The sequence below is a fragment of the Macrobrachium rosenbergii genome, chromosome 29 (assembly GCF_040412425.1).
Source record: "Macrobrachium rosenbergii isolate ZJJX-2024 chromosome 29, ASM4041242v1, whole genome shotgun sequence".
In the NCBI taxonomy this organism is placed as follows: domain Eukaryota; kingdom Metazoa; phylum Arthropoda; class Malacostraca; order Decapoda; family Palaemonidae; genus Macrobrachium; species Macrobrachium rosenbergii.
The window spans coordinates 18,307,729-18,379,817 of NC_089769.1; positions in this window are offsets into that span (position 1 = coordinate 18,307,729).

The following is a 72,089-nucleotide window of genomic DNA, read 5'->3' on the forward strand; positions in this document are numbered from 1 at the left end:
TCTTAAATGGGAGGGACTTAAATCTTGGGTCTAGATATGTACTGGCTGCAATGGGATAGTTTTGTTCTATGTTCAAGAAGCGTGTCCTACAAGACTGTGTTAGATGACTCGCTAATTCGTTTCCATTCTTTGCTAGGTCAGCAGAAGTACTTAGAAGCAGTGTTGCCAGTGGGATAACTTTTGATATGGATACATACTTCTGAGCTGATATTTCCCGCGTCACTTCTTCAAATGGTTGAAGAGCAGTCATGCCATCCTTAAGCTTTTCTAAGTCATCTTCATCCAGGCACATTGTTGGTTTTCCTAGAAAGCAAAGGGCTGTTGTGACTGCCTGAGTCTGCTCCAATATTCTCTGTATCATGTAAAATACAGAATTCCAACGAGTCACCACAGAATTGATAAGTTTGTGTTCAGGGACATTTAGTTGTTGCTGAATTTCTTTTAGTTTGTCCATAGCCTTGGTGCTGTGATGAAAAAGGAAACAATGGTACTGCACTTCTGTATAATTGGTCCTAATGACTGGCTGGAGTTCAGTGAATCTTGAACTACCAGATTCAGTAAATGAGCAAAACATGGTATTTGCTTGAAACCTGATTCACGAACCCCTGCTACCATGTTAGCTCCATTGTCCGTGACAATAGCTTGCACTTTGTCAGAAATATCCCACTCTTCCATTTCTGCCATAAGTTTTTGAGATATTGCATGAGCTGTGTGTTCCCTGGAAAGTGCAACGTACTTAGTGTGTAAGATCTCAACTCCCAGTTATTGTTTATATAATGGCAAGTTAGGGACATGTAAGCCTCCCCCTGCCCTGGAAGTCCATAAATCTGTTGTTAAGGACATAACTCGATCAGTGACCTCTGCTAAACAAGACTTAACATCTGCTTGTGCCTTTTCAAACAACCTAGGAAGATCAGTCCGTAATAGGGACCTTCTACTTGGTATATTATAGCGTGAGTCCAACTCTCCAACCAATTCACGAAAACCTTCATCTTCGACAATGGAGAATGGCTGAAGATCAACAGCAACCATCTTCATCAGCTTCCTTGTAATAGCCTTGGCTCTGGGATGTTCATCTGAAATAAAGATTTATGTGGAGTCAGTTAATGCTTGGTAATGGCATCAGCCATAACAAGTTGATGTAGGGCCTACAATATAGGCCCTATATTTTGTCTTACCATATGACTGACAATACTATATGTGTCTTGTGTTCATATTATTAAGTGTGTTCATATTATTAAGAGAGATGGTATATGGCATTAGGCCTACAGCCTAATAACCATATGGGCATAGACTTCACAATCTCTTAGGCGAATTTTTATTTTACATACCTGGATATTTGCCAACTTTTGTGAAACTATCGTATAATGTAGGCTGTCTGCTTGTAGAGGTAGAGGTAGAGGCAGTAGCTTTCTCCTTTCCCTTATCCTCTATCGCTGCTGACTCCACGGGATGTTTTTCTTCAAGTGTTTGAACATATTACTTGTGTTCCCACTATGCTGGATAGCCTCTCCACATATTTGACACGTTACTTTGGAGGGGTCATCTTGGCCATCATCATCAAAATGCAACCACACCGCACTACGTTTTCTTGGCATAATGGTAACGGTAACTTAAAACTGTAAGGTGTCAACCCGGCAGCAGCAAGAACTAACAGTTTGACACTGATGAGTGACGATTGACAAATGATGATTCGGGCAACGGGTAGGCTTACTTGTACTGTTCATGATCACGTCAGCACTCAGCTCAAACTCCCCCTCCCACCCCCCAGTCCTTAATATCCCTACCCCTTACCAGGTACACATGCACACATTAAATTTTAGTAAAAAAAAAAAAAAAAAGACATACTGGGACGACATTATTCTCCTTAAACGATATATAGTTAGCAATAACATTGCCTAAGTGTTCCAGCACTGAAAATACTCGATACCAGGCATTTTGTATCGATACTTTCGATACAGAGGTGGATCGGAAATATCGATACTTTTGCATCGATACGCCCACCACTACTGTTTTCACCAAGGCAGTTCCAGGTTAGTTAGTTGTTTTCACTCAAGGCAATTCCTGGTTAGTTGTTTTTACTCAAGGCAATTCCTGGAGTGAGTTACTCAAAATTAAGGCAGTCCCAGTCAGTTACACTGATTTATGACAGTTTAGAGTCATTTACTTTACTTGAGGCAATTCCCAGTCCATTACCATTTTTACTGAAAGCAATCCCCAGCTCTTTATTAATCCAAGGCAGGCCTCAGTCGAATACTTTTGGCAGTCCCCAGTCAGTGCTTTTTTGCTCTTTAGGCAATTCATATACACGTCCAGAAAACTGTGTTGTTCATCCAAGATAATTCCAGTTCAATTACCCATTATCGTAAGGTTATTCCTAGTCACTTCATATATCGTCCGAAGATTAGTTCCCTGGCAGCACATGACAAAAGACGAAAATATGCCATGAGTTATTGCTTATACCTTATCGGTTATGAATGGCTCAGGAGTGAGGATGATGCTCAAGTGATGAAGATATGATTAATGATGCCGACTATTCTTGTCTTGTTTCCTTTTACATTCCTTGTCGGTTATCTATGAGGAATTTTCTTGAAACGTTGAATCACGATTTTAGTTCTGTCAAGAAATGCAGAGCGGTTTTACAAATCTCTCTCTCTCTCTCTCTCTCTCTCTCTCTCTCTCTCTCTCTCTCTCTCTCTCTCTCTCTCTCTCTCTCTGTACGTTGCTAGACAGAATGGATTTTATAAGTGCAGGATCTAGACGGAAATTCCCAGCACGAAGGACAGCATATCATTCCGAAGCTCGGACCGGGGTACTTTCGCTCAGTATACTTATTTATACGGGGGTCAGTGGCAGGGAGAGCTGGGCCCTGGCCAGGACGACAAGTGTAAAAGTGGAGGCCATGTTACACAGTAAAACAAGTTCGTGAACACTGCGTTTTGTTATGTAAAAATGGACACACTAAGTCACGTTACGTAGAAATAATGAATCTTATTAACTCTAAATCAAACAACATTGGACGGTGAATGAACAAATGCAGGCGTCGTCAGATGTTAGTTATTGTGCTTGTCTTATTCTCATTATTCTTTTGCTATCGAGCTGTCCTTCTTTTCTGTTTAATCTGGGCATCACTAATCTCGAATTATTATTCGCTTTACTTTCTTTCAACAGCCTTTCTTGTTTATGTATATTCCTTCTTAAGTGAATTTAAAACCCCTTATTTTCGTCGTAAAGACCCTTTAGAGCAATTCTGTATTTAGCGACTTTATGGTTTCATCCAACGAACAGCGTTTTTCTAAAAAAAAAATGGAGTCAAAATGTAATAAAACGTTGCATTTAATGACTTATTGCAAAAGTTATGGCAGGCAAGAGGCATAATGACACCCATATATCAACCATAATTGAAATAACTTCCCGAGTTAGTTTACTTAATCATTATAAAAAAAAGGACGGCGTCTACCTTAGCCCTCTTCCATTAGCAGGAAGCGCAGTATATAACGCTAATAAGCCCGCCATCAACCCGAGGCTGTCATAAACGAGCACCCTTTCTTAACGGATCATCGCCATTCTTCAGAGAAAGAATCTTAATTGTCTTTCATATGTAAAGGAGAAATTATCGTCCCGAGAGGAATTCTCGGCCGCCAAACCTCTTTAGGAAGCCATTTCTGTCGCCTTCAATGCTCCTCAACAGGACCCGATTTTCCCGCGTAAAAATTCCCTCCCGCTACATAAACAAATTCCCTCGCAGGAACCGTTCGCTTTAACTCCTTGCCCAGACGTTTTAAGTGGCGTTAACGTATGCAACGGGATTGCGAAAATATTTTCGTACGTAGGCTGTTTATTTATCGTGACATATTTCTTTTCTTTCTCCACTCCTCAGAAATCTTGACACCTGTGATGTCATCCATCATAATATTTACACCCGAGTGCCTTTGAACCAATTTGTGTCGTAAAGAACTTCCTCGCGTCTAGAAAACGGTTTTAAATTATGCTGAACGATTCCGCGTTCCCTTCTCTTATCAATGGCTGCTTTTTTTGTGCCGTTGAAATCCCTGTAAATGCATTTCCACCTCTATCTTAAGCTTCCCAGGTGTACGCCTCTGATGGAGCGAATGCATCACCTGCATAAATTTCTCTAATTATAAAGATTTCATCTCCCGGCCTCATTAGAAGAGGATGTTTATAGTGGGACATTAGTTCTGGCGGCTTCGCTCTCACAGCGACGGCGGCCGGCCTCTTTCTGTCATCCTTGTATCTGAAGTCACTTTTTCATCTCTATAACCCCTCTCTCTCTCTCTCTCTCTCTCTCTCTCTCTCTCTCTCTCTCTCTCTCTCTCTACACACACACACACATATATATAATATATATATATATATTCCTTTATCAATGAATGTAATTACTACCATCTATTTCAATTATTAATTTTGTAATCAGTAATAAATTTCAGTAAAACCTAGTCTCTCTCTCTCTCTCTCTCTCTCTCTCTCTCTCTCTCTCTCTCTCTCTCTCTCTCTGCATTTTACTAGTTATAGGCCATGTCAAATATTACAAACTTATTTATTCCAAAACTAGCCACAACCTGGAGCCTATTTAAATTTGCAGTTATCATTCCAAGCAAACCAAAATTGTGTGGCAACTAGCAACTACCATAAGCACTTCAAAGCCCCCCTTCTTCCCCTTCCCTGAAAACCACAAGTGGCACCACCCTCACCCCTTCCTAGCCACAAGTAGCAGCAGCATTCCCCAAACCTCCCCTTTCTCATTCCCTTCCCTTTTCCCTTCCAAGCCGCAAGTGGCGTCACACCCCGCTACTCCATCAAGAACTTCGAGAACCCGCTTGTCGCAGCTGAACCATATCTGTCTGTGTGTTGCCACTCGACCTGGCGATTGAAAACGAACATAAATCAGACGCCCCTCTTATTCCTCACGTTTAAAAGGTCTTGGATAACAACACCCACCCACCCCTTTCCCACCCCCTTTAAATAGACACTACTCAAAACGACGTCAAGAAAAAAATTATTCGTCTTTTGCGCAAAAGCAAACAAATCCTGTGGGATTCCTCTTCGTCAAACGCCTGTTAACCTCCACCCCCTTAACGGATTCCCCTTTTATCGCGGGCGTTCGGATCAAAACAAACATGGCTCTGATGAAAAGAAAACGGGTCCTGGCGAAAAGAAGACGCCGTGATGAAAAGAAAACGCCTCTTAGCCACTTAATAGAATTTAGATGTTGTATGAAGGACACACACACACACACACACACACACACACACACACACACACACACACACACACACACACACTCTCTCTATCTGAGAAAAAACTGAGCTGTAGAGGTAGCAGAAGGACGGGGTATTTGGCACCCAAACAAGGCTTTTATCTTATCACTCGTGATTTAAAGACGCTTTCAATCAGAATTACTGGCATGCAAGACAGATCATGACTTCTATGAATTATATGTTCTTAATTTTCTTTAATAAATATTTCTGTTGGCTGGTGGCTTTCATAAATATATTACACTGACAAATATTCTTGATTTTTCTCTTTTTTTTACACAAGTTACGTTCACGAAAAGGGATAAGTTAAAAATATGATGGTGATTAATTCTTTTTTTCCTGTTTCAATAGCCGAAAATTATTTTCGATGTAAAAGATAAATATTGCATAAGGGAATTGTGATTGTGGATTTAACAAGATAATCTAAAGGAAACAAAATCATATCTTATGATGTCTAATCAGTATTCCCTCATGTATGGGTTTATTTGAGAAGTTTGATATATCTTAAGGCCTCTTATTAAAAGAAATTAAATTTCACTTATTAAAAGCGTCTGAAATTTATAGCTTCATTATTCGATTCTCTGTCTGTCCGTCTACCTTCCCTTAAATCAGTAATTTCACATCAACAAAAAAATGAAGAAAGGCAGCATATTTCTCTCTTCTCCTCTGTCCTATTTTCCTGACGATTAGGGATGGATCCTTTTCATGCGTTACCTGTCTATTGATCTATCTCATGAAAATCTCATTTCTTACCAGGTCTCCTCTCTCTCTCTCTCTCTCTCTCTCTCTCTCTCTCTCTCTCTCTCTCTCTCCAGGTAAAATCTCCCCTGGAGTTTGGTCCGTTTCCAGATAAGTAATTCACTAATTGACCCAAGCAGTGAATTAGTCAAGCGTTGGTTAATCGATTCTTGTGAATTGCAGTGAATGTAGAGGAAAGCATAGGGCTAGCAAAGCCCTAGAAACAGTTCCTCTCGCCAATTCCTATGGAACCTTTCCTTCATTCATACATTCCTCCACACCCTGGTCAGCTACTTCAATTGCACTTTCACCACCGCACCGCATGACATCATTTGTGGGTTACTGACATATTATCAAGGCTTACATATTGGAAATTTTTAAAGAAATATGTAGTCTATATCATCCATACTTCGAATACCAGAAGCAGCAACATGATAGCTTACATATTGGAAAAATTAATTGCACTAATTTCATCATTATAAAATGTTTTATTTCTTCTCTTGCCCAGATCTTTAAATACAATATGCAGGTACAATATTAGAAGGGCAAAATACTTTTATTTTTTAATTGAACTCGGATCATTCTTGACATTACAAATATTAATGATATTAGAATAATGATACTAAAATTCGTGTTATGCGCATGATGGCAGCGGTGTGTATAGCTAACGTTACCAAATAGTATTCAAAGTAAGTCAGACAGTAAGCAGCTTTACCATTAATGATAACAGCCTATGAAAGGGAAGAGGAAAAAACGTGGCGAATAATAGTAGAAAAGCTCTAGGCACAATAACAGCGAAGAAAAGGCAAAAAAAAGTAATAATAAATAAATCAGATAATGGGAACAGCAGGGGATGTTCATGTAGAACAGCTGCCAGTCTTCAAATGATGATTCGTTTAAGGTTATCGAGACCCTTTTCTGTGGACATAACCCCAGCAAAATAGTGGCGAGGTAAGCATGCATGAGAGTAAAACAACCGGATTTCGGTTTTTCAGTGACAGAAGGCAAATCTTGCAATCATGTAGTCAGTAGCACAAAACTTATTCAGCTTCCGTTCGATGTCTGCTGTGCATCGTAGGTCATTCGTGACGATGAGCTCCATACACTGGATTTCCCTGAGGAGGAATAACACTCATTTTCTTTTGATCTTGACAGAGTGGATGGCAGGAGTTATTAAAAATACATAAAATGAAAAATGTATGTATGTATGTGTGTGAATATACATACATATATATGTATGTATTATATATATGTGTGTATGTATGTATTATATTATATATTATATATATATATATATATATATATATATATATATATATATATATATATATATATGTGTATATGTGTGTATAGTGTGTGTCTGTATCTTTTAAGAAGAACCTAGGTGTCGGTTGACATGCTAGAATGGTGAGAAATGACACCAAAAGTGAAATTACGAAGTTCTATAGGTAAGTAAGATCATATTGAACGTGAGATTGAGATGACTTGGATTGCCCTTAGCACAGCATGGGGAGAATAGTTCTTCAACGTGTCAGCTAGGCTCATGTGGGCACTAGAAGACGTACTTGGATTAGAATTATGAGGGGGGAGGCTGGATATTAGTGGAGCTTTGTAGAAATGAAAGCATATGTAAAGCATGAATGGCAGAATTTCACGGATGCTAGCGTCGTGCTGCGTTGAAGGCGACGACAATATTTATACATATATTACAAGGGCCCGTATATGTTGTGCGGAGGCTGTGGGCCCGTGTTTCTTCTACAATCTCCTCTCTTGTGAATGTTCTGACGTAGCAAAAGTAGTTCTGGTTTCATTGTAAATAATCATAATTCACGTGGATACTGATAGCGTGTGTGAAATAGTTGCTGTATGCCGTGCATGAACAGAGAAATTAGGATTTTGGATTAGTATATTTAAATGAACCCAGAGTATGGAACATGGAGGAATGTATGCACTGAATACTGCAGCTGTTAAAACGTAAATTGCTTTTATTTATGAACACATTAAGAATTTCTTAGGAAAATGTCCATTAGTTCGAATCTTAACTGGAGTGGAAAACACCATTTTTACACACACACACACACACACGCACGTGTTTACGTGTGAGAAAGAGGGAGAGAGGTGGGATTTGGGTATCTGTTTATCATGAAACAGTAGTGTAAGAAGCTTGAGAGTATGGGGGAAAAGTTATCTTACAGAAACTCAGAAAAAGTTTATGACAGAGTTTATGGCGATGCAATCTGGAGGGTGCTGAGAATGTGTCTTAGATTTTAAACAATTATGATGAATGCTTACTGTGTCAGAACATGTAGTCAGGAGACTTACTGCTTTCGTGTTGAAGTGGGTCTGTTTAATATTTTTATGGATGGAGTGAAGGGGAACTCAGAGAAATATGGAGTTCTGGGATAAGAAAAGGAGTCATGAATTTAGGGCATGGTTAATGTTTTCACATGTGTTAGTTTGGGAAATAAAAAAAAAACGTTGAAACTAATGAATGAGGTTAAAAGTGCCTCTAAGAAGAGGAAGTTGAAGAATGTAAGCAAGATAAGGTTGTGTAAGTTAGATAGAAACAATGCAGACTGACTGGGTCACGGCATGAGTGAAGCAAGACTGTACCAGGGTGCATGCAAAAAAAACTTCGAACACAAAAACGGTGTTTCAAGGTATGCTGGGCCAGCTATTTTGGAAGTGATGTGAAAATACTGAATGTGAATGAAAAAAAAAGTTGAAGCTGCTGGGGGAGATTTACTTAGTATAAGTATAGAATCCACTCGTCACATTTTACCCGATACCACAACGCCCTCGTGACTTATCGATTTCTTTATACTTCAATTTTTTTTTATACGCTTCTCACTGCAAAGCCTAAGATCCAAATGAAGAAATTTTGAAGTCCACGAGAATATGTGGAGTAAGAATGACTGAAAGATTGGAGATGATAAGGTGGTATAAGAAGATGAGCATTGGTGAAAAGATGTAGCAGAGGCTTTTGTGACGGAAGCGTAGGTCATCGACAACCAGCAGATGATAGGTTGGTCGAAGAGAGTTTATAAGGTGGAAATGTTGGGAGGAAGAGGAAAGAAAGCCCTAGAAAGTTGTGTTTACATGTTGCCAAAGAGGTATTTGAACATAAGGGCCCTAATTCCTAGGAAACGAGAAAGTACAATCAAGATAGAAGGCGGATGGTGCAGTTTGTGTTAAAAGATAAAAGGCGAATGGTGCAGTTTGCGTTAGAGTCTTGAAACTGTTGATGACCGGCTAATATGCAAAGTGTTTTTACCACGAGGGCTCCTACTTGTTTCAGCGCTTAAGGCTGAATGTGATATTGTCAGTGCTTTGTACTTTGGATGGTACAGATTTTATGCATATACATACATACATGTAGTCCTGAGTTCTTGTCTTCCGTGGTTCGAGCCCACGAGACGACGAACTTATCAACTAAAAAATTCCCCTTCAGGTAACACATATGAAAATATATTATTTCCGAAGTAGATCGAATTGGATATTAAAGGACGTTTGTAGCTTAATGCTTGTAGATGAATCACGGTGATGTGATAAAATTCATTCGTAATATGGTTGCCTGCGACAAACGCACTGCATGGTTAACATGGCAGAGGTGGGTTGATATCGATTTTAATTACAAATATATACCTGAGTTCGACAGTGATTTGTAGGTGGGAGTCGGTATCAACTTATACATCACTTGATGGCCACGTGGTTTAATGCGCGTCACTGTAGCCCTGAGTTCTTATCTTCAGTGGTCCGAGCCGACGAAGGTATTATCAACTAAAAAATTCCCCTTCGGGTAACATATATGAAAATATATTATTTCCAAGGTAGAGCGAATTAGATATTAAAGGACGTTTGTAGCTTAATGGTTGTATATGAATCAGGGTGATGTGATGAAATTCATTCATATATATATATATATATATATATATATATATATATATATATATATATATATATATATATATATATACTGTATATGCATATATTGGTCAGCGTTATGCGTTAAAATCGATGAAATTTTCTCGTCGTCATTAAGAGAACCGCTGTAGGCAGCACAAGGTTTCACCGTCAGAACTGAAATCATTTATCACTGGCATCCTCGAAGGCAGAAATAATTATCTCTCCCTCAACAGGTGACGCCGCGAGAGAGAGGCTGAGTTATGAAAGAACCTTAATGGGAAAATGGAAGAGATAACGTCATAGAAAGAACGTTTTAAGAACGATAATACCGACGTTTGAAAGGATGCTGCCTGTACCTTCAATAGGCCTATGGGTCTATTTCTCTATTGTTCCGATTGTCCTACCCATAAGCCTCGTTTGCTCCCGCCGTCTCCCGAACTCCCCCCCCCCTTCCCCTCCATTCCCATTTATGCTATTTCCCCCCCCCCCTTTCCCTTCCTCCATTCCCCCGGGTTAGATCATCTTTCGAAGTAATTCAGCTCTTTACCCTCCAGGCCATGGCTTCAATTAATGTTATTTCATTCGATGTTATAGCCGTTCCCTTTGGAGAACCTGTTGAGTAAAGCACTTGCACGTGTGCGAGAGAAAGAAAGGGAGAGAAATATTTTATATATATGTATATATAGAAATATAATGTGTGTATAATATACATATATTTATATATATGTATATGTATATTAGATATATAATGAATGTGTATAATGTACATACATGTGTATATATACACATGTATATATATAATTATATATATATATAATATATAGATATATATATAATATATATATAGATATATATAGATATAGTGTGTGTGTAGAGAGGTAGAGTTGTTGAAATTGCAATGAAATTAACAACATCCGAAATCACATTCCATGTTTTGATATTTGATTATATTTTATGAACAGTTCCTTTCACATTTTTGTTGGATACAGTAGTTAGAAGAATCAGTTGGCCATCTAAAGTCAAGGGAATAAGATGGGGAAAAGAAAAGACGCAAGGTAATACGAAAAGAGTGGGACAGACCCTCTTGCTATTTCTTACTCATTTAAGACCGTGTAGTCTAACATTCTACATTTGCAAAATACACTTCTGTTAAATAACGGTTTATGTATTATACCTGTTGTTATCAGCCTGTTGCTATTATAGAAGCAGTATATCCCCCTTATTTTAATCAGAATTCGAGTTAACAATGAATATGAACAGTGAATCATTTTATTAAAGTGAATGGTGTCTACATTATTGAAATACGATAAATCATTTATTCCAAGAAGGTTAATTCCTCTTGTGAATTGATTCAAATATAATTTCAAGAATATAATAAATAAAAAAAGATGATTTATTTATTCACTGTAATAAATAATCCTTTTTAGTTAGTAGATCAGAATAAATTCTTCCCTGGTGGTTGAGAGTACTATCCCAATAGTTAGACCTACTCTGAGTTAGAATATTATACGAGCAAAAAGATGGCTGAACTAATTAAATAACCTCTCTCTCTCTCTCTCTCTCTCTCTCTCTCTCTCTCTCTCTCTCTCTCTCTCTCTCTCTCTCAGAAGCTGGGTATATTTTCTCACCCAAAAAACTCAAAAAACATTACAAAGAATTACTCTCTCTCTCTCTCTCTCTCTCTCTCTCTCTCTCTCTCTCTCTCTCTCTCTCTCTCTCTCTCTCTGTACACCAAAGACAACTTCATATGGTGGGTAAGCTTTGTCCCACTCAAAACCCTCCAAAGAAGGATTTCTCTCTCTCTCTCTCTCTCTCTCTCTCTCTCTCTCTCTCTCTCCAAACGATCTCGAACGTTATCCGGACTGAAGGGGCATCGGATCGGATGAGGTTTTAAGCCCAATCACACCAAATAGCGTCCCTCGTTATACAGGTAGCCAACCTTCGGAAATCCGAAATCAATATTTGAAGGAGGCCTTTATTAAAAGTGAGAGAGAGAGAGAGAGAGAGAGAGAGAGAGAGAGAGAGAGAGAGAGAGAGAGAGTGCAATAGTTGAAGTAACTTCTCGAAATAACAGGAAGCACTGTAGCAGGATTTACTGTCTTGTAGGTAAGCTGTTTAAAAAAATCTACGTTTCGATAACCATAATAAAAAATTTGCAGAGTTATCGAAGCTGAAATAGAAAATGTAAAAAATTAGCGATATATTTTGCTTAACATTTAAAGAAATATTGTTTCCATGCTTGGCTTTCTATAAATATCTCTAAATGTTAAGCAAAATATATCGCTAATTTTTTACATTTTATTTTTTTACATTTAAAATTAAACAAGTGATACGTTGTCACGATTCAGTTCGCAACGCGAGAGTTCGCTGCGGCACCATCCCTTTATTTATACTCAACTGTGCTTTTCTGCTGAATTGCACAGCAAGTAAAAGAGGACATTTTCGACCTCCAAAGCCGCTTCTTAATCAATAAAAACCCTTTTTATTGTATAATGAAAAGCATAACCACCACAACAACCTTGGTAATAGCACAAGTGTGACATGACTCGCCATGTAAATCCCCCTCGCTACGGAGACTTAGCAAAGACCTTACCTTTCGTCAATGTTGTTTGAGCACCAAAGATCCGTTGTCATGGCAACTATTGTGGTAATACAGTAGGGAAATGGTCGTTAGGAGAGATTACGAGTTGCTGGTGAGGATTAAAGTAACAGAGAGACGTATTCATGCTCATTTGGCCTCTGCCTTGTTTGTGTGATCGTGATGTCTTCCTGGCGGGCTTCCGTTCTTTCTTTCTTTTTAATTTTACTCGTAGAATCCTTGTACAGTATATTTGACGACTTTCGGACTTGAGACTTATGGATATATTTGTTACAAGTACCCATGTATGTATGTATATGTGTATATATATATATTTGTGTAATTATATATATTTGTATATATATAATATATATATATATATATATATATATATATATATATATATATATATATATATATATATTAGTGTGTGTAGTGAGAGAGAGCTCTTAATTTTCCGATTTCCTCACACTTTTAGGATACACGCGAGACGACAAAGCCTTGAACCCGAAACGAATAGTCGTGAGTTAGAACCTTTTCCGTGAAAGTTGGGGATTCTTCATTTCATCTTTAATCGCGAATTGAAGCCTTTACGATGACAAGCGTCTGAAAAACTTTTAAAAAATCAATATATTTTATAGTGAAGTGGTTGGGACACTTCCTTAGGCAATTGCTATACAATATTTCATTTCAGAGCAATCCGAACGTTCTAAATTCGTACCTAATGGGCTTCTGTTGACCGAATTATTACGGTCACAAGAATTAGATAATTTCGGTTGGTTGCAACCAAGGAGAAGACCTTGCATGTAGCACACTCATCCCAAATTTTGCAGAGAACGCGAAGGACAACGCCTTCTGTAAAAGGCGTATGAAGAAGAAGGGATATGTATTAATATTTAACTTATACAACTATTCATATGATTCTCTTGCACGAGTCAAAGGACGAAATCTTGAAGTCGAGCTCAGAAGAGAGCAGTGAAATAAAGCTGCGCCACTCTTGATGCAAGGATGTGCGTTACACCTGCTTTCAACGGATGAAAAATCTGACAGATAACTCGAGTTGTGATATGATGTTGAGGTCCTTAGTGGATTATCTTGAGGTGTTTTATACTGAGATGACTGCGCATGAAAAGTTAACCTTCAATGGTTAATACATACTGAAATTGTTCTGGAATATTTTGTAATATAGTTTTAGCTTTATTAAAACCTTTAAATTATATTATTTTAGGATTTCTGATAACTGAACATTTACATATATACGTTTACAGTAAGGGAAACTCAACTTAGGTTTTAGAAAAATTTCATTTTCATCCCTGTCATATTATGAAATTAAAATGCAAATTACTCGTAGGCTCTTCAACGGATTTCTTTTATTCTAGTGTGAGGGAGCCCTGTGTTACTAGGGTAACGGTCTAAAGACATTTTTATTCTTCCGTTTTTATCCTTTTGCCCTTCAAATTGTGGTCCTCTCTCCGAAATAGTCTAAGTTATTCAGACTCCCACAAAATTCGGAGAATGAGAAGAAAATGCGAGCATTTGCAACATGACGTCGCAGTGAGTGTGTTGTTATAATCGAGTAATAACAGTCCGTGAGAGTTTCCGGATGTAGGAGTAACTCACCTGTTGCGTTCCCGCGAGGCAGATGCTGGACGACTTCATTACTGGACGATATCACGAATTCGTGCGTTCTGAAGAGGGCGGCCTTCGGCGATCATATGCTCATGATACCGTTCTTCTCTCAGAGAGAAATTGGACGAACTTATCTTTTCTGGATGCATTTGAATATTTGCATGCAAGCGCTCTATGCTATATTTGGATACGAGCAACCATCTAGCAGTGACGGGGAAAAATGTTATTTTTAGTAAGAGGTTGGAAAATCAAGGATCCAAATATTTACAACAGTGCATTATTTTCAAAGTAGTGCATTAGGCCTTACTTGTCAGAGCCTACTTTGTCTTATCCTCAGTAGGGGATGATAACACAAAGCAGAATTGGAGTTTTTTAAGTTTTTAAAAGAAAACTATTGAGATGGCTATTTGTCTGTCCGTCCGCACTTTTTCTGTCCGCCCTCAGATCTTAAAAACTACTGAGGCTAGAGGGCTGCAAATTGGTATGTTGAGCAGCCACCCTCCAGTCATCAAAGATATTAAATTGCAGCCCTCTAGCCCTAGTAGTTTTTATTTTATTTAAGGGTAAAGCTAGCTGTGATCGTGCGTCTGACACCGCTATAGGACAGGCCACTACCGGGCCGTGGCTGAAAGTTTATAGGCCGCGGCTCACACAGCATTATAGAAAACTCGATTGCACTGAAGAAACTGCGGCGTATTTTTTACTTGTTTTTTATTGAGTTTAAAGTCCATGAAAAGAAATGTAAGAGTTTACCAGACAAAATACGGGAACATTTACGTACCGTGCTCAGTTTGGCTAACGTTGAATTTCCTCTCAAGAACTTTTGATAAATATCCCCTTACTGCTTTCTTCGCCGTCTCAGTTAGACAGGCAGCTCGGAGGTAATCGTCAGACCCGTTATTTTCCATTAACGCCTCTTAAGAACCGACTTCCATCATCCAAACCAGCGTCCATTATCCAGTGAGACTAAAATTATGTATGTTTTGAAACATTCAGCTTAAAAAATCTACGTGTAATTAAAATTGTTGAGTATTGTTCCATATCACTTGATTATTGTTAGTCTTACTTGACACTCATGACAAAGGGCTTTCCGCCAGTTTGAAGGGATTAAGAAAATAACTGTCAACTGGCAAGCTGCCATTAACTGCAACTTAATTGTTTAAATGGATAAAGGCTATAAAGACAATTCCTCATAATATATATATATATATATATATATATATATATATATATATATATATATATATATATATATATATATATATATATACTGTATATATATATAATTTATATATATACAGTATATATATATGTATATTTATATATGTATGTATATATATATATATATATGTATATTATTTATATTTATACATATATGTATGTATATATATTTATATTTATGTATATTGTATATATATGAATAGAAATTTTTGCGTGGGTGCGTGATGATCTTTCACCCTAACCATATAGACAGTCATCCTCTTAATTAAATCCATGTGACAGGGGTGGTTAAAGACTCTCCCCCCCCCACCCCCTTCCCTTCAAGAGAAAAGCCTAAACCACCCCCTTTTCTTCCCTCACCCTTGGCCCTCTTACTCGATCGATAAGCGCCCATCAAGGGAAATCCGCCCATACACCTTGACATCGTAAAACGAAATCGTGGAAAGTTGCAGTTATTTGTATTTTTATTAGAAAGAAGTGTGTTCGTTTGATTGGCTAAGTGTTGAAAAAATGCCTATATCTAATTGAGCAATAATATAAAAACAAATTAATGTTATAATAATTAATGTTTTGCAAAATTGGAAACTTACGAATAAACGTATGTTCTGGGTTAAGTATTAATATTTCCTTTTTATTTTCGTGATGTGTTTTATCAGTTAGTTTTTAAAATGTTCGTGTGTTCAATTATAGTTTTTTGTTTTGTATTCCGAGTATTTTTTTTTTCTTTTACAATTATCTTCTCAAATCATCGCTGTGTGTAAGCATTATTCATGCCCCTGTACACAAGAGATCGAAGTCTGGTTGAGAACAGAACCATCTGTTGGCGAGGGACTCGTTCCGTCGACCATAGACCCAGTCAGAAAACCGTTTGAGGCCACGACAAGAAGTAGAAACAGCTCGGGGCGTCAGGTAAACGGGGTTTTTGCTGACCCCGTGATAGAAGTGAATAGGCAGCTATGAAAGTATTTATTGCCGCTGTAGCGTAATGGACTTGAATAGGCTGGTTTAGGCTGGTTTAGTAGGCCTATGCTAAGTGTAAATAACAGGATAACCTTCTCCCCTAACTTGTTAGTCTGGTTAGGGACAGTCCCGTGGACCGCGTAGCGCAAAGGGAGGGTAACTTTTAGATTAAAATTTCAGCTTTTCATCATAAGAAGTTCAAGTCGAATGTCAGCATCTTGCTTTGCTTATGTACATTGTGAGAAATATTGTTTTTTTTGCTGTCATTGTTCTATATGTTTTTGTTGTGCTTCATCAAATGGAAAGAGCGTTCGGATGAAAAGTTTAATAGATCACTGAAAGTCGCAACGAAAATCACACCTACAACTGTTGTTTAGGTGCGGCATAAGATGAAACAGGCTAGTGAGAACTCGTCCCTGTCGCCATCAAAACTTTTGGAGAACATCAGCATCCATTTCGATGTTGCTTTAAACTTTTCCAAAGAAGTCATTTTGCCTTTGACACAGACCAACGAAAAGAAATTTTAAGAGAGAATCTTGTTTATTCATCGGATGGCTCTATCTTTCCATCATATACAAAATGTGAAGTAATAATAATGATTATAGCTCCGTGATTTGTGTAACAAATGTTGATGTTGGTAAAAATATACTTGAATCTGGTAAATGTTTTATAACGCTCTATCACTATGTCAAGGTGTATTACACAAGAAAACGTTCTCATTATATCGTCACCTATATTGAACATGATTTATCTGTATACTGTGTGGTAATAATAATAATAATAATAATGATAATAATAATAATGATTGATTGATTTATAGATTTTAGGCATACATGCCAAGCACGGATCAATATTATGGTAATAATAATAGTAATAATAATGGATTATTATTATTATTATTATTATTATTATTATTATTTTTATTATTATTATTATTATTATTATTATTATTATTATTATTATTATTATTGCGTAGAAGAGCTTTTCAACTGCAATTTCACAAACTTTTATTTGGCATAAACATATATTATCATCGTATTTCAGTGATTTTTGGCTTTTCTATGAAAAGTGGCGCACATGAATAATTTTATACGATACGGCTATTGATCAGCAATAGCTTGTACTTCAGTGTTAACAGTGAAGAAGTTGTCAATATTCTTGTGGTTTATCTGTTTAGCATTATGAAAGTACACCGAAAAAATTCATCAAGCACGGCCAGTATATTTATTTATATTTAGCGTACGTGAATGGAGAACCGCCCTGATTAGGATAGTTCGTTTGTTACCGAAACTTAAACTCCTTAAGTCGTAAAGTCTTTTATAGTTACTCCAAAATATTGCGCATGGCATTTTAATTTCCCCTCGCATTAATTTGCAGACGTATATAATGAAGATCATGGAAATTTTTGTACCATACATTAAATAGATTGCAAATATCGTTTCACACAATCAGTATACCTAAAGGCTAAGCCCAGCGTACACATACACATATTTATATATATATATATATATATATATATATATATATATATATATATATATATATATATATATATATATATATATATATATATATATATATATAATATATAATCTCGAGGTCTCCCGGGAAGTCCCCAAAAGGTCTATAGAGCCTAAAGTTACCACCAGCCTCAACCTCGCTCTTCCCTCACTCACATCATCGCGTTAGCCGCGCATCCATCAGCAACCAAAGGCCTTCTGCCTCGATTCTGAATCAGGATTTATTCACAGTTTCACGGTGGGTTCGGGGTGGAAGGTCTGTGACGTCATTATCAACCGCGAACAGAACATGGACCCGACACGTGCTAGGAAGAGCTCCCCATGTGCTGCGCTTCCACGTGCCAGAGACAGGCGCACGTGCCTGCGCGTCCGGCACGTAAGGATTTTCCCCTTGACGCGGGGTGTCATCTGATATAAAGAGGATATCACTGTCTCTGTTTGATGCGGAATTGTATTAAATGATAACGGATCACAGAGAGAAAGAGAGATAGGGAGAGGGAGGGGTTGCTGGGTGAACGTATGAATGGAAGGACAATTTTGATACCTACAGTAGTACGTATTTTTGTTTTCGTAATGATCGTTCAAATTTTAATCAGTTTCACACACCCAGTGTATATATATACAGTATATATACCTGTATATGTATATATATATATATATATATATATATGTATATATATATATATATATGTGTGTATATATATATATATATGTATATATATATATATATATATATATATATATATATATATATATATATATATATAATAATGCAGTACTTTTATGGTACCTTGCCATCTACAATAACGTTTTGTAAGATCCGCTTGGGGAAAATTAAAGGAGGATATTTGTAATTTTATACTAAAAGAGATACGTAATTCCCAGTTTTTCAAAATAATTCTTAATTCAGACCCAATTGCTGATTCATAACAGATTATGAAAACATTTTTTTAACAGAGTAAAGCCAGTCAAGGGAAACATAAGCTGGGAGGCGTTTTTACTCACTGTTGTTAAAGGGAAAGAAAAGCGAACAAGCGTACCATGAGTTACTCAAGTTGCTCTTTTGAGTATTTTTTCTGCCTCGCGGATCTAAATTTGTGTATTGTATCGTACCTGCCTCGTGTATCTCTATACGGCCTTTAGCTAATATATTATTATATATATATATATATATATATATATATATATATATATATATATATATATATATATTATATATATATATATATATATATATATATATATATATATATATATATATATATATATATATATATATATATATATATATATATATATATATGTATATGTATGTATTATATAAAGCTTGTGTCCCACCAGTGAAGTACCCGAGATCGATGCTTCGGGTCTTTATGGCCTATTACCTGGAAACCAGATTTGGTATCCATTGACTCGTGCATTGCAATAGCTACTCGTTGGGTAGCACTGTACTAAGCGGTATACAGGGTAGAAAATGGCAAGAGGATCACAACCAGATCCCTAAAAAAACTTGCTTAACATTCTGTTGAGCCACCACCTCCAAGGGGAAAACGTGCTTTGGGAGAGGTACGTTGTATTTAAAGGTGGTTTGCATTCTGTGATTGAGACCAAACTCAAGATGCTTCGAGACCAAGAGATGCATCATTGCTATCTAAAAGGATAAGTTAAGTATACCTTAGTTTAACCAGACCACTGAGCTGATTAACAGCTCTCCGGATAATAAGGATTTAACAAGCATCTACTCTACCACAATGCTACCAAAATTTTATAATCATGATGAAGGCAGAGTCATCTTTATACGTAGGTTAGATCCATTCTGATTCTGAGTTTGGGAAATAAACACTATTTGTAGATGAATTAGATATCCAAAATGTTACCTCTTTCAAGTATTACTGCTTTCTCCAGCTTCAGCCTCTTTTTTATGTTCACCTTCTCATTAGATTTTGTCTCCAAACTATATTAACAATCTTTATGATTGTTACTATGTCCTCTTATGAACATAGTTACGAATATATCTAGTGGAAGACATTTGCCAACGGACACATTATATACGGAACGGTCCTTGGTCTGCGTTTCTTGGCTAATCATGTACTACTGTTGTCATCATAAATACCCCAAAATTATCTACGGCGATTATTTTTCCATTAAGCTTAACATTGCCTGTATCTGTGTCATTATCTTGGTATGCTCTGTTATTATTTTTATAATTGCTGCTGCATTCCTACCTTAATCGTTTCCATTTTCTTCATATATTGACTTTTTGAAGTCTCGAGTAAAGATCCATAACCGATATTATGAAAGCGAAGTATTATGAAAGTGTAATGATCCAACTTGCTTTTTCCATAAAAGTCGTTGGTTTTATTGTCTTGTTAGTTGGCAAAAGTGGTATGTGTGACTTTATTTTTTATATTCATTACATTATTACACTACTCGAAATTGTACGAAGAGATGTACTTGCAATGCATCGTCAGTCAGAATCAAGATAGATGCTTCAGTAATATTGACGGAGGATTTTTACGTCAGCTCAAAAAAAAAAAAATCTTGACTAGAAAAATCTATCGCTATCATTGTTTTGAAGCCGGTATATATGCCATTATTACTACTACTATTCCCCATGAATCGACAGGAATTTCTTGACACTCCTCAGTATAGATTCATGTTATTGTTGACAAATATTCCCTTTGTGTAAATAAAATCGAGTAGAGCATCTAGGGGTGGAGGATAGAGCTTCAAAAACACATTTTGGCTCCGGAGCAATACAGTGAGCCCAAATCCCCGGTAAAAAAAAAAAAAAAATGCCCCTATGATCGTCATCTCGCGGCGATTCAGACTATATCTTATTTGTGTATTTTTGACAAATACTTTACGAATAAACCGACAGACATACAGAAGCTGTGTGAATTTTATTACTATTATTATTATTATTATTATTATTATTATTATTTTATTATTATTATTATTTCTTACTATTAACTATTATTATTTACTTGTTATGTAGGTTTGTGTATTCTGAGGGTAACAGTCATCTATCATATTTATGTCTCTTTGCGTCAGTAACCTAGATGTTGTGACGCCAGTTTTAAAAGATATAATCAATCAATCAACATGGTGATGATTTGCAAGCAAATGCATTTAGCTTTCCTTGTGCTCTATCTATTTCCAAGCAAGAATAAACACGGGTTTATATCACAGTATAGTTCCTATATATATAGCAATTGTATTTCCAGCAAAGATAAACACGTATAGATATATATATATATATATATATATATAATTATATATATATATATGTGTGTATATATGTGTGTATATATATATATATATATATATAACCTATTCCATTACCCAAGAATGACTAAGCAAGCAGCAAACAAAGTTTCCTAAATTATGCAAGTTACCAGCATTCTCCTCAATAAATACTAGGAAACTTGAATTTGCATTTTATGCACATCAGTGACAGTATTGATAACAATAATACCTAGATGATTTTGATGGCCAGATGCCATAAGATCTGTATCAAAATCCACTAAAGTTAATTGGCAAGATGGGTTACCATTCCTTTTACTTTGTCTTGAGATATTTTATTAAGGAACACTCATATACAAAAACATTGCTTCGATGGAAGAAGTAAAGAACAGGAAATAGTAACCTAAAAAAAACAAACATAATCAAGAAACGTTTGTGGCTAATTATATTAATCTTTTTCTTAAAAACTTCACAAATATTAGCAAACAGAGTAGATGGCCATAAAGAAACTGAAACAGATAACGTAAGATCTTTCACACTCAAGGCTTGTTCAAACAGACTTCATACAGTGAAACAAAAAATTAGAAAGAAGACTTTTACAAACAGTAACTAAGGTTAAAGGGATATATGACCCTTTTAATGTGAGCAGTACGTGTTGTCAGTCCTGAATTCCTGGATAACGAACTACGTCTGAACATTAGGAAAACTGTTAGTGACTTCTGTTGTTCGGTTTATATTATAGATGCTTGCTGCAATACATCTGTGCAATAATTTTTTATATATATATATAAAATACAAGCAAGAGGAAGTCAGAATTACCTAAGAGAATCCTTTGGCTTCCGTATTTCATCGACTTTGAGTCCAAAACAATGTTAAAAACTTTGAATATTATGTAATCTTTTGACATAATAACATAATTGGAAATTGACCCCACCATAGTAGCAGAATTTTATATGGGCCTGACAAGTAAGGAGTTTATTTGAGAATAAATCAACATAATTATTAAGTTAGAACGGGCCATAAGAAAAATTCTCTTTTGTTGCTGTTCCTAAATGAAAAATCACTTAGAATTGGTTGGTCCCATGTAGTTGAATAACAAGCAAAAATATTGTTTCCAGACCTACCCTAGAGTCTGCATCAGTACTGATAACAATGGAAAATAACATTAATTTAGGTCGAGGTCTGTACCCTTTTGACCCCATGCTGCACAAGATGTTCAATGGAGATTTAAAATAGACTCAAGAATCCCTGTAATCTTTGTAAATGTCTTTTGCCCCTCCTTGTTTTATCCAGAAATTATTTTCAATAGTGACCTGTGTATGCATTAAAATGTGTTTATGTACCCCTTTAATCATTGTTGCTGTTTGTAATCGATGTAATCTTTTGTTACACTGTATGTACTGTAGTTTGCATGAAATTACTTAGTAAAGGCGAAAGATCATGCACTTTTTTTTTTTTTTTTTTTTTTTTTTTTTTAGTTTCTTCGTGGTCATATACTCTGTTTATATATTATATCGCGTTGTTTTTCTAAAGGATGATACAATTTGCTAATTTTTATCTTTAGGTTTTCATATGCTTCTTTATCACAATATTTTTACATCGCAAACTGTTAATGTTGTTATGCTTCTATTTTATAAATCAACAAATAATCTAAATTAGTTCGCCCTTTGCCATTGCAATTACTCTTAGAACTCATAACTGAAACCGAAAAGGGAAAAAATGCGCACGCTTTCAAAATATGATTTATTTTGCATTTTTTGAAAACTTTTCCTATTAAGTGACGAGTAATCACTTGCTGAAAATTTATGGTGAATCCTGTAAGTGTTGGAAAAATTTTGTAAACTTTTATTTCCATATATATAATTTTTTTCCTAGTTTGGCATCTTATTTGAACATTTGTAAATACAATTAATTGTTGACAGGTTTTCCATCTTCTTCAGCACCTTTACGTTTATTTCAATCTTTGAAGATTTTTATACGAAAAATGATTAATGTTGCTATACATTTTGCTATACATTTTCTCTCGCTTCTTATTCCCTTTTGACATTCTTTAAAAGTCAGTTAGCTCTGAAGCTAATACAACGTTGCCAAATGACTAAACCTGATCAGATAACTCAAGAGTCTTTCAGTACGCTTCTGAAAACAAGAATGACAGTGCGTTCTCTCTCTCTCTCTCTCTCTCTCTCTCTCTCTCTCTCTCTCTCTCTAATTAGAAAAAAATAGCGAGACTGTAACACAACTCTGGGGAAATATTTACCCAAGAATCCCATTGTAGTCTTAACTGCTGCGTCCCAGGTATGCCGTTATTTATGTTTACTTCCGGTATTGACATGACCCCAGGTGACCCGACGCGTGCTACTACAAGACCTAGGGGCAATTAGACTGGCAGAACATTGACCAACCGTAACGAATGGCTCTCGTACTGGGGCTTTTAAAGAGTATTTTACTAGCAGCCGAACGGTTGGTGTCAGGTTGGGTAGCATAGAAACAGTCGTCCAGCTAGGGTAAGGAGGGAAAGGAGTGAATCAGGGTGACATTAGCAAGGGTGTAGCTAAAGCACTTTTTTTTTATATATATATATATTAGAATTAACCACTTAACTTGGCTATTTTTTTTTTAATATTTAGAATTAACCACTTAACTTGGCTATACAGAGATACCCAAAACTAGTGGCTGAAGCGAATAAATGGATAATTCAAGTAAGTCTGGGAAATGGGAAAAAAGAGGGCTTTTTAAGTACAAGGAGAGTGGAACACTGGATGGACCCATTTGTTAGTGTTATGCCAGCCTTTGGGCCTCTGTAGCAGCAGTTTTTTTTTTTTTTTCACTACAAATGGTTTTGACCAGTACCCTGAGCTGAAATTATTATTATTATTATTATTATTATTATTATTATTATTATTATTATTATTATTATTATTATTATTATTATTATTATTATTATTATTAATTTAGCAGCTTTCATTCCAATGTTCAAGTAAGTGGGGAAGAGCAGCGAAGTATTTGGGGTAAATAAAAAGCCGCAATCAATCAATTGTCGAGTCTGGGGAAATATCAGCCCACAAAGAGACAGCGCCGGAAGCCCTCCTCATGTTCTGTCAGAAGGGCATAAAGAAAGTTAAACAGAGAAGGGCATATACCCGCAGCGCCCCCAGCATGCCCACATAGCTAACATTCCTTACCGTCATGTAAATTACGCGGGGCGCCGTTCCTCACACCGTCTGCGACGCCTCCTTGACACCTACTTCCGCATCCAAAGGCGCTGGAGGTCATGCCGAAACCAAGGTATGTTGACCTGCAGACAATTAACGAAAATGTCGGTCATAACAAAGGTCAATAAGGGGGTGTTCTCACGCCGTATTTGCTCGTTCGCCACAGTCCAATCCGAAGACAGTTTTATGGTACCTACGTCCATGCAGTGTTATGTTCTATGTATATAAAATAAATAAACGGTGGTGTTGCAGCTGCTTCATGTCCTGTATTTAAAAAATCTAGGAGAAGAGACAACTGAAGAGAATCAAATTAATGTTATGATCACTGGTAGTCTTTTGGCACGCTCGTCCATTTGGGACCTGTAGAAAAAGCCATTAACTGGGCAGGCAAGCTTTTGAAGAATTGAGTTGCGAAATTGACTAGGAACTAAAACAGCTAAGAATTGGTAAACAACCATTTATAAAGCCAGTTTGAATTAAAAGTCATAAAAAAGTAAGGCAAAAAATAATAACATTACATTCTCTCCAGAACTTAAAATGCCAACAGTAACAACAGTAGAAGCAATAATAATAATAATAATAATAATAATAATAATAATAACAGAATATTTACAGGCAACATTTCTTGGAGTCAGTAGAAAAACTGCTATCAGATGCAGCTTGATGGAAGCCGGTGACCATAATGCAAATGAAGTTGTCCCCACCGAAAGACGTAAAAAAATCAATTGACATGTTGATTGAGTTTCTCCCCACACAGAAAAACTGCAACACTTCGTTGCCCACGATGCGGGCATCGGGCATACGGGTACAGTTGTAATTACAATCTGCAAGTTGCAATCGAAAGATCTTGTGTTGCATACGCTGCTGCCCGCATGCTTATTGCACGCTCGGATGTGCTCCATTGAGGTACTGGCACGCGACGGATGCACATGACAAAAGTATAATTGAGCGTCTTCATCTCAGTCATTCTTCATCTTCTCTTGAAAACTTGCTTTCTCTCTGGTGAATCATGCGAGTGTTTCTTATACTTCAAAGTTTGGCGATTTTTAATAAATTGCATTATGCGCAACAAGCAAAAACGAACCCTTTGCATTGCTGAGAAATTGCTCCAAAAAATGTTCATACAAGAAATGTTGAGTCAAGAGGATGAGGAGCGCCTAAAGTAAAGAAAAAATAAACTAGTGGAAGAAACAAACAATAAAGATATACAAATAAATAGGCATGTTCACGGTCCTCGAGAAGTTGTTCATAATCATTTGGCAAAGGTTCGTGGAATTTTCATGATAGCATGTATGTATATGTGTGTGTGTATATATATATATATATATATATATATATATATATATATATATATATATATATATATATATATATATATACATAATATGTATGTGTATATATATATATATATATATATATATATGTGTGTGTGTGTGTGTGTATCTATCTTTTATTATATATATATATATATATATATATATATATATATATATATATATATATATATATATGTATATATAAATATATATATATATATATATACTATATAATAATAATAAATTATATTTATTATATTAATATTATTATTATTATTATTATTATTATTATTATTATTATTATTATTATTATTATTATTGTATTATTCAGAAGATGAACCCTATTCATAAGGAACAAGCCCACCGAGGTCATTTACTTAAATTTCAAGCTTCCAAAGAATATGGTGTCCATTTGAAAGAACTAACAAGAGGTAAAGAGAAATACAGAAGAGATCACTATTTTAAAAAGAAAAAATAAATGGATGAAAATGTAACCGCCGCTTTTGATTTACCAAATAAGTGAAGGAGGCTTCGCCAAGGGAGGTACGGTACAATTAAGTCAGATGTTTGTATAGTACTTAGGTTAGGTGATGCGATGCCAAACAGTTTTAGGTCAAGTTTATCAGACATTCAAGCGTTTTCAAGCAAAAAGTTGCAAGAAAAATGGAAGTGACATCCATAGGTGTTCGCACATTGATTTTCTTTCTCCCTGAAATATTGTTTGTTCACAACAGCAAAATGCAGACTTCTAGACATCACATTAAAATGTAAATATTTTTATATGAGGAATATAAGGGAAAAACCATCAAACTTCAAAAGACCGAATTAATCACTAGTTCACTTAGCCAAAACATGCACTACCCTTTCACCAGCAGTTTGAAAACAACACAAAGGTACTTGTTAAGCAGTCAACCTATACATTTACTCTGTACTTAATTACAGTATTTACCAAACCATGTGTGTTAGTATTCAGGTCTACTATTGTAAATTATATGGATGAGGCAATATATTATTACTGATAAACTGATAAAATCCACTATCAGTATAAATATAGCAACACAAACTTAAACAATGTGAGTTAGTAGTATGGACACTTAATCAGATTCTCCATAATTTTCTATAAACTCGATTACAAAATTGTCAAGAAGTTCTAATTTAGTATGTAACATCTAAACTTTATCTTTTAAGACTTATCCTTTGGCCATTAATTAGCTAAACGGTCTGGTTAAACTACTTAATAATGATATGAGTAACCTAAGAATTTTAATTTTTAATAAATCTTACCCTTTTTTTTTTTTTTTTTATGAGACCATATCTAAGTTTGTCAGTAATTCTTGAATATACTTGAAAATATTTCATAATGCCAGTGTTGGACGCAGAAATCAGCGAATATTCTAGTTGAACAAAAAGAAAGTACTGTATAATCCAGGGCATTATCAGGACAGGCCTACGGAACCTAGGAAAATTGACTTTTGTTTATATCACATTATCTAATAATCTCAGCAGTAATGAACATAAAATACTGTACTTTTTCAGAATAATAACAATTTACAATCAAACCATTTTAAATCTAAACCAACAGAACTACTGTGGCTAAAAGCTGGCAAATGGGTTTTGTTTTCAAGTTCATAATAATCACATCTAATATACTGCAACTCCTAAAAAAATTAATAACTGGATAAACTGAAAATCTAGACTGAACAAATTTCTTTCACGTTTTGTTTCGTATATGTCTGATTTCAAGAGCTGAATGAAGAAAAAACTTACTTGTTCAATTGAAACTTTTTAGAGCAATAATTAATGAAAATCCTGTACATTCTGACAGGATATCTCTAAAAAATCTAGCTGGGGCATGTCATTAGCAATGAATTTTTACTGTCTATAACACCTTTTATTTTAAAGTAGGATATCTGTAAAGAAAAATTAGTTGAATTATTACTGTCATGTAAAATTTTAAACTTGGTGTCCCAAACCAAACTCAGCAGATTAGGTACCAAACAACCATTGAATGAATTTTCATGTTTCAAGAATCTGCAAGTACAAAAACACACCTGCTGAATTTAATGGAAATGAAAGCAGAGAGGACCCAATGAAGTACGTATCTCACATGCTTAGGATACCTGGCTTCAACCCTACTTTGTGTAATTTCACAATTATTTCAAGTCAATGAAAGATTCTATATATATAAAAAGGTTTTCTGTTGAAGCCACCCTTATGATAAATTGAACTTCGTCCTCCTAGGTTGGAGGTTTTTGTAAGAGCAAAGTGTGTCTGTCCGCTTCCCATCCTCAAAACGAATTGATTGAGGAAATTTCTGCCCTAGTGGATCCTCAATTATGGTGATATTGCTCAAAAAGAATCTGCTGCATGTTATGCCTAACAGTGAAATGTGTGACAAATTCTTCCCCTTGCCATTTCTGCTTCCCTGTAGAGAACCTTGTGTTTTAGTTTATTGGTGGAGTCTGACATCAGCAAAAGCCACCCTAACACCCATAGAATGTATTACAGAAAGTCCTTACGATTTCAGATACTGACACAGTAGTACATCACTGAGGTCATCGATGTTTGGAGAATATTTAGAGGCCTTTTTCCTATTTATGGTTAAAATTAGCGTCCATATTCACTCGAGTTCTGTAGCAGTAATTAACCGAAACACGACTCGATGTTACGTCAGCTATTTTCAGAGGGAAGGGTGCATGTCTATATACTGTAAGTATATCGGCGTCGGTGACCCTGGTAGTTGTGACGCCAGATAACTCTCAATTAATCAATACTGTAAGTATGTACACTCGGCAAGAAAAGTGAAGATACAGTTTTCTTTAGATTTCGTTCATCGAATTTTAATTTTTTTTCTTACAGGAAATACATAATCTCGGTAAATTTACTCTAGAATATGAAAATACAATGCAAATTATATCATATATGTTGTCTGCAAAACAAAAACGTTCAGATACTTAAAACACCATGCATGTCCGAAGTAATCAGTATTTCTCAGATGACTTCGTTCATAGAGATGTAAAAGATAGTGTATGGATATCTCGGTGTAGTACTTTTTTATCAGAACGGCAATATTTACTCGTTTTCCGTTATGAACAGGCTTATTATTGCATCATCATACGAGGTAATGATAATTTCTTTAATTTTTATAGATTCATATTTGTATTTCACGGTGTTAAAGGTCAGCTGAAATTAATGGCAGTAAATGTTGTGACAGCTAGGTAGGTTGACCCAATCTATTTAAATCCACAAGAGCGTTCTCTATGATGTGCGGAGTACCGCGTTAACTTCGGCGTTGAAAACGCAAGTAACTGGATGTTTCTTAACGTTGCCATAGTCTCTCTCTCTCTCTCTCTCTCTCTCTCTCTCTCTCTCTCTCTCTCTCTCTCTCCATTGCTAAAACATACTCTACAAATATAGTATCGCTCAATCTCTAAAAGAAAAAGAATAATGAAATGAGTAGCCCTACATGTAGGCCTAGGCTTACACAACAGCAACTCTCTCTCTCTCTCTCTCTCTCTCTCTCTCTCTCTCTCTCTCTCTCATTGCTAAAACATACTGTACAAATATAGTATCGCTCAATCTCTAAAAGAAAAAGAATAATGAAATGAGTAGCTCTACATGTAGGCCTAGGCTTACACAACAGCAACTCTCTCTCTCTCTCTCTCTCTCTCTCTCTCTCTCTCTCTCTCTCCATTGCTAAAACATACTATACAAATATAGTATCGCTCAATCTCTAAAAGAAAAAAATAATGAAATGAGTAGCTCTACATGTAGGCCTAGGCTTACACAACAGCAACTCTCTCTCTCTCTCTCTCTCTCTCTCTCTCTCTCTCTCTCTCTCTCTCTCTCTCTCTCTTGCTCTCTCATACTCTCTCTCCATTGCTAAAACATACTTTACAAATATAGTATCGCTCATTCTCTAAAAGAAAAAAATAATGAATTTCATTCTCTAAAAAAAAAATAATATAGGCCTAGGACATTACACAACAACAGACTCTCTCTCTCTCTCTCTCTCTCTCTCTCTCTCTCTCTCTCTCTCATCATAACAATGCATTCGTTCCTTTTCGTTGGACATTGCTCAAATTTAACTCTTGATTTCATTATGGAAGATCGCGTTTCCGATTATGCAAGCATTCCGTTCAATGTGGTGTCATAAATTCATTTGTGTAAGGTTGCTTGGTAAGTTACGTCGAAGAATGTTTATTTTGCTCAGAACTGTCGTTGCAAATTACAACTTGAACGAATACTGTGAAACTTACTACTGCATTTAAGTATCAATGATTTCATTATCGCAGACTATGATTGAAAGTTATAAGAGGTCAAGCAAAAAACAAACACAATAAGACGGAAGCTCCTCCTTTCTAAAGTTGCCAGATGTCGCATTATTGAGCAACATATGTCCGAAGATTTAAAAAAACTGTATCCTCACTTTCCTTGCCGAGTGTACATTATATTTATATATATATATATATATATATATATATATATATATATATATATATATATATATATATATATATATATATATATATATATATACACTTACTTAAACATATATACCCACACGTCTCGATTTCTCCACACCTCTTTGATACTTACACCTTCGGAATTTATGACCATCAATGGCCGTTACATTATCACTTGCATTGTTCCACAGTTTTTGTAAGGTGAATGGTTCTGTAAGGTGACGTTCGCTGAAATTTACCGTTCTATTTTAAATTCAGAATTTTCCATTTCTGTAACCATTTGGATATCTTGCTCTTTTCATGAAAAACAAAACAACTTTTATTTCAAGAAAGTACTAGACTCACAACATAAGCCTTCGTAAATATATTTCTGCCATTCTGTCTCATTAAGTAAAGAAAAATACATCTAATGTTACATGGGATTACAGTTGTGACTAAAGAAAATAAAGTGACAAGGGAATTTTGGGAGACAAAGTTTAGGAAAAAATATAGATTATTAGGTTTTGCGATATTACCTGTGATAAGATGGAGACTAAGGCATTGCCTTTAATCCTGTATGTATAGATTTCTGTCGTAATTGGATTGTAATTGCAGTTGTCGTGACGGATATTAAAATTTTTTAATTCAGTTGTTTTGCTTTTTAAATTGTCAATGAATACATATGGTATGATTATTGCACAGGAGCACAAGCTTTATTGGTTTTTAATATTGTCAGTCTGTAATTCTCTTTCTTACATATAGTCCACTTGAGGAGATAATCTATCTATATACTGTATATATAAAAATGAATGTATGTATGTGTGTGTGTTCCACAGACACTCTGAAACACATTGAGCAACTTCAGCCAAACTTGGTATACATATGACTTACCACTGGGGAAAGAACACTGTGGAGGTAAGACATCACTGGCACCAAAGGGGTGAGTGTGGGAACAGAGTGCGAAGGGGGTGAAATGTAAAAATAACCAAAAACGACAGATATTAGTGTATAATCCATAGTTTTTGAGGTCGCTGGGGTGAATAGTGATACCTCCAATGCCCTTTAAGTCCAGATTCAGCCCTGATAGGAAGGGGGGTGGGAAGGGGTGACATGTAAAAATAACTGAAAACTACAGATATTAGTGTCTAATCCATAATTTTTGAGGTCGCTCAAATGATTAGTAACCCTCCTGATGCCCTTTAAGTCAAAATTCAGCCAGTTAGGGAGGGGGTGGGAAGGGTGTGACAGGTAAAAATAACCCAAAACGACAGATATTAGTGTCTGATTCATAGTTTTCAAGGTTACTGAGATAAATAGTGACACTCCCAATGCCCTTTAAGCCCAAATTCAGCCCAGGTAGGGAGGAGGCTGAGAAAGGGGTGGTAAGGGGTGATATGTGAAAATAACTGAAAATGACATATATTAGTGTCTAATCCATAGGTTTTGAGGTCGCTGAGACGGATAGTGACACTCCTGATGCCCATCAAATCCAAATTCAGCCCTGATATGGAGGGGGTGAAAACGGGGGTGACGTAAAAATAACCGAAAACTACAGGTATTAGTGTCTAATCCATAGTTTTTGAGGTTGCTGAGATGAATAGTGATACTCTCGATACTCTTTAATTCCAAATTCAGCCCTGATAGGGAAGGGGGTGACATGTAAAAATAACACAAAACAGCAGATATTAGTGTCTGATCCATAGTTTTCTAGGTTGCAGTGATCAATAGTGATGCTCCCAATGCCCTTTAAGTCCAAATTCAGCCTTGATAGGGAGGGGGTGACATGTAAAAATAACCCAAAGCAAAAGATTTTAGTGTCTAAACCATAGTTTCAAGGTCCGCGAGATGAGTAGTGACGCTTCTGATACCCTTTCAGTCCAAATTCAGCCCCCAATAGGGAGGGGGTGGGAAGGGGTGACATAAAATTAACTGAAAATGACAGATATTAGTGTCTAATCCATAGTTTTCGAGGTCACTGAGATGAATAGTGACACTCCCGATGCCCCTCAAATCCAATTTCAGCCCCAATAAGGAGGAAGTGGGAAGGGGGTGATGTAAAAATAACTGAAAACAGCGGATATTAGTGTCTAATCCTTAGTTTTTGAGGTTGCTGAGATGAATAGTGACACTCCCGATGCCCTTTAAGTCCAAATTCAGCCCCAACAGGGATGCGGTTAAGAAGGAAGTGACAAGTGAAAATCACTGAAAATGACAGATATTAGTGTCTAATCCATAGTTTTCGAGGTCACGGAGATGAAAAGTGACACTCTGAATGCCCTTTAAGTCTAAATTCGGCCCTGATAGGAGTAGGGTGAGAAGGGGGTGACATATAAAAATAACTAATATCACCTTTTCTACTTATATTAGTGTCTAACCCATAGTTTTCGAGGTCGCTGAAATGAATAGTGACATTCCAGATGCCCTTTAAGTCTAAATTCGGCCCCAATAGGGAGGGGGGAGAGGGGGTGGGAAGGGAATGATGTAAAAATAACTGAAAACTAAACATATTATTGTCCAATCCATAGTTTTTGAGGTTGCTGAGATGAATAGTGACACTCCCAATGCCCTTTAAGTCCAAGTTCAGCCCGGTAGGAAGGGGTCTCTGAGAAGGGGGTGGGAAGGTGGTGACATGTAAAAATAACCTAAAACGACATATATTAATGTCTATTCCATAGTTTTTGAGATCACTGAGATGAATAGTGACACTCCCAATGCCCTTTAAGTCCAAGTTCAGCCCCAATAGGAAGTGGAGTGGGAAGGGATGACATGTAAAAATAAACAAAAACGACAGATATTGTGTCTAATCCATAGTTTTTGAAATCGCTGAGATGAATAGTGACACTCCAGATGCCCTTCATGTCGATAGGAAGGACAGGTGTGGGAAGGGGCAACATGTAAAAGTAACTAAAAACAACTGATATTAGTGTCTAATCCATAGTTTTTGAGATTGTTGAGACGAATAGTGACACTCCTAATCTCCTTCAGTTCCAAGTTCAGCCCCGATGGGAAGGGGGTGTGAGAAGGGGATGACGTAAAAATAACCGAAAACGAGAGATATTGGTGTCGTAAGCCATAGTTTTCAAGGTCACTAAGATGAATAGTGACACTCCTGATTTCCTTCAAGTCCAAGTTCAGCCCCAATAGGAAAGGGGGTGGGGAAGGGGTGACGTAAAAATAACCGAAAATGACAGATATTAGTGTCTAATCCCTAGTTTTAGAGATTGCTGAGGTGAATAGTGACACTCCCAATGCCCTTCAAGTCATAGTTCAGCTCTGATAGGAAGGAAGGTGAGAAGGTGTTTAAATGTACAAATAACTGAAAACTAAAGATGTTAGTGTCTAATCCTGAGTTTTCGAGGTCGCTGAGATGAATAGTAACACTCCTGATGCCCTTCAGGTCTAAGTTCAGCTCTGATAGGAAGAGGAATGAGAAGGGTTGAAAAATAGTGTAAAAAATGACAGATATTAGTGTCTAATCTATAATTTTTGAGGTTGCTGGGATGAATAGACATGCTCCCAATGCCCTTTAAGTCCAAGTTCAGCCCTGATAGGAATTGGGGGGTGAGAAGTGGTGAAATATAATATATCAAAAATGCTGTGCAATGTAACTGAAGCAGCTATCTCAACAGGAAAGGGGGAGAGCGAGAGTGAGTGGGAGAGGAAGTGAGAGAGAGAGAGAGAGAGAGAGAGAGAGAGGAGAGGGGGTGTTGGGAGTAGAAAGAGAGAAATGGTGAGAGAGAAAGTTTATTGGTTTTCATTCAGTTTTCCCCTGCAGCGCTGGGTTGGTCCGCTAGTATTACAATAAAGATCAATGACTTAAATTTTAGTGCCAGTAGGAATCGAGATCATAAATTCACATCCATAATAGTTAGTCTTGCCATCTGAGGCCATTTTTATGAGTAATTTTCTATGCTGACATGCACAACAACGACTTTTTTGCTTAAGGCAATTCACTCATGCGCATGAAAAGGAGGTCAGGGCCACTTTGCCTGCTTACAGCAGCAGATGCTGATAGAGCCTCAGGTGACGGAAACCCTGAGATTAATCTTCAGTTATATGTGAACTGTCAAATAGAAATATTACAGAGCTTTATATGTTTAAATTTGATGTGTGCATATTAGTGTGAAATTTTCTTCCATACCTGCTTTAAACCTCAGTTATTATGGAATACTTTAAATCAGTTTTCAGTATTTTTAAATAAATGAGGTAAATGAAGTAAGGAGAGCTACGCATTTGTTCCTTCCCGTCAGTTATTTGGTAGAAGGCTAAATTGTAATTTAATAGATTTTTCAGTAGGAGAGGAACTTTCACTTTGTATCCTAGGCTATATATATATACATATATATATATATATATATATATATATATATATATATACATACATATATATATATGTGTGTATATATATATATATACATTTTAATATATATATATATATATATATATATATACATATACATTTTAATGTGTGCGCGTTCGCGCGGGTGTATTTCTGCCCGCATGTCATATATTGATTCATGTGGATGCGGCAACATTCTGTACTGATGAAATACATGTACACAAGTATATTCAGATGCAAAATGCGAGCAGGACATCCTTTATCATAAATATTGTAAAGATTCCATTGTTGCCTCCATATATGCAAAAAGCCGTTTACCTGAGGATGCCGTGCATAAATATGATGCTGCTTATGATTATTTGTTAATCTTGATGATTTTGAGTTTCATCAACATATAAAATTATTTGTTTGCTATGTCTGTCTGTATGATTTTTCACATTATAGCAGTCTATTCTGAGGCAATCTCCTTGTCAGCTTAATGACCTCTTGTCTTGTTCTGCCGTAATGTTTGCACGTTTAGAATAATAATTAACATGATAATGATGGTGTCGTTATGAGATAATTTTATGCTAAAACGTTCGAAAATCATGACTCATCCTTTTAGAGAGCAAAATGCAGTTTTGAGCGTGAATTCCTTTCAAACGGATGAAAACGAAGTAAGCATAAGAATTAGGAAGAGTAAAACAACAGTAGAATACTTATTCCGTCAAAAAGTTTATATTAGGAGTCTTGGTTTAAGAGACAAATTATATAAGGTACAACAATGGTAGAACAAATAATGCCAAAATTTATCAGCAAAAGAAACAACAAAAGAACGGAGGCATTCCAATTTTCACTGGTCTTAGTTTTGAGAAGTGAAAGTCCACCTAATTTTCAAAGTACATTTGCGGTAATGGGACACCAATTTGTATCGTGTCAGATGCTAGGGTAAAGAGCTGGGGGAGAGAGAGAGAGAGAGAGAGAGAGATGAAACATTCATTTAAAGAGAGGAAGAGATGGATGAAATGACAAGAGGTAGGTAGGGAGAGGGAAGGGTAGAAAGAAAGCATCCAATAAAATACTGCAAAGAACAGTTGGATGAATTACCTAAAGGGAGTGATATGCTTCTGATGCTCATTTTCGAATCATTTTGATTTGACAAAACTTCGATTAAAGCTGCTGGTTTCTTGGCATCCTTCATTTAAAAGCACTGTGAGATCCTAAACGAATTCTATAATTTGGAAAATTAGTTTCTTTTGGAAAGGATAAATGTCCACATCTTTAAATCCCAGATTTTTAATGCGTATTTTCGGAACTGGCTTTTGTTAGGATGTCACAAACAAATTAAAAAATGTGAAGAGGTCACACACACACACACACACACACACACACACACATATATATCACATATATATATATATATATATATATATATATATATATATATATATATATATATATATATATATATATATATATATATATATATATATATATGTATATTTATAATACAGTATGTGTGTGTGTGTTTTTAAATGAAAGGGGGAAATGCCGTATGTGGCAATTGAAGGATACTGAGAACGAATGGTATGGAAGATAGGTTGTGTATAATAATTAAAAGTTTTTATAATGGACGTTAAGGCTAGGATATGACTGGTTACTGCAACAGTGAGTCTGAGACAAGGACTGTTCATTGTCTGTATGGATGGAGTGATACAAAAAGTCAATGCTGATTGAGGATAGTGAAAGAGGAACCGCAGAATTTAGTGAAAAATTTCAGTGTTAGTAAAAGGAGAAAGTGAGCCAAAAGAAGGTTAAGAGGGTAAATAGAAACTAGGAAGAAGTAGCAAAGAGCTTTTATAAGGACGGTGGAGGAATGGAAACTGTTGATTGTAAAGGTATTAAAGAATAAATGTGATAGATGTTGGTAGGATGAGAGTAAAGGTGATTGATGAAATAGGTGAAGTAAGAAGGTAGCCCAAAATGGGAATGTATTTTTGAGCCATCACTCCGTTGTGGAAGTGAAGAGTGAATGCTGAATTTGAATGAAAGAAAAGAGGTTGAGTGTTGAATTGAACTTATTGCGTAGTTTATGTGGAAGAAGAAGTAGTGAAAGTGTGAGAAAAATGATGGAGACCTAGAAAGAGACACTGGGAAGGAAGGATCAGAATTCCCAGGAAGCGCGAAATTGCGGATAAGAGAGGCGAGTGGCGCAGTGTGTATGTTTGACAAGCTACTAATGAGCCTTCTGTGTAGGTAGATAAAGCAGCTGATGTTGAAATTTTCATGACAGAAGGTTCATCCATAGTTCTGATATTAAAAGAGGAATGTGTCAGTAACTGATGGGGTGCTTTGTGTATTAAGCCACTCGTATTAGGGAAATGGCCTTAATCTTTTAATTGCAGAATTGTGGATGAACCTCCTATCATGAAAATTTCTACATCAGTTACTTTATCTACCTATACAAAAGGCTCATTAGTAGCTTGTCAAACATACACACTGCGCCACTTCTTGCAAACTAGAAATTTTCATTTGAAAATAAAACCAGTCTTTTAGCTGATGTATGAATTATTGTTCAGAATTTAGTTCTTCCGCGATTTTTGCTACCTAAATTGTATTTCTTTCATAATTGTTACTACTAATGCTCATATGTGCTCATTTGTGTAGACCAAGTGGGTAATTAATTATCTGGCTAAACTTCAGAAGAACAGAATGTCTGTCCGAGAAAATATTCGAAACATCAGATGAAAAATACAAATATATTCAAGTTAACAAATCAGCAAGCGACCAAGTACACAACAGCCTTGGAGAAGTAGATGGAGGAAATCCAAGTAGAGAAAGTGGCCCAGTCAAGTCTTCCCTGAAGTATTACAGCTTTTCATGAAGCGTGATGACTCTTCATGAAATTAAGATGATGTTGGATCACCGAGATTAAAAGTTTCATGCATTTCACTCCGTCAGACTTTTCACTCATTTCACTCCTTCAGTTCTGGGAACCTTCCATCATTTTCCTTCCGGACGTTCCCTAATTGTATTTCAAGTTTGTAATTGACGGTATTTTAAAATACCGTGCTTTCTTGACGACCTTCTCTTTTCTTTCTTTTTTACAAATAGATCTTTAGTAATTAATCCTTTATCTATTATACTATACATTTTATACATACATACTTTTTCTCACCAGACCCCCACAAATAGACGAGCGCGGAATTACCAGTCAGATATGCCATCGAGAATGTGGTGAATCGAATGGGAACTCAAATTAATGAGCGTAGCACACTCTTACACAAACTGTCTTATGAACAATATCAACAGCTTTAATTGCCAATTCCGAATCGTGTCAATTTACTGGAATGAGACGAGCAAATCGACAGTTTTACACTTCAAGCATCAGCGATCACAGGGAAGTTGGCTATTGAAGAAGAGGAGAAAAAAATTTTGCAATGTTTGTAACTGTGTACTTGACGGGAGACCCAATCCCACCCAACTTTCTGGGCCTCATGAAGTGTGAATAAACACGTGACCCGAACTCCGTTTTCTCTACAGAATCGAGGCTCTTCAAGAACCCCCGTTCTTTTAGAAGGGGGAGACCACTCCAATTAACACAACTGCGACGATTTTGGCCTTTGTTGGCGGTTTAAAAAGAGTCGCAATGTGCTATCATCCCGCCCCTTGGCGTGGAGGACCTCTTGGGTGGTGTAGCGACGTGATCAGCTTCTCTGCTACGGGTTGTTAACGGCGAATTGCTCTAATGATCACTCGTCGGGTGGTTATTATCGGTTTGAGTGCCACCGACGGAGAGAGGGCGGCGTTGGGTGGGAGAGAGAACGAGTAAGAGGCTGGAATTGAAAGAGGCCTTTTCATCTCGCCACTAACGAATGTCAGGCGTCAAATATCAGAAGACGACGTCCACCAGACTGGAATCGGATGCTCTCTTGTCTTCCCACGTTCGTGCTCCTTCCCACGTTTCATTTTTATCCTCTCATATTGTCTTCGTCTTCCCATATTTTCCTTATCTTCCCATATGCTCATTGTCTCTTTTCTTTATCTTCTCTGTTGCTCATCTCTGTTTTTCCCTACGTTACCCTATGGTCTATTATTTTCGATTTCTGCCTTTCTGTAATTCATCTTTGAAAGGATTCCAAACGTAGAGGAAGCTCGCTTTCTGGGACTAAATTTTTATATCCGGTTCCTCTCCTTAGTTGCTGAAGCCAGATGTTTGGAGGCCACGAATATTAGTTAGTCATTATCCCACTCATAGTGAGCAGATCATCAAATTTTCTTAAATTATACAAAATAACTGTTTTATCGAAGATTTCATACGGATGTAAGATCTATTTATTTGCTACATTTGTTCATTTAAACAATTTTAGATCCCATTCGTCATGCCCATTTTTGTTAGGTGCCGGCACATTTTAATATTTTCGAAAGTGAGGAAGCTGATCAACTGGCAAAGCAAGTAGTTCTAATTACTTCCAGGGAGCTTTTCTCTTCCAAGTCAGGATTTTTATACTGTAAATAGGAAGTAGCATTCATGATATTTGCCAGAACAGCTGGAATTTGGTAGGGCCAAACGAGAACGAAAGATCGGGAGTGTAATAGTCCCTTGAAAGTACACTAACATGTCTCGGAGGAGGGAAAGAGATATTTATTTGCTGGTCAAGGTTTTTGCACAGTTTTTAATGGCCAGTGAGGTCTAGTTCATAATGTAAAGGTTTCTTAGTTCCCTGACTCCTAAGATGTTTGCTGTCTAAAGTTTTGGGGATATTCAGGATCTCTTCTGTAGGGGTTAAGGTGATGCCTTCAGGTACGCTGTCTCCGATTCCTTTAGGGGGAGGTGATGTACGGTAGCAGTGGTGCGTTTAAATATGTTTTAGAAGCAGGACTTTTACATAATAAGTTTAGTATATTTAGGTTTGTGGTGATCCTTTTCAGGAGTCTAGACTTAAGCAAACTTGTATTTTGCGCAATTATACTGCTTAGTTTTTCCTGTTGCAAGTTTTTTACAGTCCTGTACTCAGTATACTTTTCCTTTTATACTTGTATATGGACGTCTTAGTAAAATTAGTTGATGCACGGTATCAGTGACCATGTTGTGACGCCAGGAAAATCATCAGTTATTTAGAAATGAATTAATTTTACATATGCTAGGAAAAATAACACCCACTCAAAAATATGTGGTGACAAATACAATAATGGTTATGATAAAATCTAAAATGGGATGGAGTGTGGAGGCAGCATATGGAAGGTGGTGTAATTTCTTTATGATGATGGTAATGAAGATGATACCAGTGAAGAACACTTATGATTGTTGATTATATTGCGTACATAATTATATAATTGATAAGAACACTGAAAAGCTAGCGATAAAAGTTAGTATAAACGACCACATCACTATGAATAAATTACTATAGTGGGGTCCACACCTTCAAGAATTATGGCTGTTAAGCTCTTGTGTAATAGGGTAAGTTATCGTGATGGCTCCGTAATTATAAAATTATTTATTGCAGTGACCTATATGGTGAAACAAAATGTAATAATGACTATAATATGAAATAAATTAACATACAGAATGCGCCACTATGAAATCGGCTCGCTAAAAGACCACGAAACACAAACAATACTTTGATATATATGTTTTTATAAACACTACTTCCATCATTGATTATATTGATGATGGTTTTAATAATGATAATTATGATTGACAATTAATTACGATGATTTTGTCGGTAGCTTTATCTCAAAGGAAATAAGTTCATAAATATCCATGAAAAGATAGGAGATTAAATATTTTGACCTGAGGAGTGTGATCTGTTGAGCGAAAGCGTGATCTATTGAGTGCGGGGTGTAATCTTTTGGATGAATCACCCTGAAACAATACCCAATCACGCTTTGCCCATTAACCATCCATCAACAACTCCGGGGAACCGTAAATCAAACACTCAGTTGAATCGAGATCGTAAACTAATTAATCAGATGAGATATTGCCTTTCAATTGGCTCAATTCTTGCTGCAGTGCTCTTCCGAGAGAGAGAGATAGAGAGTTAGAGAGAGTTAATGGATTATACAAATAAAAAAATGTCTTGACATGTGATTGGCTTTACGACAAAGCAAATTATTGGTTTAAGCAACCCGTCTAACATCGGCTTTCCATCAACAAGCACAAATAGTTCACCTTTGACGGAAACTACCGCCAGTGAAGCTGCTGTAGAATGTAGAAGCAATTATGGGAGAGGGATGGGGAAGAGAAGGAAGAAGGTATTAAAGTGTTTCGGTGAAAGAAGTGTTGGTGAAGATAGAAAGATTGGACTGACCCATTTTCACCTTTGTTTACGCCATTATGTTGATGTTACTGAAGTTTATCACTTGAAAGTGTAATGTACCACCAGACATTCCGACTTAAATCCTTTTCCTGTACCTCCGTTCATATTCTCGTTCTTCCATCTTACTTTCCACCCTCTCCTAATAATTGTTTCATAGTGCAACTGCGAGGTTTTCCTCCTGTTACATCTTTCAAACATTTTTACTGTCAATTTCCGTTTCAGCGCTGAATGACCACATATCCAGCGCTTGGCTTTTGGCCTAAATTCTCTATTCTGTTCATTCCGACTTGTAGAGATAATATTTTTTTTCGTGAATTTATTATTTTCGGTAAATCAACGTTATTGTTTGTAATTCTTCTTTATCATCTTCACAGTATTCAATTTCATTCATTTTCCTACTTGCAGTATTGCGTGAGATCATCTTTATTTTTACTTTGATTTCATTCTGAGTTTTAGTGAAGTTATGATTTTTCATTTAGCTCTAATGATATCCTTGTTGTTTCATGTAATATGACAAATGGTGATACGCGCCTCCACTGTGGATGGTCAGTCCTACAGTGGCATCAGTATTTCCAGTATGTGTGTGTGTATGTATGTATAGTATATATATACATATATATAAACTCAGTTATTCTAAAATGGGAACTCAATTCAAATTTATAACATCGATCCAGATAAAAGGAAAAGTGGAAACGAAATACACTATCTATCTAGCTATATGTCTATATATATATAATATATATTATATGTATATACATATATATATAGATAGATAGATAGATAGGTAGATAGATATTGTGTATTTCGTTTCCACCTTTTCTTTGATCTGGATCGATGTCATAAACAGCAATTAAGTTTCCAATTTAGAATAATTAAGTTTTTTGACATGTTTGATAACAGCGTGCAGGCTGAATATTTGCTATTCAGTACAAAACTTAATGACCAATCGTGCAACTATACTTTTTTTCGTCCAGTTGCCGAAATCTTGGCTTGTAGTTTCTCAGTTTTGCTTGGGTTAGTTTTGTCTGATGCGATACGATGAGCAGATACAGCTTTACTTTTTATGTAAAGCCCAAGTTTTTCATATCGACTGTTAATGGAGTTTTTACTTATTTTAAACAAGCGTTAAGGATTGCATTGCATATTATTATTATTATTATTATTATTATTATTACTATTATTATTATTATTATTATTATTACTGTACAAAACTAAAGAAAGAAAACCTGCCATCGTTTTTGAATTCCAAGAATCTCACTAGAAATGCCGTTAGAAGGAAGCGCACGCAATTCAATTTTGTGACGACAAATTCCAGCACTGCAGTGACAGAGGTTTACTTTTCATCCCATTTGAGAACTCGGCGTCAAATTGTAACTTCCACACTCCATAATACTTTAAGAGACCACAAAAGAACTGACTTTGACGCAGGTAATGACGCTGTAATTGACTCTAACTTGCAGTTAGTTCGTCTCTGCTCAAGACTTGTAGTCGACTCCTGCAAATCTGCGATGGTAGGCAATTAAGCCCTGTTTACCAACTGATTTCCATCATGGCGATTCAGGGCGGGCATTCCGAAGCCAGTGAGGTCTTGAGGGAGTGTTCACACACACACACACACACACACACACACAAAAGCGAATGATTTGATTCAAAGCGACCTCTAACGCAACACAAGATATGAGTTTACCGTCACCAACCGGTCGCTATGTGTAACTATATATATCTATATATATATATATATATATATATATATATATATATATATATATATATATATAATCATATACAAATGTCGCTTAATATCAAATTCACACTTCCTCTGGAATATATGGATTATCACCGAAGGGAATTTATAAGTGATAAATGGATTGGTATATCGGGTCGCGAACCCACGATATCCATTGATACCACTATATATATATATAAGTTAACCCCGATTTATTATTTTACCCGTTGCGAGCGGGAAATTTGTAACTGGTAGTTCATTGGTACGTTTGGAACACGCAGTTTGATTTTTTTATCACACCGTGATTATCATTGTATTTACGTCAACTGGAGTTTATATTATCACATATAAAACCTAGGTAACTTGTTTTCATCTTTGAATCATTGTGTTTGCTCGGTTTTTAGACATCAACTCCTTTAATCAGCTATGATTTTTTCAACTTTCTTTCCCTCTCTTGCAAAAATGTATAGAGGCAAATCTCGAATCTCGCCCTCTACTAAAAGTAACAAATTTGGTTTTAGGTAACTGAGGTTATTATTATTATTATTATTATATTGAGCAAGCCAAATAGTTTCGGCACCGTAATTCGTCAAGAACTCTTGGCAAAGACTGATTGATATCTCGGCCATTTTTAGATGATAAATCATAACTTGTCATAAAACTCTTTTCAAAAATACTCATATTTTAATTTTTTTTTTTATTTGCAGACAAACGTCTTTTCTACGTCGAAGAATTATCTTGAAGGGTAAGAACCTCCCTAATGCTTATGCTTGAGGTTGCAAACCTAGAAACCCTTTCATGACATGCATCCATCATTCTCATTCTTCTTCTAGCTTAGTCCGTAGTCGGAGTCGCTCTTTTTGAATAACCTTTTCTGGGTATTTTTGTCTTATCATTTTTGACAAATATATTTCTCCAGTCAAACTCCCCACCTTATACTGAAAAAACACATTGAACGGCTCATTTCATTATTGGTTTGGCGGGACTATTTAATACTTACAGTGCATGCATCTATCATTGCCGTGGCTCTTCCGACACCTTTAGTAACGGAAAAGCTAAGAATCGAACCAACGAAGACATTTTCCCCAACTTGCAACGCCATCCGTACAGTCTTTGTTAAAGAAGCTGACTTTATACTACTAGTGAAGGTAGTGATCTTGTTTCTTTAATTTTTTATGAAAAGTTTTTTTTTTTTTCCTGACTTACTAACAGGCTGACAAGAGCTAACAAGAATTTCCGAGAGAACTTACAGAAATTCTTGCAACGGAGGCGTGAAAAGAATGGGTGCTTCCGTACTCTTTTTTTATCATTTAATGGCGTGTTTTCTGCGCAGCAGTTAAACATAGTTAAATACCTGCACTTACTTGGAACACAATAAAGCCAATCGCAGCCAATAAATGATGGATGCGTATAAAGAGAAGAGCTACTGGTTTTGCAGCCTTAGATACAAACATAAGAATGTCTTTACCCTTGAAGACAATTTGGGAATAGTCAGATTCAGAACTGTCGATGAAAAAAGTGAATTGTCGATTGTTTAACCAATCTCATCATCTTTTACTCATTCTAAATCCTTTTCTGCTAGCATGTTCCTCTTTCTCTGTCAAAATGCTTTTATGCTTCATTTGCCCAATTTAATGCATTTTGCTTTTTTTAACAAACTGAATCAAGCAAACCAGTTCCCCGGCTTAGTAGAAAGGAATGCCAACAAAGAAGTATCGGAGGGACAGAATAAAGGAAGCCTAGTAGACGAGAAACTATAGGACGAGCCGCTTGATTTAGTAACGATGACCTTAGGTATTTTTAAATATTAGGTTGTTCTTACCGATTTTCCAGGATTTTTATAGATTTTTTAATCTTCTCACTGAGGTCATTTTATAGATTGTGAATGTTTAAGCCTATTAAGAAATGTTGGTTTTCTGAATGTAATGAGAGAGAGAGAGAAAGATGCATTATGATAAACCCAGTAATTTGGGATGGTTTAGCCTCAAGTTTTCCCGTTTTCTGCGTCATTTCAACATTTTCTGTTTTAATTGAAATTTGTCATTTCATAGAGATTTCTTCATTTCAAGTATCCGCAAGCAGTTCATAGACCTAGCTGCGAACCAAATCATCATTTACTTTTCATGCGAATACCTTTCATCTTTAATATCTTTGGAATCATTGTCAAATTGTGATAGCTCTGAGCATGAAAAAACTGATATTTAGCACAAAACTTCTTAAATTTAATTTAAAATCTTTCTTGGAAAATTTAGCAATCTTTTTTTACTAAATTTTGTTTCGAGCATGAAATAATGTTTCTCCCACTAGTTTTAATAGGAGGAGGAAACCAAGTGACGTAATCCTGTATCCAGTTGCGCTTAAAAGAGCCAGTGGATCTTTCTTTTCTGAAGTTCTTCATTTTCATCGTGCCTCCTTGGAGTGTTTATGCTAAATTCATGAAGATTTAACTCTTGTAGCTAAATTATTCCAAGACGGATTTATACCTCCGTCGTTGATGACCATAGTCGTTGTTATGAATGACTGCGTGAACAATTCCGTCAGGCAGCTAATCAGTGTGAATTAGCTGATCACAGTTGAGCCGAGTTGAACGAAGTCCTCTCAAACTGTTTTTAATGAAGGTGGCAAGAGCAAGGTGATGGAGGGTCCTACCACGGATACTAAATTTTTGCAAATATTGCCTTTTCTAAATTCAGCTTGTTCATCTGTAAGCTTTTGATCAGTTTCTTTTTACATCCTAATGAGAATAATTATACAAAAATTTTCATCACAATCGGAGTAAGTGCAACGCGTCTATTGTTACTATATTCAGTCAGGCCACCTCCCTTTGCCGCCTTACTGTGGTAAACTCCTTTGTTTGCTCATTCCATTGATATATGAGATATCATTTCATATTTTAACCTAAATTCATCTCAGCATTGATTCCATGACAGCCCGGTGCTTTCCATCTCTTAAGTTTCATTGTTGCTGAGTCCACTTCAAAATCAGTAAGCTCATTTTTAGTGCATCCATGTCTTCTTCAGCCTCCGGCACATCAATCAAATTATCCCTTCATATCTTTTATTCATGGCCTCTCAAAAGTGTTCGCCCACGTTGTCTTTCTTCGCCCTCAGATGATGTTATTGACCCTTCCCTCCTTTGACGGATAGTTTCCTCTCTTTCCTTTCACTCGTGGACATTTCATCAGTAATTTTCTCACTGAATACTTGTCTTGCGCTTTGTGTAAATTACGTAGACTTGATTACTTTGTAAGTACTAATTAGCTTTCTTCATTTAGTCATTGGAATTTTCTACAGTTACACCTTGCTTTGTTTTACTGTATTTAAGGTTAATGGTGCCAACATAAAATTGAGTTACTTTTTACTGCAAATGCATTGTAGGGGACACAAAGAAACTAGACTGCTGGGGTAATTCTGAGGTGCGCTCGAGCTGTTTATTTATTCACATACGGGCTGATTTTTTTATAGACTTTGAAGATACAATTCTTAGTATTTGGCTTATATAAACACATTTTCATTAATAATAATAATAATAATAATAATAATAATAATAATAATAAATCTTAAGAAAAACTGGGTGGTGGAGAGTAGATCTTCAGGAGGCTGGTTGCAACCTGGTTCCCGACTCTGAGATAAAAAAAAAAGGTGTGTTTTTATATGGTGTGTAAAAGACCAGGAAAAATATTTACTTGAAAATTAAGAAGAGATTCGAGCTTATTTTTAATATTTATTTATTTCTGTATTATTATTATTATTATTATTATTATTATTATTATTATTATTATTATTATTATTATTATTATTATTATTATTATTATCCATGAGGGGCATACATTGTTCCGGAACATCCCATAAGGTCATAAATAGTAAAGAACGTACGCATAAAAAAAGATGTAAGCGATGAAAAACAATAAGGTAGTGTTGAAACCAATCGCCTGTAAAATGCGTAGAAAATAAGTACATATTAGCTAAGAAAATCGCATGGTCCATTGAAACTGGTGTTTTATAATAAATGCAAAATATGTTTGGATTGGTATGTTAGGTTAATGTATGTGGCGAAAGACGGTGATTTTAGCTAATTTATAGAGAGAATTGAGAAAACAAAATGAAAATAACTCTTATACTACTTATATTGTTATTAAAAGTTGTTTGACGTGTGACATGACGTCACACAGATGAGAATTTCAGTGTAGATCGCGTATCCCTTTGGGAGATTCTCACAAAAGGGCGACTCTTGGTGACTCGACTGAATGATGGCGATGAATGGAGCGGAAAGGAAATAAAACGCTAATAAAAAGTGGAGAGGGAGGAGGCGGATAAGAGAGAGCAATAAGCCTTGATGGGGCAGGCAACAAAAGTTAGATCTTAAAAGGCAGAATGTGCTGTTTTGATGTAAGTGAAATGTATCAAGTTTTATATTGCTTCTTTCCCAAAGAGCCACATGTTGATACAAAAAATAACCAGAAATTATATTTGTGCTCTTCTCGAGTAAAATTCTCTGAAATGAATAGATCGCAAAACTTTGGGCGAGCGGGTTCCGTTCTCAGTCAGTTCGACCGGCCAGTGAAGAATAAGAGGAATTTATTTCTGGTGAGTTGATTCCACAATAAGCTGTCAGTCACTTCTTAGCCATACCTTCGTTTAACCAGATGTTCATTTGTTTGATTATTATTATTATGTATTGTTATTTCATTATTATTATTATTATTATTATTATTATTATTATTATTATTATTATTATCTGAAAAATTGATATGTTTTGATGGCCAAAACATTTGACATTGTTGATACTTTACTTCAAAGCATCCGCAGAGGAAGGGTTAATTTGGTCTCGTTAAAAATGTAATTTGAGAAACTGAAGTATATTGTAAATACCTAAAGTTGGTTAATGCCGTTTTCCACATGACATAGCGTCACGGAGATCAAAATCTAAGTGTAGATCACGTATCCCTTTGGGAGACTCGCATGAAATGGAGGCTCTTGGAGATTCGATCGAATGATGTTTGTGAATGGGGAGGAGGGGCAATAAAGAGCAAATAAAATGTGGAGAAGGAATTGGAGGGCTTTTAGCAAAAGATGGAAGGTAGATGGCAACGGGCAGTGCAAGTCACTTCACAGGAATAACGAGCAGAAATGGGATAAAAATAGTAACAGTAACAATTATCATTATTAGTATTATTTTACGTGTTCATGGTGTAAATGCATGTATATAAAGCAAGTCTTTGTGCCTGGCTGAGCGAGCTTCCATTGAGTAGAATCTCTATATTTGAATAAAAGAGAATACAGACCCATGAGAATAGTAGTATAGTAAAATGCAAAGTAAAATTGAAAATTAATTAAACTGTCAAAAAATATATATGAATTAGTGAATGGCAGTAGAAATGTAATCGGAGTTAGAAACATGATGGCAAGGTTGCTTCCCCTTTAAAGTGGCATTTGATCAACATCCATTTATTTTGTCTCTTTTCTCTAAACATAATCATTTATGTATATTCATGTTGTATTTTATATATCTGTCCGTTTATTCACGGTACTGTTTTTACCTTCCATCAAGCGCCTTTTAGAGTTTGTGCTGTACCTGTCTCCGTAGTGCTTTGGCCTCGCTGCCGTCATGATTTCCACCTCTCTCTCTCTCTCTCTCTCTCTCTCTCTCTCTCTCTCTCTCTCTCTCTCTCTCTCTCTCTCTCTCCCCTTTATTCTTCTTTTACCAGCGCTGCCTTCAGGCACACGTACACCCTGCTCTCCATTTACGATCATTTATCTCACTTAATATCGACCCCCATCCCCCCCCTCCCCATTACCGTGCGACATGAAACAATAACAGTGTGATTTCCCCGAGGAATCGTTCTCTCTGTTTAATTATATTATGGCAAAGCGGCGGACTCCCGCCCCCTGGCATAAGGTTTGATGCGTTTGATGTTTGTCTCCTGTCTTTTTGAAGTTTGATCTCTTATGCTCTGTTTTTAATTGTGATAACTTGCTGGTCTTTTATAAAAGGAGAGCTGGGCGGTCTTTAGAGTTTGGTGACAAAAACTCATTTTTGGTTTCGGAGATGTTTGAAATTTGCGCCAAAATCTTTTCGTGTCATACGGAGGTTGGCTCCGAAATAGTCTCCATGAACCATTTTATGTTTCCTACTTGTCAAGGTGTTACTAACTGTTTTAATTCTTCCAAATTTGTCGTCAACACTTTGGTTTAATTTGAAGCTAGGTTTGGTTTTCATTGGTGTCAAGTGTTTCTTAACCTTTGATTACTGTCAATGATTTTTGCATGCATTTTGTGTTCGTATGGAATTTTGTTTGTTTTAATTAGAAATATCTTGTGCTGTTCGGTCGTTGTATTAGGTCTTAATCTTCAGTCTTAGATTTTTTTTTCGAGGCTTATGTTTACAAGCATAATAAACGCTCAATCTTTACGGGAGTTTCCACAGAACCTTCGGCTAAAATTAACTAGGTCCTGGTGTTGTATTTTCATTTCTTAAATTGATTTCATCTACCTAGAAAGTATAAAACATTGTATTGTCGTTATGCGTCCAACTTTTGGAAAACTAATTTATCTTTGAATCAAAGTAAATTCGTCTGACCAGGCACTCATTTTTGTTGCTCTCTGCCTCAAACTGGCTCTCTCTCTCTCTCTCTCTCTCTCTCTCTCTCTCTATAGCCGGGCTGCCAGCACTTTGCCCACTTTAAGATGTGCAGTCGTATTTCTCGGTACGGTGCCAGTTTCTTTCCCTTCACGGACAAGCATTGAATGATCACACACCGTGTTATCCCAGCAGTCTATAACCTTTCTTAAAAGAGCTTTTTGTCTTTCTTCTCTTGGGATTTTTCCCGGCTCATTTGTTCCTCCTTCAAGTCTATGATGACGAGAGTTTTGAGTGATGTTTTCCTTTGGCTTTATCTTGTTGAAAATACTGTCCTTATACCAGGTGGTACTGGGTGAAGGTAGAATCTTTGCGTTCTTCCCATTTAATTAGTAAGTTCTGGGTTTCTTCCTCTTCCAATTTTTGCGTGATCATTGGCAGTTTGTCTGTGTGTGTGTGTGGTAGAGAGAAGGAAAGCGAGAACAAAGAAAAGGAGAGAGTGATACAGGAAAGCAAACACATAATGGAAGATAGATAATTAAAAGGAAAAGGACAATAGGAGAATTGTAGATAAAGACGACAGATAGCTAGCTTGAGAGAAAAAGGATAGAAGGGTAAGGAAACCACCCTGAAAAAGAGAGAGAGTGAGAGAAAATAGGGCGGTTTGGTCCACCACTAGTTCGAGGAGTCGGAGAAAGGGCAATTTAATCCGCCCGACTTAATCAAAGCTTCGAATCCCTGAGATTCTTACATTAATTTACAGAAGAGAACTCTGAAGTTTCCCCTCTCCCTCTCTCCCGGTCTATCCATCTATTTGTCTATCTCCGGGAGGGTATGCCAAAAGGAATGAGCCTCCCAAAGAAGGTAAAGTTCGAAAAGAGATCTGTTGAACTTTGGGTTGTGTTGAACTTTCGTGGCCCTCGCCCCGAGGTCAAACACGGCGGAGCGGGAGAGGCTGTCTTGTTTGGTCTCTGAAATGGGGGAAATGTTCTCTGTAAGCGGTTTTGGAAATCTCTATATTGTGCTTATTTTCTGCTTTCTTTAAGAAAGGTATTGATGCGGAATGTGGGATGATCCTGAGAAGAGGAAACAAGAAAGTTGACAATGTAGAACCTGGGTGTGTTGAATTTGGTATTCATATATATATATATATATATATATATATATATATATATATATATATATATATATATATATATATATATATATGTATATATATATATATATATATATATATATATATATATATATATATATTAATGTATGTTTATGTAAATATATTACATATACATATAATTTATATATATATATATATATATATATATATGTGTGTGTGTGTGTGTGTGTGTGTGTGTGTGTGTGTGTGTGTGTGTGTGTGTGTATGTCTATGTATATACAACTTACACATTCATACATATGATATACATTATATATATGTATATATATATATATATATATATACGAGTATATATGTTAGCGTGTACATGCGTATATATATGTGTGTCTGTGTTTTGGGTAGAGTTTGAAATTGTGCTTTCCTTGTTATGGAAAACATGGAAAGGTGGCTGTGCCAGATGATTTAACTGTAGATGTAGGCGAGGGAGAAAGATATGCTGACAGATTTGGAGGTCCATTGGTAAGTGAGAATGGAAAGAGTCTCGTGAAAATGTGTTTGGAAAGGAGTTTGATTGTAGGAAATACATTGTAATAATTTAGTCTGTCTAATTTTATACAAATGGCAATGAAACGGACAAATGTCAGCACTTAGAAGAAGAATTGGTGTTCCTTCAAAAAATGTACAAGTTTACTTGGGGAAGAGAAAATGGCAAGAAAAAGTTTTGTTAGATTATGTATTAGTTCAAATTGGATGGAAAAATAAGGTGGTGGATGTAATGGTGATAAGAGGAGTGTATGGAGGTACTGTATATCTGATCATTATTTAAAGCAAAAGTTAAGATAGGTAAAGGTTGAAGTCAGAGAAGAAAGAGTGACAATATATCTGTAATGGGAAAGAAGACAAGAGTGCGTTTTGATAAGTAGGAAGTAAGTTCATATAAGGTGAAATGAATGAGGGACAAAGAGAGAAAGAAAGAGTGTAATGGTGGTGAGAGGAAATACAACTAAGCGATTTTTCCCTACTCCGTAAATTTTCTTTAAGCCCAAAGTTTTTCCCTTGATGTTCTTTCCGAAGAAATTCTTTGAGTTCATTGAATTTATCTGCAAAAACTAGATGGATGGTGGGAAATGATTTCAAAATTTATATCCCACAATGAATTTATAGTCAGTTATATTTTTTACTGACGCTCAAAGAAATTTAGTATTGATTTTATGTTCTAAAAGGAAACATAAACATTACTCAATTAAACGCATTATATATCAATATTAATTACCAAATTTATTTTAATCATATTAACCTCTTTATTTGTTAATATATTTATTTATTGCGTTGATATAAAACTAGCGATAAATGTTAACTTTTATTTATGAGCTCTCACAGGTTAGACTGCCCACATACGAAATAAAAAGGAAAACCAATGCACTGATAAATGACCAGTTATAAAAAAATATTAAGATGTAGGTACGTAAATAGACTACTGAGCTTTGGCATGTGGAAACTGAGTGTATCTGCAAAGGAGCAAATTCACGGTTTTATCGCTGTGACGTAGCTAATGGGAGGAGTCCATCATGGAGCGATTTAAAAACGCCGTTTGACCCCGGTGGAGAGACCTCTGTCAACCCCCCGCCCCTCTCTCCTTCCCATGACAGATAAAGAAACTGAGAAATAGGAAATTAAGACCTAAACGCATATCATATTTCGTTTCTGTAATACACCTTATCATAAATGCCATGCAAAATTCTTGTGTCAGAATGACGTCTTGGTTAAGGCACTTACTGTAAGTATATTTACATATCATTGGCATAAATGCACTTTTTATCAGCAGGATGCAGCGCAGTGATTTTCATGTCACGCGTCGTATGGTGCGTATTATTTGCATTCTTCCGTCAGCATTATTCTCTTTTATCTTCGTCAGCATTATTCTCCTTTGTCTGGGTACTTGCTGCATATAGGTTTTTCACTGTAGCTTTGAAGCAAATTATTCGTCTTGATGTGCTTTGTAAGTCGATCATATTCCAATGAAGAGTATATAAATAAATATATTATTGCTAACCTGTGTTCTGTAGATAGTTCTGACCTGAAGTAGTCTTCGAACTATTTTGTTTCTTGGCCACAATTTCTTCACTCATCGCTGGTTTTCTCACATTTTTATACATGAATTTAAATTTCCGTAGATTGTTTATCTTAACTGGGAAATAAAATGTTTAAAGGTTTTTAATTCAGACTGTGAGGGTTTTAAAGTTGTGCCGGGAGCAACTGTTTCAAGCTAACCTCCTCGACATAAATGTGGCGGGGAATTTCATTATATTTTCACGAAAATAAAATGTAATATTTTCAATTTCCAATCTTTGTTACAGTTACTCGGACGAAGTGAAGTAATGACTTGATTAATGATTTTGTTGTTGAGAAATTAAATAATCAGATACTGTTAAATGGTTTAATTGCTGAGTGCAACTTTTGCAATTAAAGTTGTTATGCTCTCATTTGAGTGCATCTGTTTTAGTGACATGAGGAGGCGACTATATTTCCAGATTTTCAATTGTAGCTTAAGTTCACTTTGCCAGAAAGTAGATATATTTTCAGTTTTATGTTGCCAAACTTAACAGAAAATAGGGGATCCATAAGACCTAAGCCAGCAGGACCCGCTCAAGTATTATCATTCTGATGGCAACGAGTAATTTAATATATAATTTCAGAAATATCAAATCTACATTCGTATGTTTGCAAGCTTTGGAATTCCCTTAATGCTATAGTTTTCTCAGACTTCCCTACCTATTGATCTGCAGAAAAAAAAAAAAAAAAAGGATTTCAAGAGCCAGACACGTTTAGAAATTTTTTTGTACTTCAAAAATGAAAAGCACTTAAACACACTGGTTTAGAACTCTCGACGATGTAAATTCCATCCATAAAAGAGATCTGACCACAGAACTCGAAGGGAAGGACATATGGCACTCTCTTCATTATACAATATACATTTTAATATATCATTATACCCTTGAGGCCGGTTGCCACTTGAAGTGGAGAATTTGTATAGGTTCTCGTTTTAGGTCTATTCTATTATTTGGAGTGGAAAATTTGTAGGGATTCTAATTTTTTCCGTCTATTATTCTTTTTCCGCCAGACAGATGGCCGCTGAAAAGCTTTTGCACTAAAATTTCCATTATAAGTTTCTGTTGCATTGTCAAGTACGAAAAGAGAAAAAGAGACGGAAAACCTGCAACCTCACAAAGGGGACAGAGAGAAAGCGTAAAGTGAATGGTGGATGTATTTTCCAGCGTCTCGAGATGAAGGGAATTGATTCTAATCTGCTTTCTGCGACTGCATAAGCCTGTGTAAAAATTGTACTGGAAGTAACAGCTGGGTGACGCATTTGGTAAAAATGTGCATAACTTAACAATAATAATAATAATTATTATTGTTGCTATTATTTTTATTATTAGTTATTGCTATTATCGCGATCATTCTAATCCGTAAAAGTTTTACTTTTATAGAATTAAAAAGCTATTGGAAAGCCAGCTTTCGGTGAAGAATAATTCTGGAACAAGAAAATGAAAGGTAAAAATCGTGAATGCATGAACCGAAGAAGGGTTTCGAAAGCAGTGGCGCTGTCATTTACATAACAAAAGAAGACAACGAGGCTGAAGAGGTTGGTGTCCCCTATGATGTGCCAAAGTTCGAAAGACCTATGGTTTTGACTGCGGCAAAACTCTTGCATCTTCAGAATAAAATGGCACATATTCTATGACAGGATACTTGCAGTAGATGAAAGGAAAAAAATAGATGCACTATAGGCAAAGCAATGACGTGGTCTTTTGTGCAAAAACGCCTGCAGAAACAAAACAACTGTCGCTAAACAGTACTCGATGCTGTGTTTCTTTGTATCCTTCAAATGCTCTTTAATGTAACGTTAGATGTTGAGGTACTTGAAGGGGTCTGGGCGCCCTCAACAACGAACGGATACAGAATAAGATTGCGTTTTTGAAGACAACGCCGAATAAATGACCTCTTCAGCCACTTCTCTTTCTTCTGCTCCCCGTAGACAGAATGCGAGAGACTACCTGCCACTTAGTGCTGAAGGACTCTCATGGTAACCCCTCAAGTCGTCGGGGGGGGGGGGGAGTGTTGCGGCTGTCCGTTCTCACCTCAATAGCAGAGTCTCCCTTCTTAAATTGGCCCTCCTTCCTTCTTCCCCCCCTTCGTCAATTGAGGAGTTCCGTGGGGTGCCGCTGTGGGGAATCTTTTTGGACATGGAAATTTCCCCTCCTTTTGTATTCATACGAGGTCCATTTGGTACTAAACGGCTAATGAACTTGTCAGCGATTTTTTCTTTTCTACAGTACCGGCAGCTGCAATATCTTGCAGTACTTTGGCCCACGGGACAACAGCCTCATGCCAGGAAAGAAGGGAAAAGAGTTGCTTGCCCCGAAAGTAGCCATAGACCCGTTTTTTGAAAAAAAAAAAATAAATAAAAAATAAAGGAAGTTACAGGAAATAGCGACAACGGAAATAAGAAGAAAATTCAAAATTTTTGTAATTGATTTAAAGAAAAGTTTTCAATATTTCTTTGGTAGTAAATAAGAAATAAGACTATAGACCTTCGTATTCAAGAAAGCACACGTTCGAAACTTGTCACGGCTTAGAGACCTTTATTTAAAGAAACTAAAACCGAGCTTGAATATAGATAACTCTGCCTTCAGCAGGGGAGTATTTTAATTTAAATTCGTTTTTGTCATTGTCAGTATGTTGATTGTATTCATTCAATGTTTTCTGAGTATAAATGTGGTGGTTTTTAATTTTTACAGAACCTGAAGTTGGACATTTGTCCGAATCGTTACAACACAGTGTTGGAATAAAGGAGAGAAGAGAATGTTGAGGTTTGGTTTGGCGTTGCAGTTCCTGACCCGATGTAGATTTCCATCATCGCAATAAACTAAATCTTAACTTGTCAAAGATATTACATAAATGTTATGAACAGACTCCAGCAATATGGTAATTTTAGCCTTCTGCAAAGAAAATGTAACGTGGTGGGAGCTTTTGACTTAGGTTTGCTTTAGCTGAATGAAGCAACCTGTTTTCCCAGTTAATAGGGTGTCGAAATCATTTTTACTCATAATAAATTCTTTTTTTTTTTTTTTTAGTGTGTTCAGCTTTTAAAATAAAGCCATAATGAAAAACGTAGAGTTTGTATGTGGTAAGGCATCAAACCCGGTTATGTTTTACGAGTTTTTTCCACCGTCATGAATTGTCTAATGAATATTGAGATGGTGTGCTCTTCGGAAAATGAAGTATGACGGCTTGTTATTGTCGAAGGACGATGTAACAAACGACGACCAAATAGCTTTGAGATGAACTTTAACAGAGTGACGCAAATACTACCGTGACACACGAGGAAACATCATTCCAGGACATTTGTTTGTCTTTTAAATAAAAACATTATAATGTGAATTTCCCCATATTTTCGACGCTTGCGGTATACATTTACTTCATACTCTATTAGGAAAATAGTACAATAATTATAGATTTCAGAAAGCTGCTGATAATCCTCGGCAAAATAGCCGCCGGCTATTTAACTAACGGTAGCGTAGCCACGAGTTAGGAAAATCCTTCCAATGCAGTGGTAATAATGAATAAAAGTGACTACGTAAATAAAATTACGGCATTATTGAATGATAGTGAAACTTATACGAAACTGGGGTCAGATCCCTCACAGACAGCTGACTCTCATTTTAGCAAACAAATTAAATCCATTTTTAAGGACTCTGACCATTTAATTAAACAGTTTACCACTCAGTGCCCCTCCCTACCATATCTCTACGGTTTAGTCAAGACACACAAAATCAATAACCCTATTAGACCAATCATTAGTTCAACAGGCTCAGTTTCGTATAACTTATCTAAATGGCTTGTAAAAATTCTTACACCATTGGTAGGAAACATTTCTAATACGAATATAAAAAATAATGTCGACTTTATAGACAAATTGAATAGTTTGAATTTGAAATTTGATTTTACTATGGTTAGTTTTGATGTCTCTTTATTTACAAAAGTGCCGGTTGATGATTTACTGGAATTTTTAGAGGAAGAATTAGTAAGTTATGACATTCCCTTAACTGTAGCAAACCTCAAAAAACTTATAAGGTTATGTATCAAAGATAGTAAATTTTGTTTCAATGGGGAATTTTCTGTACAAAAGTTTGGTATGGCTATGGGTAATCCCTTATCTCCTGTCCTTAGCAATATTTACATGGAATTTTTTGAGACAGAATTCTTACCAAGAATTTTGCCCCGAAAAGTTATATGGTTTAGGTATGTTTTTTTTTTTTTTTTTTTTTTTTTTTTTTAACGTTAGTTTAACCAGACCACTGAGTTAGTATCAACTCTCCTAGGGCTGGCCCGAAGGATTAGACAAGCTATTTAAACTCTCTAAGAATTTAATTATAACTAGTGGCTTATGTTAATCTAAGAATTAATTAAGTTAATTAGGAATATTTTATAAATTATTCTATGAATCTTATATTTTAAGTTAATTAGGAATATATTATAAATTGTTCTATAAATCTTATATTTTATCATATAAATGATTAAATTTAAGGAATTTTAAAATATTAAAAGTGAAAATTTGTCATTTTCTGACAGTATATCTTTAAAAGAATATCTTTTAAATAAAATGTCTCTTTGGATTCTATATTTTGGACATACCTTTAAAATATGCTTTACTGTTATTTGTACATTACATATTTCGCACATAGGTATAGGGGCATGGGGTTACTCATCAGGTAACCATGTGTCAGTTTAGTGTGACCAATTCTTAGCCGTGTCAACATTACTGAAAACCTGCAAATTCTGATAAGATGATGGCCACGGGTCTACAGTTTCTTTTATTTCTCTTAATTTATTGTTAAGATTGCTTTCCCTCCAGTTATTTTGCCATTTCTTCTTAATCACCACTTTACTGTATCTAGTATAATCTTCTAATGGTAATAATTCTGCTGATATTGGGAGTGTTCTAGCCTCTTTTGCATAGGTGTCAGCTTTTTCATTGCCTTCTAATCCTATGTGAGATGGTATCCAACATAGAGTAACAGATATCTTTTGCATTTTCATTTCATGTAATGTATGTCTAATTTCATTTACAATTTTATTTTTTGGAGTATAAGAGTTTATTGCATTTATTGAACTTAGTGAATCGCTAAAGATGGTTACTTCGTTAAACTGGTTTTCATATATAGTTGTTAATGCTGTTTTTATTGCTAGTTCACGAAAATCTCCAGGAATTTCTCGTTAAGCTAAATAATTTAGTCCCTTCTATAAAATTTACTGTAGAGGAAGAAAGAAATTGTAATTTGAATTTTCTTGATGTAACTGTCCATAGACATGATAGAAATTTCACCTTTTCAGTCTTTCGAAAATCAACTAACATTGCCTCTTTTGTTCATTATTATTCCAATCACCATCAGAATGTTAAATTCTCTGTTTTTTCTGGAATGTTCTTAAGGGCTTTACGTGTTTGTAGCCCGCAGTTCATTGATGCTGAGATCAAAACTATTTATGATATTGCTTTGAAACTTAAATACCCAAGGACCTTAGTAGATGTAGCATGGAAAAGAGCCAAGAAAATATTTTATTTAACTAATAACAAACTTGAATTCAGTAAGCATAATATTCTCAAATTACCGTATGATGAAAGGTTTTTACAAATTCCTAGAATTTTAAAGCTTTTCAACATAAATGTTGTTTTCAGTCATTTTAATGTTAAGAGTTTAGTGATAAAAAATTCTCCTAAAGATGTTTCTGGCTGCATCTATGAAATTCCTTGTAAAAAATGTGATAAAATATATTATGGACAAACTGGAAAACCACTTTCACAAAGAATCAAACAACACCAATATTCTGTGAGAATTGGCCAAATATCGAATGGATTATTCGTACATATGAGAGATTTTGATCATCCTATTAACTGGAGTAAAGCAAGACCTTTAGTCCCGTGCAATGACCGGTTAAAAGGAATATCATCGAATCTTGTTTTATTAAGTCAAATAATGAAAGTGTTCTAAATTTAAGTCTTGGTTTATTTAAACTTGATGCTTTAATAATTAAAAAAGTTGTTGATAAATATAAGCAAAATTAATATACATGTTTCTGCAATTTGAATGTGTAAGAAGTCGCTTGCCTTATGGTTAAGTATATATTTGGATTAGTTTTTGACCGCGTGATCCCGGATTTACCGTGGATTAACCTTTTCTGTTTAACCCCTGGCAATCAACCATCTGGTATTCAAGGTTATACATGTTTTTGGATTTTGTAAGCCTAAACTTTAGTATTTCTTTTTGTGTGGTGTTAGGTTCAGTTTGAGACAGCTCGATCCGGGATTATCCTGGATTAACTTTCTGTTTATTACCCTTTGACAACTGACAATCTGGTATTCTTGTTCTTTTTTGTTTACTTTGTAACCTTCTTCATATTTTTGTCTCATTCGCACCCCGACGATGCGCCAATAAACGTGAAAGCGCTTGGTACTACTGAACTTCTGCCTGTCTTTTTCCTGTGGGACTCGCTTATATATATATATATATATATATATATATATATATATATATATATATATATATATATATATATATATATATATATATATACATACATACATACATACATACATACATACATACATATTTGATACATACATACATACATACATACATACATACATGTATGTATGTATGTATGTATGTATGTATGTATGTATATATATATATATATATATATATATATATATATATATATATATATATATATATATATATATATATATATATATATATATATATATATATAATCATGAAGCTACAAATGTCGTTTAATATCAAATTCACGCTACCTCGAGAGTATCTCCGATGGAGAATTATCACCGAAGGGGAATTTATATAAGTGATAAATGAACAGGTACCACTGGGACGCGAACCCTTGACATGGACCCATTCAACGACTCCAGTGGACGTTACCACCGCGCCACAGCTGTGTCCAGGAATGATTTCCATCGAGCTTTCTCAACATCAAAGTGTCCTGTCTTCTTTCTCATACTAGCAAACCAGCCGTCTTCCTAAAATTGCGGAGTCCTCAAGTGACAGAGTTTATCTTGTAGAGATTTTTTACCATTTTAGCGTCTTGCTCCAGTCTTCGGAGTCTGGCTGCAGATTCAATCCTCATTGTCTTATGTGCTTCTTCTCTACTTACGGGCTTCTTGATTGCTGGAGTTATATATATATATATATATATATATATATATATATATATATATATATATATATATATATATATATATATATATATGTGTGTGTGTGTGTGTGTGTATAACTGAATCACGAAAATATGGAACGTGATGAATATACACACACACACACACACACACACATATATATATATATATTACTAAAAGGACCTCATTCAAATTGGATGGTATCTAACGGAGTATTTATTCAGAAAAAGTTACAAGCTTTCTTGGACAAACAGTCCACATTATCAAGTATCAGTAGGTACGGATACTTGATAATGTGGACTGTGTGTCCAAGAAAGCTTGTAACTTTTTCTGAATAAATACTCCATTAGATACCATCCATTTTGAATGAGGTCCTTCTAGTAATTCTACCAACGCACAGAACAATTGCATATGTAATAAAGTTAATTATATATACATATATATATATATATATATATATATATATATATATATATATATATATATATATATATATATATATACATAGTTTTGCTGCTCACAGAGATGAGTTTTTACCAAAAATGTACCAAAGAAAGTACCATTTTCCCTTAAAATGTACCATATTGCTATGAAGTGCTATGTGTTTAAAGGTAAAAATTCATTATAAATATAATGAAATAGTGATAATAAAAAGCAAAATTACTGACGAACCATACTTGAAACTTACCTTCTTCATCACTGGTAATTTGTTTTTTATGTATAATGCATAATGTCTTCCCTGGAATTTAATGGTATAAATAATACTAAGTCTGTCTTAGATTATGAATTTATCGGCATTATGGTACGCGTTTTACACAGCTTTTATATGTATTGATACTTAAATAAATCCAATGCCACTAACAGTATTTAATGAAAAATTAGATTAACTTATAAAGAATATTACTGCTTGGAAAAATGAAAGAAAATTGATGTTGTCGGTACTTATTTGATAACAAGGCTTGCATTATGTATCATCATCATCTGAGGAATGAACACTGGAAGCAGTATGCAGTTTATCAGCGATATTATAATTTACCATTTCTGCTGTTGGCTCCCATTCAAAACATGGAGTGTTTCCTCCATATTCTTTTGTTAATAGAAGTCCATTAATAGTAACCGTGTTCAGCCTGTTTCTTATTCTTGTTTTTATGAGATTGACTTTAGAAAAAATATGCTCAACTGCTGGTGCTGAATGAGGAAGGGTAAACACGTTGATCATCAGTTTTGAAACTAAAGGGAATACATAATTTCCATCTGCACTTTTCTCTCTCTTAACCTTAAAACCAAAACTCCACTGGGTCTTTTGAAAAAGTCTGATTATAAAAAAATGGCAGTGCCCTCCACTCATTAATGATGGCATCATAATCAGCATCATTCACTAAGTCTGGAAATATTCTCATTCAAGGAATAAGATTTGTTATGACCTTGCCACAAGCAACTGATGGATTGCATGCCGTGAATAATGGCAAAATTTCACTAAATGAACTAAAGCGATTTTGCATTTGCGAACACAATTCAATATAAAAGTCCAAACATTTTTTCTTCAAGTATTTAAGTTCTTCCACAGAAATCCTCTTTTCCTCTCTCACTACAGCATCAAATTTGCTTCCAAAATACCACTGACTTTCATCTAAATGGGATGAAATATTAGCACAATCAATAGTAAATACATCAGAAGATGACAATATGACTTCAATTTTGATGAAATTCCCTAAAATTGTTTTGTAGTATCTACTTAGATTTTCATACACTTTGAAACTCTAAGTTCATTTTGGAAACAATGGGAAGGATATAGCTTAGAAAACTTATATACAACTTGTATATGGGGTTACCAAGGGCATTAAGAATTGTTGAAGCTGACTGTATATGGTCTTACAAAGAGGCAGCTTGGAAAAATAAAACGAGCTGGCCATTGTTCCAGAATTCTCTCCACAACAGGTTGTAAAGACAGCCATCTTGTTTGTGATGGGTGCAGTAACCTATGTGGCTCAACTTCTGCAAACTTTTGCATTTCCCTGAATTGTGAAATGCGTTTGGGGCTTTGAAATACTCGTATATAATTGTATATATCTCGGCAAAGATCTTCAACAGTTATTGGAATTTTTAAACAAGCATTAGAAGAGCACAAGTGTAGGGAGTGACAAATACAACCCATTACAAACAGATTCGGAACTTTGTCCTCTAACTTTCTCTTCAGCCCACCAACATTTCCCATCATAACTGCAGCATTATCTGCAGCGTAACCAAACATATTAGCAAAAGGTATATTATGTTTTGTAAAGAAATCAACCAGTGAATTATATATCCCATCAGCTGTTGCATCAGTAACATCAATTAGCTGTAAAAATAAGTCCTTAACCTTTTGAATTTCCTCATCTACTGTTCTGACCACCACAGCTAGTTGTTTAGTAACGGAAACATCTGTGCTCTCGTCAAGGATCACGGAATATTTATTTGATCTTAAATGCTCAACAACTTGATTAAAACTCTCTAGGCCTATCTTTTTCGTGATAAACTCAGTGCCCTTAGTTCTGCTGCAGTGAATTTCCTTTGCAATTTTTTAATCTGGAGCTACAGAAGCAATGAATTTTTGGAGATGTTCAAGTATTCTCAATGGCAAGTTATGTTCAGCTACAAATTTATATATTATATTCTTCGTTTTTAACGTGCTTTTTTCCCATTTTCATATGGGGTAAGCACGATGCCTTCTTTTGAAGGACTTTGATTTGGCGGTGGGGTAGGCCGTAGCCTCGATCGGCTGCCCTGCCTGACATCGCTTAGACCCCGGTAGCGAATGTGTACATGTTACCAAGTCCCCAGCTCCCTTTCTCCCAGCACGAGGAGAACTGGGCGGGTAGGTCGACAGTTCGAGACGTGTGAGGTGTCTGTTATGTTTTTAGAAGATGTTGGAGTGGCTTTGTTTTATGTGTGTTACATATTATTGATTCTGACCTATTGACTCTTTCCTTTGTTTTAGTGGCTGAGTCTTTTTGAATGTTCTATATATATATATATATATATATATATATATATATATATATATATATATATATATATATATATATATATATATTCACTCATAATTATATATATATATATATATATATATATATATATATATATATATATATATATATATATATATATATATATATATATATATATATATATATATACACATAGGTTACATAGCCTACATATAACTGAGTACATCCCCTGCCAAAAGGTCCATTTCAGACCAAATCCCCAAAAAGAGTTTTTAGAATAAAACGTAAGTTTATAGCATTATCTTGTTTCTGGCTTGGTTTGGAGGCCTTATGAGAATTTTCAGTAAGGTCTACAATGCATTTGGGGAAAAAAAAAATTTTAGCTCTTGTCTAGTTCAAGGAAATTTCCCCTAATATACCACTCAGAACAAAAAGGTCCATTTGTCCACCAAACTTGAAATGCGTTTTCTGGCTTTTTTTTTTTGAGGGGGACGGCTTGAATTGATCTTTTCGCACATAATATATATATGTATATATATACATAGGCTATATACATGTATACTTACATACATACGTCATTCATGCACGCAATCAACACATTCATGCAAACTGAACTTTACTAAAAATCTAAACTAGGCCTATTAAGAATACAGTAAACGAAAACTTCTTTATTTTAACATATTTAGGCCTATCACTGATCTTATTTTACTGTCATAAAAGGAAGCCTGGTTTACTCACCTTTTCCTTTCTTTAGCCAGTTCAGTACAGACATTTCAGCTTTATGAAGTAATCAACACAATCTGTTAACAACCTTGACTGTGAGTTGGAGTCTTAAAATTGATTTAATTTCTGTCACAAGTGACGACACCATCACATCACTACTAATTTCACGGAACCAATGAGCCTAATTCCAGTACAAATTATAAAAGTCCCGTGACTTGAGAGGCCGTGGCTGTCAAAAAGATTACAAACAAAGGTCCCTGACGATCCATATCTGTAGAGACCGTACAGAAATGTAATAAGTTTGAAACAGCTCTGCCTATATAGTCTTGCATTTTTATCTCCGGATGAAATTTATGAAGCATATCTTCTCAGACAGCGCTCAAAATGGAGTCGATTCAGCGCTGAAGTACTTGGCGAAAGTCACGATTATCAGACGTGGAGGAGAAATACCACGACGATTTCCACAACGATATCCAATATTCATCATCTTGAACTTTGAAGAAGAGACAACCTGGAGGTGTTTCTCAGGTGGTTTAGGTCTTTAGATAAGTGTTGCCACTTTAGCCTATATTAGACAATAATGGAGTACATAAAAGTAAACCACCGTGCGCCCCAAGAGTTGAGACAGCCGGTTGCAAAGGGCAATTCAACGATGGAGAAGAAAGAGCAAATCCCGAATACTAAAGGCTCGTAACTGTTGTCAGGGCGTACGCAGCCTTCCCTCGCGAAGGATTCCTTCGGGGTATTGCACAGGAACTTCTTTTCAGCCTCAGTAAGTGTTAACGGCCATTAGCTGGGGGAGAATTTCATTGATGGACAACAATAGAAAATGCAAATTATAGCATTTAAAATTGTACTCGAAGTCACTTATTTGAAATATTATCGTATTAGACTTATTGGGCATTGCCATTGCCTTCGACATTAAATTGTAACCTTATTAATCATTGCATTTCCCAAGTAAAATCTATCATATTTCTTATGGATGTCACCCTTGATAAAGTATCCATATCACCCCTTCCAGGCACTCCGTCATTTCGCTCATTGACAGTATCGACGACGACCAGTGAACATTTTGATGGTCTTCTAGTGCTCTCACCTCGATTGTTATTACTTACGTTTATCTTGGTATGAAATGTATAGTATCAATTTTCTATCTTCATTTTGCAGGGATTTTTATTATTGTTTTTATTATCAGAATGCCTTTTGTATGAAAAAAAAAACGAGAAACGGAAAGTCAATCTTTTTTTATCCACAATTTTGCTTTCTTCGCATCGTTGATGTTGTGCATAGATCTGTGATCATTTGATGCATTAACTTTCTGGCTTTCCGATGTACCTCAAAAGTTTGTTTTCCAGAACCAATTATAGACTTAGGCTCAGCATTTCTATGACATTATTTTGAGATAACCTAACAAAAACGATAATCCCATATAGCTTTATAACTTTACATAACTACATCGACTCATCCTTAATTAAGGTAATATACAGACTTTTCAGTAAGACATATTCAAGAATGTTTTCAGTTACGTAAAATTCTAAATGGTTTAGCACTGATTTTTATATGAAGCAAGGTTGTTGTGTTTTAAACAATCAGTCGTCTTAATGCCTGGATGATTTATTTATAATTGTGTTTTTTCTAGCTTCGTTGCATTATATTGCCTTAGATCTTTTTTTCCAACTGTCTCATTATTATTCTGTTCTGTGAGTTTTAATTGGTAGCTTTCCGTCCAGTTTGCAAACAAGAGATCGGATTTGATTTTCCATCAGTCTCTGCTTTGATCTAATATAGGTATCGCTTCCGGAGAGTGAAAACCATATGGGCCTCGTGATCGATAACCAATTACCGAAAAGCACAGCCGCGCGTCGCCTTGAGGCATCGGTGCATGTCTCTTCGGGGGGAGGGGGGAGAAAAGGGCGGAAATGGAAGGAGGGGGAAAAAGGGCGGGAAATGAAAAATGGCGGGAAAATGGATCGAGGAGGACGACAAAGAGTAGGAAGGGGAACGAAAAAGAGAGAAGGGAAACGTGGGAAGTAAACGAAAAGAATTATACAGAAGGTGATAGCGCCATTGGTGAAGAAAGAGAAACCGTCAGCCTGTGAGAGATTCTTGAAAGGCGCGCTCGAGATGGAAGATGTTCCTTCGTCCTCTGTGAAAATTCTCGCTAGAAAGGAAACCCAGATATGCTGGCAGCAAGCTTGAAAATGTCGCGGTGACAAAGGGAAAGAACAGAAGGAGGGGGAAAACATACAGAGAGAGAGAGAGGGAAACATTGTCAGAATAAAAGTGGCGAGGTGAAAGCCCTAAGGGGAACCATTAACGAGGGCTGTAAGACAGTTAAAGGGAGAGGGTTAATAGTCTACTACGGCGTAGTCAACTAAGGGAGGGCGAAATGGCAGTAATCGACACAAAGATTTAGATCGATTTTCCCTATTATTGGCGTCGCAAGAGGAATGGGATTTCGGAAACTGATCTTAATAACAATGGCGAGCATTTTTTCGTTTCTTTATTAATAGAGTTGATTTATTGTTATTGTTTCTGTTTGGGTGGAAAGTAAAGGACATGGCGTCCAGTGCGCTCATTTTACGGTGCGTTCACAGCTCCGATATTTATTGCTTTAAAAGGGTGACGTACAGATGTTTTTGCTACCGTTATCAGGGAGCGGTGGCTTTTGGGGGTTGCTGTGTGTGTGTGTTTTGTGTGCGTATGGTTACACACACACACACACACACACACACACACACACACACATATATATATATATATATATATATATATATATATATATATATATATATATATATATATATATATTATATATATATATAATTGAGTGAGTATGTTTGAGTGTGTACGATACACTTATCTTTATATAAGAGTGTTGAGTGACGCTATTTTGGGGAGGCAACAAGTTGTTTGCAGAGCCATCTCTGATGTGGCTGATGCTATTCTGATGATAAAAAAAAAAAATATGTATATTATGAGTATGAAGCAATCTTTTCACAGAATTTGCATTTCTTTAAAACTGAGAATGTTCCTGCTCGCAAGAGGTGTGTTCCCTTTGAGAGATGCATTCCGGGTGTCTGCATCTATAGAGAGACGCATGAATCATTTTCCACTTGGAGAAAGTCATTTAGCTTCTGGATGAACATCACTTTCACGATCACTTGAAACCCCAATTTAACGGTGGAATACATGCTCATCCTCAGCATTCATGAATATATGCATTCACATATGCATATGTATGTATAATTACTCGGGTTTCTTTTATTTCCTTTTGTATCTGGCGTTCTTTCTTATCACCAGTGTCTAGACTTCATTGTTTAAAAACAGGAGCGCTGTTTCTCTTGAAAATTGTCTTCAACGAGTATTAATTCATCGTCATTGTATGGTTTAAAATGAAGAAACAAAAGATTTACACGTTGAAACCCAAATAAACTTGATGGCGGTAGGAAGGAAGAAGATCGAATGTCTGCTGGAATAATATTATACAATATACAAAATTAACGCTAGGATGAGACTGGTAGCCACTTGTGAACTGGAAAATATGGAGGAGAGAATAATCAGTATTCTTGATTTGCATTATGTCTACTCTGTAAGTCAAGAGTTGACCACATGACAGCAGTTGACAACGCATAAACGCAAGAGTTACTTTGTAGAAAATATACAATCGGAAATCTCCAGGAAAGCTGTAGGAGGGTTGTGTTTAACACGAGCAAGTGCCTTTTAAATAGTCATTTACTTTATAATGGGGCCTTATGGCGTCGGCGCTCCCCTTTTTGAAGAGATTTTTAATATTTATTATGGAATGTAGTTGTTTATGGACGTAGGACCAGGTCTTGATAGAAGTGATCGTATTTGCAGTACGGTTTTCTAGAGGATTAATAGACTTGCAATATACAGAGATATATAGTAGAATATTGGTAAAATGACTGGTTGAAGTTGGGTTCAATAGGAAAAGACCTTCCAATTTTCACACATGGGCACTATATTTTACGGAAACTTGCTCATTGTGCATCAAGCCTTGTTGGCTTAATACACAATGTAAATCTTTTTGAATGTAAACAATAATAATTATTTTTTAAAAGTTCTGAGATCTTGTTATTTCGAGAAACAGGTGGCCATTAGAAGGTATATAATCTTTAGATAATTTTGAAACTACCATGAGATTCTGCATAAAAAAAAAATGAACGAGTCCAGGTCAAGTACAACAGTATATGGATAGTCTCTTAGGAAGAGTAGAAGAAATTAAGCTTTGTTCAGTCGAGTTCCGTTACTTAATGATAGATTGAAGTATCATCTCAGGGTCGTGTGTTATTTGATTTACGCCTTTTGACAATCATATAAGCAGTTCTTTTAAATCTTGGATCTTACTCTAGCCTGGGGCCTAAACAGATCCCTGTAGTGCAATACACTCCATTACATTCCTCTGATTATTTTTTGTTATTATTGTTTTAATTAATTATACTTGAGTTTATCTGTCAGTGATTATACTTATTTACACTTAAAGGTTTATTTCTTTAAAATAATAATACAAATATTACTCATCCTTTCTTTCTACATGCTCTTTTCTGCTTTCACAAACAGGTTTTCTTTGTAGAAACGTCTTAATATATTAATGATAATGATGATGATAATAATTTTGTATTATTCTATGAGTTACTTTGTTATATACAACAGTGTTGCAATAATTCTGTGTGCGTATATATATATATATATATATATATATATATATATATATATATATATATTTTATATATATATATATATATATTTTATATATATATATATATATATATATATATATATATATATATATATATATATATATATATATATATATCAACAGGTTAGGGTGAAGGATCATTCCATTATTCCTTTTCAAGGTACTTTATTGTTGCTGCGACGTTTCAGGACTAAAGTCCCATTTTCAAGCTATAAAAATAGAAGTTAAAAGTTAAAATAAAAACTCGGGATATGGAGATTAACCATAAGAATAGAAATATTGTCAAACTAACTGAATTATCTAGGAGCCTATTTGTGAATATTACAGATAATTTATCCATTATTGATTGTATTGTTTTCAAATATCTGTTTAATAAATGTATTGCCGATTATGTGTTAATGGTCCGACGTACTCACGAGAGAAAATTGAGAAAGCTGGGTGTATTTATTCCTTTTTTGAACAATAATAAAACTGTGTTTAATATGTCAAATTACAAATTATCTAAGAGAGAAGAGTTTCTGCTTTCTTTAGGATTGGATTTTTGCCTACCGTGCTTTAAACCGTCGTATAACCAGTTTTATGGATCTATGGAATCATTATTTGCAAGACTACTTAATTTCCGCCTCGATATAGATGTACCTAAAATACGATCCCAACTACAGGGTATAGCTCAGAAAACTTTTAACAACTTAACTACTCGTTGGACACCATTCTTTTCTAGGAATGACTTGAATATTCTTAAAGAACTTGGGAAACGAAAAGACCTAACAATAACACAACCTGACAAGGGAAAAGGTACTGTAATACTAAATAAATCTGAATATATACAAAAGATGGAAAATATCCTAGGGGACGAATCTAAATTCAAAATGACAGGAGACCCTCAATACTCTGCTATCTTTAAGATAGAAGACCGAATTAACCGTTTTTTGAAATATCTTGAAGATTATAATATCATTAGTGAAACTACTTATACTTCATTATATAGTACAGGTGCCTCATATGGAGTGATGTATGGGCTACCTAAAATTCATAAAGAAGGTATACCAATGAGGCCCATCCTCACCTCTTATGCTACTTCTAATTATAAAATTGCTAAATTTCTGGTACCTCTCCTAGCTCCTTTTACTACGAATAACTATAGCTGTAAGAATTCAGAACATTTTAAAGAAAAAATTTTACCCCAGGATTCAGACTTATTTATGGTTAGCATGGATGTGGAGTCTCTTTTTACTAATGTACCGGTAGAAGAAACCATTGACATTATTGTTAGCCGTATTTTTACTGACCCAGATGCCACTTTTAATAATTTTAACCTCACGGATTTTAGAAAATTGCTCGAGCTCGCTGTGCAGGACACAGCCTTTGTTTTTAACGGTAAAGCCTACATTCAGGTTGATGGTATGGCGATGGGATTCCCTTTGGGTCCCACCTTTGCAAACATTTTTATGTGCTCCCTGGAGGAGCGCATACTGGACAATTGTCCTTTGGCCTACCATCCCTTATTTTATAGTAGGTACGTGGATGATACCTTTTTGCTGTTCAGAGATAAAGATCAAGCCGACAAATTTCTTGATTATGCCAATAAAGTACATACTAATATAAATTTTACTATTGAATATGAAAATGAAAATAAGCTGCCATTTTTAGATGTAACAGTTTTCAAACATAATGATCATTTTAACACCACGGTTTTTAGAAAGAAAACTTTTACCAGCCTGGGCTCAAATTTTTATAGTAACTGCTTTTATAATTTTAAACTAAACTCCATGTCTACGCTCTTCCATAGGGCTTTTAACATAACGTCTAATTGGAATCTTTTTCACAGTGAAATAACTTATCTCCACCAATATTTCACTGACAACTGCTTTCCATCCAAACTTTTGATAAACACCTCAGCAAATTTTTAAACAATATCTTCCATCCTAAAATTAAAAATACCTACAGTACCAAAATTACGATTATTTGCAAGTGTCCCATTTATTCATGACCTAAATTTCTATCGTGAATTGAAGTTGTTAGTCGAGAAATTTTTACCTGCCATTGAATTAAAGCTAATACCCTGCAACCCAATGAGTATTAGATCTCTGTTTAAACATAAGGAGAAACTCGATCCACTAATGACCTCAGGAGTCGTATATTTATTTAATTGCCCTAGATGTAATCTTGGGAAGTACGTCGGCTCCACACGGAGGTTACTCAAAGTGAGATTGGACTCTCATCGAGGCGTTAGCTATCGAACAGGCGTCAAATTGACTAATCCTGAATTTTCATGTATACGAGAACATGCAAAGAAATGCAAATATGACATAAACTACAAAGATTTTAAAATTATAGGCCAAACTCCTAACGAACAATATTTAGCAATCTTGGAAACACTCTTTATTAAACAACTAGTTCCACAGTTAAACACCCAGTCTTCCTCAACACCTCTGTATCTCTCGTGAGTTTAAGTCGAAGCTGAACCCGGCCCGAATAGTCACTCGGTCTGTGCCTTCAGCACCTTATGGTACTTACTCCTCCCTATCCTTTGTACTTTACTTTTATATTTGTATATATGTATAAATTTTTTTTTTTTTACTTAATTTTAGCCCGAGTTTTTATTTTAACTTTTAACTTCTATTTTTATAGCTTGAAAATGGGACTTTAGTCCTGAAACGTCGCAGCAACAATAAAGTACCTTGAAAAGGAATAATGGAATGATCCTTCACCCTAACCTGCTGATGTCTACCGGTTGATAGAACCCCTCTCAATCCTCACTATATATATATATATATATATATATATATATATATATATATATATATATATATATATATATATATATATATATAATATATATATATATATATATATATATATATATATATATATATATATATATATATATATATATATATATATATATATATATATATATATGTTTTTGCAATGAGACGTAGATACAAACTATTACATTGGATCTGTCTTCTTAGAAATAACAAGACTCCGACAAAGCAAAATGCCGGTAATTAATGTAAGAGACCAATCAAATTACTTCTGACAACCTGTTTGGGAAATGTGATAAGATATTGTCATGAGAGAAATTCTTTTAAATAAGTTGACATTATTTCATCATATTCCTTTGCTTTAATGGTCTGATTTCTAAAAACGATTAAAATATTTTCGCTTATCTATTACTGAAATTGTAATTATCAGAAGTAGCAGCAGTAGCACAGCTTTTATCGTTATTTTAAGCTTTATCTTTTAATTAGCGTAGGCAAGTCCTTGTACCATCATTACCTTGATTGCTGTTATCATTACTTTTGTACTACCTCATATCTAATTTTTACCCCTTTCCGCCTACACCAGACCCCTAAATTCTGTTGCAACAGTCTAAACGATTGTTGGAATGGTGTTTAACTAACTGCCTTTTGCCCGAGTCTCCGTAGTCAGTAGAGCCGATTGTGATAATCATTATTGTTGTTCTCCTTTATTATTATTATTATTATTATTATTATTGCTAATTATTATTATTATTATTTTTGCTAATTATTATTATTATTATTATTAATTTTATTACTATTATTATTATTATTATTATTATCCCACCTTTAATTGTCGAAGTGGGAGGCGATGGGAAAAAGGCACTTGAATTACGTGGCTCTTGTAGAGTGCTTTTATTTTAATCTCTCTCTCTCTCTCTCTCTCTCTCTCTCTCTCTCTCTCTCTCTCTCTCTCTCTCTCTCTCTTCTTTCTTTCTGATGGCTTTCAAGCCCTCTCCAAGACAATCCTCCAACTGACAGCCTTTGTTTTACCCCCTTTTCCGGAGCACATCTGGTCAACCGAAGCACTTTAGCTTAACGCAGACCTCCAACTACGAGGCGTTCTTTTTAGACATTATTTGGTAGCTTGCGGTTTATGCGATAAAAAATGACAATAACTAAATGTTGTGGAAACAGCAGTTGTTTTGATAACAGTCCCCTAAAAGAGGGACTCCTTCCTAACAACAACAGTAATAATAGTGATGATGATGATGATGGTGAAAATAATAGCAGTAATGAGGATGAAAAGATCATTAATAATAATAATGGTAATTATCATAAAAATTTCCCAAGGTTCTGAATGTATGTTTCTGAAGCCAGGCTGTATTACTTAACCTGACAATCTCGCAAAAGTTACCGAGACATTTTCAGATGTCAACTGTATTCCCATTACAAGGGTGGTTCCAGCGAGTAAGACCTTTCCGAAGTTTACTTGACACAATGCTGGACGAAACTTCTGCTGTCCTCATGAGAGACTGGAGTAGGTCTG